This window comes from Pipra filicauda, unplaced genomic scaffold (assembly GCF_003945595.2).
Source record: "Pipra filicauda isolate LSUMZ 115617 unplaced genomic scaffold, ASM394559v2 scaffold53_size3534045_pilon, whole genome shotgun sequence".
NCBI lineage: Eukaryota > Metazoa > Chordata > Aves > Passeriformes > Pipridae > Pipra > Pipra filicauda.
In genome coordinates, this window is record NW_024104687.1 from 2,571,102 (window position 1) to 2,640,376 (window position 69,275).

General features: G+C 42.2%; 5 protein-coding genes across 7 annotated transcripts; 3 read left to right on the plus strand and 2 right to left on the minus strand.

Annotated features, from left to right (window-relative positions):
- Nucleotides 1-2,603: 2,603 nt before the first annotated feature.
- CUNH10orf88 (chromosome unknown C10orf88 homolog) lies at nt 2,604-7,689 on the minus strand. Of its 2 annotated transcripts, XM_027726438.2 has the most exons (7): nt 7,476-7,689; nt 7,191-7,382; nt 6,083-6,155; nt 5,514-5,526; nt 5,320-5,426; nt 4,140-4,609; nt 2,734-3,154 (listed from the first exon to the last, which is right to left on the minus strand). In XM_027726438.2, the coding sequence occupies exons 1-7, from the start codon at nt 7,634-7,636 to the stop codon at nt 2,926-2,928; spliced, it is 1,245 nt and encodes a 414-aa protein (XP_027582239.2). In that variant the 5' UTR covers nt 7,637-7,689; the 3' UTR covers nt 2,734-2,925. The 2 variants fall into 2 exon arrangements, with proteins under 2 accessions (XP_027582238.2, XP_027582239.2); XM_027726437.2 differs by having other exon boundaries at nt 2,604-3,154; nt 5,320-5,526; nt 7,476-7,636.
- A 1,981-nt stretch (nt 7,690-9,670) lies between these two features.
- On the plus strand, nt 9,671-25,203 carry LOC113990733 (disintegrin and metalloproteinase domain-containing protein 9-like). The gene is made up of 22 exons (XM_027726418.2): nt 9,671-9,740; nt 11,572-11,669; nt 12,532-12,608; nt 13,254-13,332; nt 14,036-14,112; nt 15,464-15,683; nt 16,152-16,217; nt 16,298-16,369; nt 17,028-17,200; nt 17,656-17,740; nt 18,655-18,776; nt 19,619-19,790; nt 20,524-20,613; nt 20,857-21,052; nt 21,173-21,278; nt 21,476-21,650; nt 22,067-22,147; nt 22,807-22,912; nt 23,574-23,706; nt 24,110-24,173; nt 24,658-24,710; nt 25,054-25,203. The coding sequence occupies exons 1-22, from the start codon at nt 9,671-9,673 to the stop codon at nt 25,130-25,132; spliced, it is 2,394 nt and encodes a 797-aa protein (XP_027582219.1). The 3' UTR covers nt 25,133-25,203.
- Nucleotides 25,204-26,134: 931 nt separating this feature from the next.
- On the plus strand, nt 26,135-30,489 carry PSTK (phosphoseryl-tRNA kinase). The gene is made up of 7 exons (XM_027726447.2): nt 26,135-26,175; nt 26,525-26,861; nt 27,196-27,454; nt 28,171-28,369; nt 28,798-28,873; nt 28,991-29,084; nt 29,744-30,489. Exons 1-7 carry the CDS (start codon nt 26,135-26,137, stop codon nt 29,929-29,931), a joined length of 1,194 nt encoding a protein of 397 aa, XP_027582248.1. The 3' UTR covers nt 29,932-30,489.
- A 3,978-nt stretch (nt 30,490-34,467) lies between these two features.
- Nucleotides 34,468-44,583, minus strand: IKZF5 (IKAROS family zinc finger 5). 2 transcript variants are annotated; one of them, XM_039387191.1, is made up of 6 exons: nt 44,547-44,583; nt 41,585-41,650; nt 40,591-40,685; nt 40,123-40,286; nt 39,672-39,854; nt 34,468-35,716 (listed from the first exon to the last, which is right to left on the minus strand). In XM_039387191.1, exons 4-6 carry the CDS (start codon nt 40,253-40,255, stop codon nt 34,773-34,775), a joined length of 1,260 nt encoding a protein of 419 aa, XP_039243125.1. In that variant the 5' UTR covers nt 40,256-40,286; nt 40,591-40,685; nt 41,585-41,650; nt 44,547-44,583; the 3' UTR covers nt 34,468-34,772. The 2 variants fall into 2 exon arrangements, with proteins under 2 accessions (XP_039243125.1, XP_039243126.1); XM_039387192.1 differs by having other exon boundaries at nt 40,591-40,738.
- Nucleotides 44,584-46,830: 2,247 nt separating this feature from the next.
- Nucleotides 46,831-60,066, plus strand: ACADSB (acyl-CoA dehydrogenase short/branched chain). Its single transcript, XM_027726425.2, has 10 exons — nt 46,831-48,650; nt 48,900-49,000; nt 49,651-49,857; nt 50,300-50,470; nt 51,390-51,515; nt 51,884-51,976; nt 54,074-54,163; nt 55,567-55,704; nt 56,507-56,606; nt 57,296-60,066. Exons 1-10 carry the CDS (start codon nt 48,431-48,433, stop codon nt 57,364-57,366), a joined length of 1,317 nt encoding a protein of 438 aa, XP_027582226.2. The 5' UTR covers nt 46,831-48,430; the 3' UTR covers nt 57,367-60,066.
- The last annotated feature ends 9,209 nt before the right edge of the window (nt 60,067-69,275 follow it).

A 69,275-nucleotide genomic window follows, 5' to 3' on the forward strand; every position in this document is an offset into this window, starting at 1 on the left:
CCATCCCAGGCAACGAAACCTCTCCACCTCCCCAACCCTTCCCAAGCAACGAAACCTCTCCACCTCCCCAACCCTTCCCAAGCAATGAACCTCCTCAACCTCCTCAACCCTTCCCAAGCAATGAACCCCCTCAACCTCCTCAACCCTTCCCAAGCAATGAACCCCCTCAACCTCCTCGACCCTTCCCAGGTCACAGACCTCATCGACCTCCCCAACCCTTCCCAGGCCACAGACCCCATCGACCTCCCCGACCCTTCCCAAGCAACGGAACCTCTCAACCTCCTCAACCCTTCCCAAGCAACGGAACCTCTCATCCTCCCCGACCCTTCCCAGGCCACGGACCCCATCGACCTCCCCGACCCTTCCCAGGCCACAGACCCTCTCATCCTCCCCGACCCTTCCCAGGCCACGGACCCCATCGACCTCCCCCATCCCTCCCAGGCAACGGAACCTCTCCACCTCCCCAACCCTTCCCAGACAACACACCCCCTCCTCCTCCTCTCCAACCCTCCCCAGGCAATGGAGTCCCTCCCCCTCCTCCCCAAGGCTCCCCGAGCGATAGGACAAGAGGCAAAAGAAGCACAAGTGACAGCGATGAGGTTGTTATTGTCCCCCAGTAAGAACAGCCCCAAAAATGCTCCTTCTGCCCAGAAAACGTTGATCAACTTCTCTATGTGATCACTGCATTGCAGGATCTGCTACTGATTTCTTATATCACAATACACTAGGTGTAAATCTAAAGGTATTTAATCTTAATTGTCATTTAGTTCCTTAATTTCATATCTTTTGGGCCCATATTGCAGATTTGTAAAAGCCCAGGCTTCAATAAATTCTCTCAAAGAATAATTGGATCAGCTGCTGGTTTTTTCTCATCGAGACTTTGTTTCCCCCTCAAAGTTTTCTTCCAGTGCTCCCCATTGTACCAAATAATTCAAATATTGAGCATTTAAGGAAGATTAACCTGCCTTACAGGTGCACACATCACAGTTCTGCTTTCTGAGCTCACAAAGAGAGATAAACCAAAGGATAATTATCCTTTGTAACCAGGAATGCTGAGCACTTCCCTTAAATAGAAACTTTAAAATATTTGGAAAAAATATTGTACATATACTGAGGTATAATCTCTGCAATACATATAAACTACTATAATCTTTCCATAGGTCAGGTTTTATTAGGGAAGATTAGAACTATAAAAAAATGGTACGTTGAAATCAACTTCATTATAAGCATTTGCTTCAGTCTTTTTCTTTCAGTATGTCTTCAGGTTATATCACTTTGAGCCAAGAAAGTGTTTCTGCACTTTAATGTTAAATTGTCCTACCTGGAGGGACTCGGTGGGGAAAAAAGTGGAAATTAATAATTTTCAGTTCATAATAGAGGAAAATACCTTGTTGATTGCAAAATTGTACAGGAGCACAGCAGTCATCTCAGAGATAGAGATGGATTAAATTTTGACGAGCTGGTGAATTTGGCCTGACTGTGAGAAACCTATTTAAGGCAAATATTCAGTTTCCATATGACAAATATCACGAGCTGCCCTGTACTGAATAAGGCTGCCTGGAGTCCACAGGCTGTGCCATACAAGAGAAAAAAAAAGTCCACTTCTTCAGCAACTTTTCCTTTTATGCTTCATCCCTTCAAAAAAGGGAGTAGCGTCATTCTGAAACTTGGCTTCTCCATGAACCACTTGGCCAGCTCTCAAAAGCCCAAATCCCACAGGTCTCCTATGAAGGCACAAGGTCTAATCTCTTACCTGGTGCTTGAGCCTTGGCATGGGCTGAGCAGGTTCACTGCCAAAGTCCTCATCCTGCAGGATGCTCATCCTGAGCCAGAATGTTTCCTTATCACATTTAGTTCGTACAAAACTCCATCACACTCGTAGCCCTGCTGCTCTGCTTCTCAAAGGTGATGATTTAAAGTGCCTGAAATCACATTTTCCCTGCTGTTGCATTCCTGGGTGCAGGCAGTGAGAAAAAGTGCCTGTAAATGCTTGTCACAACAGCGAATCCTTGTTCCTTTGAAGTAAAATGCACACTAAGTTCTTCTGAGGAGCTGCTATTGTAAGCCCCCTTCCCTACACATACTCTATCTTAAGTCAACTCTATCTGAGTCAAAAAAGAGTATGTGTCTACCTCAGGGTGTTTCTAAGCAAGCATGTAAAAACAAATTTTACAGGTATAAAGTACAAGATAATTAAGATCCTTTATCTTTTCAAATCACTTTGAAACTGCACCTGGCAGGAGTTTAGCTGAGGGACAACTGCAAGATGTCTGTTCAAAGCAAATTGTACTCCCTTCCCAATCTGCTCCTGTGAGTTACAACCACGAAGATGTGACAGTCTTCTTAAAAGACATCAGTTTTCCTGGAGAAGAAAGTATTAGGCAGACTAAATAAAGGTACTGGACTGTACATGTCTGTGCTGCTTGTTGAGTCAATACTCGCTTCCCCATTGATATTTTTTCCCAAAATGTCTTTGTACCCAACTTGGGGTTTTACCATAAAGCCCCTACACAGTCCAAGTTAAACCCTGTACCCCAGAAGCAAAGAAGCAAGAAACAGAATGAAGTGTGAAGGGTGACCTTCCAAAAAGAGCACACTGATTCTGTGCAGGTAAAAAGATATGCAGTAACTCCATTTATTTAGAGTTCAAACTGAAACTGGGGAACTGTTCATATGGCTTTCAGCACATGTCCTTGAAATAAATAAGCCACAAAGGGCATACAAAACTCTTATATTTAGGAAAAAAACACACGTTCTTAAGATCTTTCATAAAACTAACAACTGTGTACAACAGTGGGTAGAATTACAGTAACAAAATGCAAGTTAACAACACTGAGGCTCCTTACAGCTGTCAATCCACAAATACTAAGCTTTGTAAAGTGTAATTGCCCTTAAAATATTTGCACTGAAATCCTCCATCTCTGTTCATCTCTCTCCATTGGAAAACCCTTCATTAGAATCATAGTGTGCTTGTGAAATTTTGTTTGGCTTTGAGTTCTGAACCAAGTCCATCAAGAGAACCATTTTATTGTCTATGTGTGTCTGAAGAGCCTGGATTTGCTGATCAATGTAGTCCATTAGCTTTTTCTCCATCAGGTCCATATTTTTTGAGATGATCTTTTCCAAGTAGGAGCAAATAGGCTGCTGTTCCACTCTGTAAAAAGAGCAAATATAAGAGTAAGTATAACCTATTTCTTAATGACAGGGAGCATATTAGAGATCTGGGCACTTGAACTTGTTTTAAATGTAAAATCTCATTTATTAGGCAGTGAACTGTGGAAGGCATTAGGTTTTTAGCACAAGTAAAATACCCTGCCTACCATGTTTTTATTTGCAATTTTTTAATAAACATTTACGGTATATAGTCATTTTTCTTCAACCTTTTTTTTCAAAGGCCAATGATGCCATAGAGAGCTTAGTTAGATAAAACAAAATCCACACAACTCAACAGTACACACAGTATTCAAATTCTGTCAGCATGGCAGACTTTGTCCTGCTCAGCAGAAGTGCTTCAAGAATTATCCAAACTATGCAGAATGCACTGCATTCTTCAAAAACACTGCATTCTTTCAGGAGCTGGAGACATTCAGGCTCTATTGCAATCCCAGCTCCTACACAACATTCCTACATGTCACAGTTTCCACTATTGTTCCTTAGGTATCAAAGTGGGTGCACTCTGAAGTCTGCTCTGTAAATGCCAACAGATGAGTAGGAACAGGTACACACTAAGTACAGCAAAAAGGTTGGGTCACACTGTGTGAAAAAAGGACATAAGAATTTGGGAGGTAGAAGGAGTCAAAATGAAAATGTAGTAAAAGACGAGAAAGACAAACTACACGTGTATGGGAATGCAAGAACATATTTTTTAAAAATTATAATAGGTGAAATGGAGGTAAAAGACAAACAGTTTAGTAACAACAAATGATGTGATTTCTTCCAAAAAAACTCCCACATTCAAGCAGCCCATCTGAAAAATTAGTTGTAATCACACTCATTGCCACACAGCCTTCAAAAACACATATCTAAGATTCACTATTGCTGTTAATGAGAACAAAATACTGACATTACTCATTTTGTTTAAACTTGTCAATAAACACAGTAAAGCTACTACTTTCAGAAGTATCACAAACTTAACTCACCCAACACACTGAATGCCTTCCTCTTTAGCCACTGAGCTTTTCCTGAGCTGCCTCTCTCCATCTTTTAGCCGGAGGTGACTCACCTGACTACATAAGTTTTGAAGGAAAGGAAGAAGCACCTGTGGGTTGGCTACATTTGGGGTTTCACTCCCTTGTTCCTGCACATGCAAAGATCCCATGACTTTCAAATCATTTCTGAGGTCAACTGCATTTTGCTGGGCAGCAAGTCTTTCAGAGTCAAAAGTATTCCGTCTCTCAGGTACCTCTGTGTTCAGATCACGACTTATTTTTAAGTCTTTATACACTGTTTCACTTGTTAAATGATTTTTAACAGGCAAAGGTTCACTGCCTGAGTGACTTGGTGATGACTGAACAGCTGCACTGCGCAATCCATCTATTGCATGGTCACCTCCAAAGCTGGAATTTTTCCCCAAGATCCAACTAAGTTTGTCTCCAAGAGGTAAACTGTTCTGATGGGAAGAAAAATAATACAATTAATAAAAGTAGTAAAATATACTGGAAATTATACAGTAATAACAATAGATATAACTCAGCATTCTACTAGTGTGATGTAAAGATTTTAAAAGTAGTTCTGAATTATATTCTTATAATTAACCCACAGGAAGATATTATATTCTTATAATTAAGCACAGGAAGATATTTTCCCTGTACACATGATGTGTTAATTATCTTGTCATTCTCTAAGAAAAGAGCTTTAATGGCTTTTTACCACACTACGTCCCCAGGACTGAACATTTTTAACATCAGATGGATTCAGGATTCTGTTGGAACAGTTCACTCCAAAGGATCAGGATCTGAGTTAAGCAAATGCTCTGTAAGAGCACGTTCCCTTTAGCTGAAGGTGATAATGACTCATAATGACCACAAAGGTCAAAACCAGCCCATCTACCCACATCCCAAACATTCCAGGGAACGTGCCCACCATCCTTGACAAGCAGTGACATTGAAGTTTAAAATAATAATGAAGAGTTATTAACTCTGGTGTATGCACAATCTTTACTCACTGCACTCATGTGAGTGGCAGATTAAAATGGCAGAAACGTGGGTTAAAAAAAAAACACCATAAAATCTTTTTCACTAAATCAATCTAGAACATTCTTTAACTGGAAAGGTCTCAGATCAGAACTGTTCATGTTTACAGAAAAGCACAGTGACTTACCTTCTGCTGACATCGGACCATGTCCATGAGCTGCTGAGCACCTGGAGACAACTTAGATCCCATAGATTCCATTATAGTTTGCACTCTGTCTAGATCTATGCTTGAGCCTAGTGAAGGAAAATCAGTTGCTAGTTTTGCAGACACTGCTTTCACTTCTATAATTATTTTACTGATGAGTACTCTTTGTTTCTCACCAAAGGAGAGCAGCTATTGCAAGAAGAAAAAAAATATTTCGGTTAGGAAAAAAATAGTTTCAGTTTCTTTGTACACAGGGGACAATGCATTGTCCTTTGAGTCTTGGGGAAAAACTATGCTGAATTCTTTCCCAGAGAAATTCAGCCAATTTCTCCTTGCTACTATTCCCCAGAAAATTCTGACTGGAACAGAGGTGCCTGAGTGCCCCAAAAACAAATCAGGCCTTAATCTCCGAAGCATGTAAGAGTAGTGCCCATATGATTTTCAAAAGCTTATTTAACCACATCAGAGTTAACAGTTCTAATTACAGATCTGCAGTTTATCTGGTTTATGATTTTTTCCTCTAAGGCTAAACTACCTGTATCATATAAAGTTTTCATGAAAACCGAGACACAAATTTAAAAGAACTCTGCTATCAAGGCAAAGTACCCAACTAACAAATTTTTAGGTTATTATATGAAGAGATGAAGGGTATAAAGCCAAAAACTTGATGAAGAGCAAAGCAATTTAGTCAATTCAGTGATTAAAAACACCAAGAAAAATACAACAACTGTGTCTAATTCCTTACCTTAATTCTACAGGAGGGTGCAGGGCATTCAAACTTATGGTACTTGTGGTATAAAGTAACCTCTTCAGGTTCACTACAAAAATAAAATAAATGAGCTGTGACATCAATACACAAAGTACTACTGTTATTTTAGAAATACACTATATTGGTAAATATTTAGGTAAGAAACAAGACTGACCCAACATATTTCTAATGCCGTTTTAATGTTTCTAATAGTAGTTTTAGTTTCTAGTTTCAAGCAGTTTTTTAGTTTCTAATGGAGGTTTTAATGCTTACATGCAACTTGTAATGAATCTTATAAAACACGTACATAAAAAATCACTTGTATGTGTACATACACTATGTCCTAGAGAAGCTTTTGAGTCTCACTGCGTTATTCACACACCTTCCCTGAGGCTCTGAGTCCTCTGCTTTCTATTTAGCTAATTAAGATGTGCCATGTAATGACTTACAAACAAAGCAGAAACGTTGCTTTATTTTCCCCAACAAAGTATGGAAGGAAGTATCAAAGGGGAAAACAAAACCTTTTTTTTAATTTTCTCTCTTTTCCTTTAAAGTGTGGGATGACTACTTATTAAAGATACAAGAGATCTTTCCTGAAATCACAGAATGCTTTAGGTTGGAAGGGACCTTGAAGACCATCAAGTTCCAACTCCCCTGCCATGGGCAGGGACACCTCCCACTAGCCCAGGCTGTTCAAAGCCCAATCCAAACTGCCCTTGGACACTTCCAGGGATGGGGCAGCCACAGCTTCTCTGGGCAACCTGTGCCAGGGCCTCACCACCCTCACGGGGAAGGATTTCTTCCTCATATCTAATCTAAACCTGTTCTGGCAGTGGGAAGCCATTCCCCCTTGTCCTGTCACTCCATGCTTTTATAGTCTCTCTTCATCTCCCTTAAAGGCTCCTTTCAGGCATTGGAAGGCACAATTAGGTCACCCCGAAGCCTTCTCTTTTCCAGGCTGAACAACCCCAATTCCCTCTTTTTTTTTTTTTTAAAGACATCAGGTCTTTCACAGCAGGAGCCCCTCACAGAGATACACAAGCACAAAACACGAGGCTGCCTGGAGGCCGTGGGAGCCCCTGGCTCCCCCGCGCCCCGCACTCACCCCGCGTCCCGGCGGTGGCCGCGGCTCTGTCCCCGGCCGGTTCCGCAGTACTCCTCTCCCACGTACACCTCCATGTTGCGGGCCTGGCTCAGGATCCCCACGGACGCCATCCCGGCGCCGGGCCGGCACTCCAGCCGCAGCTCGCAGGGCTCCTGCCCGCGCTCCCGCCGCTCCACCACCACGGGCTCGCCGCTGCGGGGGGAAACCACACGGACGCGTTGTCCCGCCAGCCCCGCCGCCGCCCGGCCCCGCCCGGCGCCCCCTCAGCCCGCCCGCCGCCCTCACCCGGGCTCGCCGTCCGCGGGGCCCCGCCGCAGGCACAGCGCCCGGGACAGGCCGCCCGGCGGCGCGCAGGGCCACGAGCACCGCGCCGACACGCAGCGCGGCCCCGGGGCTCCCTCCTCCGACTCCTCCGGCTCCTGCGGGGCCGCGCGGCCGCTCGACATCGCGGCGCCCCGGGCAGCGGGAGCGGCGGGAAGGGAGCGAGCACCGACCGCCCCTCAGCGCGGCCGCCGCCGGGACGCGCCTGCGCCGCCAGCGGGCTCCGCGCGTGCGCATTGGGGCGCGGCGGTACCCGGGAACGGCACCCCCGGCGTCCGGGGGTCACGGAATGCCGGGATGGCGCGCTTGGAAAAGACCTCTGGGGTCACCGAGTCCAACATGTGCCCCTACACCACCTTGTCAGCCAGACCGTGGCACTGAGCGCCACGTCCAGTCTTTCCTTAAACGCCTCCAAGGAACAGCGACTCCACCGCTTCCCCGGGCAGCCCCTTCCAATGCCTGGTCATTCCTCCTCATGCCCGACCTAAACCTCCCCTGGCGCAGTTAAGACAATGTCCTCTCCTCCTGTCGCTGGTTGCCTGGGAGAAGAGGCCGACCCTGAAGTTGTGTCACGGGAGGTTTCATCTGGATATCAGGAAAGGGTTCCTGCCCCAGAGATTGGTCGGGCACTGAACAGGCTCCCCAGGGCAGTGGGCACAGCACCAAGGCTGACAGAGCTCCAGGAGTATTTGGACAATGCTCTCAGGGACAGGGTGGGATTGTTGGGGTGTCTGCGCAGGGCCAGGAGTTGGACTCGATGATCCTCGTGGGTCCCTCCCAACTCAGGATATTCCGTGACTCTGTGACAGCCACCTGGCTACAAACTCCTTTTGGTCCCTCTGCCCAGGGTCTGCAGATGGGGTACCATGGTCTGGTTGACAGGGTGATGTCAAGTCATAGGTTGGACTCGATGATCTCAGAGATCTTTTCAAACCAAACTGATTCTGTGATTCTGTGAAATTTGGTGATATGGCAAAGTTCAGAGCTACTGGATTCTCTCTCCCAAGTTGTGCACTGATGGCACACCACACAGGAGAGAGGCTATGAATAAAAGAGGCTATAAATAAAAGATGGGGTTCATTTAATTTTCATTAGGATCCCGGCTTCTGGAGTCAGGGAAAGCTGCTCCTGAAGCTGTGGCACGGACACAGACCCAAGGAACACGGGTATCGAGTTCTGCTTCCACCCGGGGCTCAGCACAGGAATGTTCACTGGGTGTGTGACTGTTGGGAGATGGACCCGAGCAGGCTTTGCACAAGCTATAATTAAAAATACAGCCAGCATCTCTGTGTTTTGTCACCCAAGCCATTGTTTTATGGGATTTACCAGCAGTGGAAAAATGGATTTGCTCTGTTTTAATTAAAGAATTAATTAAAATTAATTAATGCAAATGTTTTAGCGTGAAAAACTGTGTTGTCTCGGTCTCCTTTCTGTGTTTCTAAATGTGCTTGGTAGTTCCAAAACGCGTTGCAAATCTGTCGGGTTTTAGGAGCATTTATTTTCTGCTTTTGGTGACAATGTGGTTGCGTGGAAGATTATTCTGATCCTGGGAGAGCAATGATCTGCACAAAATTATAGTCTTTTAGTGAGGAGGATTGTGTTTAACGTAGGAGGGACTGGGTAAAATCCCTGTTTTGGGGGGTTCCACGTGTTTGTGGGTTTTCCATGTGTTTATAGGGTTTCCACATGTTCATATGCATTGTATATTCGACATTTTTAAAGCAAAGATGGAGAAATGGAAAATAGCAAGCTGACATTTCACACTGGAGTTTTTTGCTGAGCTGGAATAGCTACGATAAACATCCTAAACACTGTGTTTCTTACTAGCAATATTTTATGTTTCTAATCTCATAAGGTCTCACGGTGGTATGAAAGTCCTTTAGAATAAACCAGTTTGCTCCCGGCATGGCTTGGTGCTCTTTCTCCAATCAGCATTTAAGAATGTGCTGCTTTTTATTTGCATTAAGCTGTCTGACCAGTTTTCTCGCAAGCCCAGTGGATTAAATTTTACTTCCCGTTCCCTTAGCAGAGATGCAGTATCAGGGTGCTTTTTCTGCTGTTTGCCTTCGGAGCAGACGGTTCTTGTTCTTCTGGTTCCGTGCAGAGCAGCACACTCTGTCTGCTGGGGTACTGCAGTGGTTTCTCCGGGAAGTCTAGTCATGTTAAAGCACTGCCTATTTTGGTTCACTTTTGAACTAATTTTTACTGGAAAACCTTTTTGGATAAAAGGTAAGCCTTCTTTCTTTTTTAAATATTCAGAAAGTTTCTTCTTGTACTCTCTGATGCTGATCATAACGATGCTCCCCTTTCACATCAAGTCACGGCACCTGCTCATTGAGAAAATCTTGTTCGAGGAAAAAAGTGTCTGGAAAAGATTACAGGTTGAATTTACAGGTTCATTGCTGAGCTCTTTGTGGGTTTTTCCCTCCAGGATGTAGTAGGTATGTAAATATATCCTCTTCCGTGCAGGACACAGGTTGTGACAACTGAAGTTACTGTCACTATCACCAGTAGTAAAGACTGTAGAAAAAGATTTCTTCTTCAGTAATGTGAGGGGAATTCCTACAGTTTCATTACAGTTGCCCATTATCTTATTTGCATTTATGATTTGGCTTCGCTCTTTAGATTTAGATGTAACACCTGAAATACTTCTTAGAAAGTGGTATTTTTGTGATGTGCATGAAAGATGGTTTCCTGCTTTCAGGTGTCAAAATTTAAATTGTTAAAAGAGCATCTTCATTGTTAGTTCAACATACTCGTGAAAGAGAATGGATTTTGTGATTTAGATAATAAAATTATTGAAGATTAAGAGCAAAGTCAGAAGTAAATACTGAGTGCTGATACCCTTTTCAGACCTGTTTTCTACCAGCAGGTTCCACATTTTGATTGCAATGGCAGCCTGTAATGTTAAACATATGCTACCTGCACCTAGCTTTTAAAAATCCTGATGTTATCTAACAGGTAGAGATCATGATTACACTGCAAACCCCTCCTCCTCACTTTGAATGAGTGGTTGTGTGGCTTCTTTGCAATTATGAATTCCTTTCACAGAAATGTGGAAGGATGAGGGTGACTTTGTATTACTACAAGTGTGAAGAAATCTCTCTGTTTCCTTATGAAAGAACAATTTAAGAAGGAAGAAACTCCTTTCATTGTTAAAGCCCATGTTACTGTTGATTCTGTTACCTGTTTAAAAGCAATGGTCATGTCTCTGTTGATCAAACCAGACTGATGTGCAGACAAGAAAAAGGAAGATGAATTCAAGTTCACACAGTTTTAAAGAAAGTTAGAGGAGATTGTTTTTGTCTTTAACCATTTATATGAAACCAGATACTTGGCAGGCTTCTTATCTTCAGCTTCCTGCATTAGCATGTTGTTCTGGAGATAATTCTGATATCATGTAAAAGGCTACAAACCATTTGCAAAGGTTTGGCTGCTGCTAGAACAAACAAAATGCAGCATTAGGCAATGGAAGGAGCCAAGATTATACACACAGGAGGTGGAAGAATTATATCCAGAGGACAACTGTAAGTATTCCTCATTCAGGGCAACAGGAAAAGGATGGTTTGGTGTTGAACATATGAAGGGAAAAGAAAAATTTGAGCTATTATCACAGTTTATGATGCGAGTAACTAAAACCAAGAGTCAAAGCCAAGGCTACCAGCCAGTATTGGACACCCTGTTTAAGAAAACTTTGGCTTGAATTTGCAGGTTTTAGCACTTTACAGCAGTTGTGTTTGGGGTGGTGTAGTCATTACCCTCGAATACAGTCAAAACAGAATTTCTGCAGAAAATGAGGCAATATATTTGCCAAAATTAAAAATAACTTGGCCATGATGGAAATGGTTGATTTCTTCAACTCCCCAGCATGATCCAAGAGCTCTGAAAGGGACAGAACAGACCAAACTGAGCACAGGCAGTCAGGTCCTAGACTGGGGAAGTCACTCTTTCCCCATTTCTGGCTGGATTAGAATGGTCTTTTGGCAACCCCCACTGTAGAGGTGCCAACATAATGCCTTATGCTTTCTGATTATTTACCAATTCCAAACTTTATTTTCAGGTGTATCTTCTGAGCAGACACCCAGACTTTCTACATTAGAAATAATCATTCCTCGAAGTCTGACAGGCAGAGAGAAACATCACCCATTTTTTCATGAGGTTTGTGATTCTGTCTGTTCTTTTTTTCTTCTGATGTTGCTGTTTTTCCCAACACTGTCCTATCTTACACACACACACTATGTATAGTGTGTAGTGAAGAAATGTGCCCCAGACTATTTCTTCAGATTCTTAGTGTTTTCAACTAGTTTTGAGCAAATTTGTTCCCACAAATTCCTGTGATTGCACTCTAAGTTAGTGCTGTCCAAACTTCTAGTTTTGTTAAAAGCCTTGTAAGACAGAAGTGAGAAGGAACACGAAGAATATTTCCATTTTCTCTGAGTCAGATTAGATGTTGAACTTGCACTAATGTTCATGCTTTCCATGTTCTGGTTTTGGATTAACCAAAGGACTTCAACCATGCAGTCAACACTTTTACCCTGAAAGGTAAAAATGGTCCCACAGAGTCACACAGTTTAAAGGAATGAGTTAAAAGAGAAAGATCTGAGCCTCAATTCTTCAGTTCTGAGGTAACTTACCTTTGTGCTAGATATTGAGTTCATTTACTGAAGTAAATGTTAATGAAATACCATTAGTCATCTTTGTGCAAACCAATTAAGGAATAAAAGATTCTGTGAGTGGCTTATCTGATTTACATAAGGAGGGTCACAAAACATGATGTGGTGCACATATGGGCTGTGCCCTCCTGTCCTCTGAGTGAAAATGTACAGATTAATAGAACTTAAACTTTACATAGGAAAGAATGTACAGTGTGCTGCTGAGACTGTAAAACCCAGAAGGCTGAGGGTTTGGAATCTGTGTTTTGGCAAATATTTCACACACACGGAAGTGGGACAAAACATGGATCTGACAAAACCAAGGAGAAAATCACCTAATTAAGTGATATCTCTTGTTCTGTTTTCAGGAGCATTCAGATGACAACCTTTCTTACTCAGTGAAAACCAGAAATGGAACATATCTCCTAAAACTGAAGAAAAATAAGTATGTGATAGTATTCTAAGGAATCATACCATCCTGGGGTTAGTTGCATCCACACAAGCATTTTTATACTGAAAAAAATCAGAAGAAACCATTTAAATGGCAGATTGTAGTAATTAGAAAATTATTTTGTTAAATAGAGTGTCTCTGTTATGGTACTATCTTGCAAATAGAAGGGAATAATAACTTTTCTAGTTGTGAAGAAATTTATTTTGATTATTTTTTTCAAATAATAGCAATTTAGCAACACAAGATTGCACATTTCAGAAAATCCTTAGAGAAAATCAGAGTTCTGTTCAACATTAGCTTTTTATTAGCTGGGGGGAGGGTTCTTAGCTGTGCTGTATTTGAAGAAATTTCTGTTTCTGTCGTTCCTCATTCCTGAGCCTGGAGTAGTCCAGGCTCTTATGCAAATGAATCTGCTTAGATTCTTCTCTGTGGATTTTTTTTTTTTAGTTAAAATATTTGAAAATAACTTATTTTCCAAAGACTTCAGCTCATTTTAAGGTATTTTGTTTCATGTGCCTCGATTTTAGTAATAATTTAGCATGAGTGTGAAGCTAACAGAATGTAATATTTGCCAGGATTTTCTACTTATTTCTTGCTTTCTAGACCTTTTAAAGAGCAGTAGTTTATTTTTGTTTCCAGAAAGCTTGTTAGTGAAGACTTTATGCTGTTTACATATGGGGAAAATGGGAAACTGGAGGCAACACAATCCAAAAATGAGGTATTGTGCATAATAAAATTCCCCCCCTTTGTGTCAGAATTTCCTCAAACCAGGGAAACCAAGAAAAAAATATATTTTCTGGGGCTGCAGCGTTTGTGAGTTTTCACAGTTGTAGCATTTCTGTTTAACAGTTACCAGTAATAATAAACAAAAGGTTCATGAGGGATTGGGCTGTTTGTGGTGGTGTAGCATCCCTGTTTCCCAAGGTGTGAAAGAAAATGCCAGGGGATTATGCCAAGGCTGAATTTGAGCTGCCTGATGAGGTCACTTTTGCATAGTATGCAATTAAAGGTACAGTGGCAGCATCAAAGCTCTATAAATTTTAGGTCCTGTATCAAACAAGCCTTATAAATACTTCTAAATTTAATTTCAACTTTAAACTGCACGTGAGCTCAGTGAGACTTAATTGGGTGGCTTGTGCATGGGACATCATCTCAGATCAGCCTTTGAGAGGACTCTGAGAACAGGATGAGCAATGTAGATTAAAATATTTTTATAGAAGATGGTGATGGGTTAAATAAGTAATCCCAACACATCAGGTGATATTTTATTCCAAGAAGGCTGGGATTATTTTCAAAATAGGGAACTCTATAACAGCCAGCCTTAATGTCATGCAAATAATATGGTTAGTTGGAAAATAAGTTTGCAGTTGAAGGCAACCACCTTGTTTTGTCACTAATTATGTGGGTTTATTGCCTTTCAGACACACTGTTATTATCATGGCATTGTTGAAGGAATGGCTGACTCAACAGTTGCTCTCAGCACCTGTGATGGCCTGAGGTATTATCTCTTGCTTTTTCAGGATGATTCCTTGTGCAGTACCAAAGTAAAACAGCAAAAAACCCCAGTTGCTATTCATCATACAGCTGGGAAAAAAACCACCATCCTGTCTTGCAAATATTTTTTTTAATATTTTCACCTTCTGATGAAGCTAAAACTCTTTACAGGTTTTATAGTTTCCCTCAACTCCCACTTTTTTTCCTCTTTCCTAAAATTCCTTCACAGAAAAAAAAATGAAACATGACAGAAACCATAACCTACTTTATAAGCAGAACCTGGGCATGAACTGAGGTTTCTAGTACTTGATGTGAATATTTTGACCAGAAATACTTATGTAGGGAAAATGCTGCCTAATTAAGCTTTTGATGCACTTAAAACACTCCTGAAAACAATTCTGTCCTATCAAAGGGCACGTTTCAAAAGACAAACCATTTCCATGAAAAAATGTTGACCAAATTTGAATTTGAAACAATTTTTTGTGTTTCAAATACAATAAAATTACAAGTGGTATAAAACTCACGCACATATCTTTTGTGTATAGTACCACAGTGAGATGTCACTCACAATAAATCATGACATATCCTGGCATTCCTTTAAATGAAGGATAGAAGGTCAATGTCCTGGTATTTCATGGAATGCTGGATCTCACTGTGCAGAACAGATATTTGCTTTTTGATTGTTCTACAGAGTCAGACTCGCTTTGTACTCACATTTTTGAATTTCTTCTTTTCCAAGATCTAAACTAGAGAATTCTTGTTGTAAGTATAGTTTTGAGATTCTGGAGAACAAGATAACAGCTTCTGAAAGATTCTTGTACAGCAAATGGGCATTTACCAGGGGTTTCTGAGCCAGGGACAAATGCAAAATCTTTGTGCTTGGCTGCACTCAGCAGTGCAGTGTTGCTCTTGTCCTCATAAACACCCTGGTGATTGCTTTTAGCCTCTCCTTCTGTCTTACAAGGTATCTTTTTTTAAATTGCTTTAGCTGCATGGGGCTGAGAGTGAGACTAGAGATAAGGACTAAGAGAGACCTTTTGCATCAGCTTTTTACCCATGATCCAGACTCATTTAGTAACAATTTGCCTCCCTTCTCTTTTTTTTCCTTTCGTTTCTCTCTGATTCAAGGAGCCCACACTTGTGTACAACTGAGTATTTTAAATAAGTTCTGTTCTGTCTTTTGTTGGACATTTGAACTTACCCCCCATGTTAGGATAATTTAAGATAATAATTTATCTCAACACAGAGGTGTGAACAGTTCTAATTTGTAAGCATCCAGCTGTCATTCACTCACCTGGTCATAACCGTGAGGGAAAAACCATGGAATAATTTCTCATTCTGATATGATTTTTTAGGGGAATCCTCTACATTGGTGGCAGATGGTATGGAATGGAGCCACTCAACACATCCAGCACATTTGAACACGTGTTTTATGAATTAGAAGACAAGCAGGACGTGCCCTTCCACTGTGGGGTGCTGAACGGCAGCCTTCAGCACGAGAAGATGTTTGTGAAGCAGGCTGTGGAGTACACATTTTCATCAAACACTACCTCTAGCAGGGAGAAGCTTTTGAGGGTAAATATATTCCCATTTCTCTGTTGAGCTGCAGTCCAAGCCATCCCCTCAGTCTGTTCCAGCAGCCAAGGGCCTCCAGAGCTCTTGCTTTGGCACAGTGTCACTGGACCTGGAGGCCACTTCCTTGTGGCCTTCCTTTTCATGGATGCCAAGCCAAACTGGTGGGAATACTGCTAAGGAAATCCTGAAAGAGAAGACCACAATGAGAATTTAACATAGCTTGAAGCAATCCTGCAGTGGAAGAGCAGAGGCTGCCCAAGACAGCCGTGGGTAGGACTGGAAAGGCATTCAGCTCACCCACCCCAGTGCCTGACCTGGTGTGAATTACTGGTATCTAGAACAGAAAACTAAAGCCACATTAGAAAATGCAATCATAACATTGCTTTATAAACACATAAAATAAAAATCATGAACAACATAAGTAAAAAACCTTGAACTTGTTAGCTTATTGTCCTTTCTCATTTGCAGGAGAAGCGAGCTGTCCTGCCTCAGAAAAGCTATGTAGAATTATTTGTGGTTGTGGATAACCAGAGGGTAATTATTTCACCTGACCTTAAATACATTTTATTATTTTGTTAGTTTTCTTTCTTTGACATTCTTGTTGTGTTTTACAGTTTTTGCTGAAGAATTCTGATCCTGCTGCGGTGCAAAAGGAAACAGTTGAGCTGATTAATTATGTTGATGGGGTAGGTCAGATAAGTTGCCTGGACTGAGTAATTTCTACCTTATCATAGTTTCCAAAAGAACAGCTAATGCAGTTCTGAAACTGTATTTGGAAGTTATACAACAACCTGTAGCACAGTTCAGGCACATCATGAATCTCTGCACAAGTCTTGTAGAATTGCAAGCAGGGGGAGAGATATGTTTTCAAATCACTTCTGTGGTTTGACTGCTTCAGTCTCCAGTATGTTTTACATTTCTAGGAAGAGTATTTCTCATGTTTTTTAGTTTTTTTAAAGAAAACTGTCAGCACTGTGAACAATTCCATAAGCTCTCTGATCACCTGTTCCCAGTTTCTCCTCGAGACAACTAGCCAAGGAAATGAATGAACATGGTCTTTCCAACTTCTCCAACTGAAACATATGTTTAGGTATCTTCATAAAGTAGATTTTCTTCAGTTATATTTAGCTTTATATTCTAAATAATTTCATTTACTTTATAATTTATAAATGTTTTATATTTTAATTTATAAATACAAATATACATTTAGTTTCAAAGAAACCAAAGTTCTGTCTTGGTCACTAAGTTCAGCTTATTGTTTACTCAGTAATAGTGAAGTCATCTTTCAGAATTCCATCAAAACAGACTGATGGACATTCATTATCATCATTATATTTTTTTCAGATGTATAGACCATTAAACATCCAGATTGTTTTGGTTGGATTAGAGATTTGGACAGATGCAAACCACATATCTGTAATGGATGGTTCAGCTGGGGATGTTCTGGGTAGATTTGTTTCTTGGAGACAGAAGGATCTTCTTAAGAGATCAAGAAATGATGTCAGTCATCTCATAATGTAAGTTTTCATTCAGTGGGAAAACTAGCCATGCTGCCAGTGTTAATGTGTATCATTTGGGGGTTGTATATGAATAAAAATATAGCTGGAGTAAGATTCATCACACTTCCAAACTGTTTTAACCTGGGAAAATGGCAAGAAGTATAATGAATTCTCAAGAGTTAATCAACTCCAGGGCAGGGGGTTGGACCAGGTGACCTCCAGAGGTCCCTTCCAACCTCAGCCATGCTGTGATTCAGTGAACCCAGAAGCACTGACATTATTTTCAAACTGTTATTCCGATTTTCATCATTAATTACAGCAAAATCCTGATGTGGTGATAAATTTCTTCTTGACTTCAGGAAGACCAAACCTTGCCTTGCAGTATTTCTTTCAAACTCTTCGTTGTCTTTTAGTAGAAATCATGAACTTTCAACCCATCTTTCAGCACCACCTTCAAACTGCTTTTGTTGCAGAGGGAGAGGCTCTTTCAGGGGATCCATTGGAATGGCTTTTGTGGGTACTGTCTGCTCACAAGTGCAGGGAGGGTCAATCAGCACTGTAAGTACATCATTTTGTGGGTGATGGAAGAAATTAGCCTTTGACCAAGTCACCCTGGTCTTGGAGACTGGACTTGAAGTTGTATGGTTTTTTTCATGGGGTTTATGATGTAAAGACTCGTGCATATTTTACAACTTTTTTTAAGTACTTCTCACTTTCTCCCTTTGTCAAATTCCAGCCCACTTGGCAGATTTACTCCTCAAATAATTCTTTTGTTCACCTTTTGTAATTCATCTAACTCAGTGTTGCATAAAAAAGCCCATCCTCATAACATTAAAGTCCATAACCAAAGTGGTTTGGGGATGGGCATGAAGCACAAAATGATATGTGGGGTTTTTTACTCTTTAAATAAATACTGAACATAATGCACTATATTCCCAAGCGTCTGGAATTCCCCACAGGAAGGCTGTAAACTTGAAAAAATTTCAAGTATGGGAAAATTAATAAGAAACTATTTTTTTCTCCACCCTCGGGGAGGTTGGAGAGTTTCCTGTTCTTAAAATAGGGATGCCAGAACACTGTGGACAATCTCAGAAGCAGATTTGGTTCTTGAACAGTACATTTGTCATTGGAGACTCCGTTGAAATCAGTCTCATGAGTGATTAACTGTGTTAGAACAGAATAAATAAACTCATGTCAGCTGGGAGGAACCTACAATGGTCATCTAGTCCAGCTGCCAACTGTTATTATTCAGAATGTGATCCTCATGGAAGCAACAGGAGGAGTGGCAGAATCTGCCCCCACCTGAAAATAAAGTGACAAATTGTCTGTTCTTGCTGCTTCTGCCTTGTGATATAGTTTAGTATTCTGACTTCACAGTCTCCAAGATCTAGGTGGGGGGGAATAAAACACTAGGCACAAACAGTATTTTCTTTAGTGTCACCTTTTTTTTTAACACTGATTCTCCCTGTTAGTTGAATCATGACAATATGTTACGTCATGCCACGGTGGTTGCACATGAATTGGGGCATAATCTCGGAATGAAACATGATGATAAGAGGTGTCCTGCATCCTATATCATGCACAGCACAGATAAGTAAGATCTCCAGTTATTTGGTCTTAAGAAACTTATTTTATTTGCATGACTGTGCCTTACAAGCTGTGAAACTCCTCTGAATCTTGAAGAACTTTTGTGATGGGGAGTTGTTTGAAAAATTTGGTCACAGAGCTGGATTCACTGAATTAGGATTTCACATAAATTTAATTTATTTCCAATGTTACCTGCTTTCTGACCCAATCATTCTTTATTTGTAGTATTCTTAAAAACCCAATTGGATTTTATAATATTTTTTTTTTAATGATAGTGTGTTGCTGGTTTTATTTTTACCCTGCTGAGAATGCTTTAAATATACTCACTGGGTTCATGCAAATATGCAACAAATATTTAACAGTTAATTTAAACAAAACCTCTTGGCTTATGTTTCTTTCAGTTCATTTGTTCTTTGGCTTCCCCTTAAGAGAAAAAGATCATATTATTTATTTATCCACATTTGTGTTAATAAATCAGGGTAATAGAACACTGGACAAAACTACTATAAGAAGGTGAATTCCTGAGTTTTTAGGGACTCTAAGGTGAATGTCTTTCTAATCAAACATTTTTAGACTCAGTACAGACAAGGAATTTCTAAGGCCTGTTTTATACAGGACACCAGAACATATAATCTCGCTTCTGAAAGTATGTGTATTTATATTATAATAGTATTTTTTAACTTCTAGTACTGCACTTCAATGCAAAATAAAGTAAAAATTAACTATCTCATTATCTCCTAGCATTATGAAATGCAACATTTATTATAGAGTGACAATATTTTAAGAGCTTGAGTTGTACATTTCCCTGTAAACAAAATACTTACAATAATAAAATATTATGCTTTCCAGTGGATCCAGGAATTTCAGCACCTGCAGTGCTGATGATTTTGAGACCCTTATTCTAAATGGAGGAGGAAACTGCCTTAGAAATCCTCCCATGACGAGTAATGTGTACAGAGAACCTGTCTGTGGTAATAATGTGGTTGATAACAATGAAGAATGTGACTGTGGCAAACCACAGGTAATGGGTGAAATTCAACTGGAGACTTGTTGTATTACATTATATTATATTATTCTATATAATACTGGCCTTTTGGTATACATGATTGCATTATATACCTGAGGAGTTTTCCTTGTAATTTTCCTTTTTTTGCCCTCAATATGAAGATAGATTTTAGTTAAAGCTTAAAATCATACTTTGATTTTGATGCGGACTCAGTTAAAGGCTAGAATGTTGGGGCACTGCTGGGAAAGAAGTGCATTTTGGAGCAGAGTATGTGGAAATACAACTGGGTTTTGTGCTGGTTTTAGCACAGACATTTCTGTTACATGACAGAGATTACTAATCTGTAGAGCACATACAGGTTTCTTAACTGGAACCCTTAAACTTTGCCCACACTAAATTACTTTTGTGAGTCGTTATTTGCACTGCCAAAACGTCCCTCGAAGCGTGGGATGTGTTGGCTCGTTCTCCAGAAAATAAAAGTGTCTCAAAAAAGACATCGATAAATCAAAAGGCTGTCACCAACCCCTGGTTCCACTGGCATCCCTGTGCCACAACACATCAAACCAGGTGTTCTCCTGATGACTTGTACTCAGAAAACACAGCCACTGGTTCCTGTTAGAGCAGAAGGCTGTCAGAACATGGTAGAGACAGGGATTTAAAGTCTGGCTTGCACTTGTACTGATGATGTACTTTGCTAGCTATATAAGGAGATAAAACCAGTGTCCCCTTGTCCATGGCTGTTCCTCAGGAATGCTCCAACCCCTGCTGTGATGCTGCAACCTGCAAACTCACACCTGGATCCCAGTGTGCTCAAGGACTGTGCTGCAAAAATTGCAAGGTGGGCAATGCGTTATTAAGCAAAAATGATAAGACTCACTAGAATTTTTTAATGTTTGGAAAGAGCTGATCTAGCCCCCTTGACGTATTTTCACACCATCAAACCACGTTCACCAGTAGAGGGCATTTGAAATTTGAGAAAGGAGACAAATTTTTCTCCCTTGACATCACTAAAGGTTGTCATTGTTTCACACTAGAACTTCTGATGTTGCAAACTGACAGTGGCTTTCCTCTCTGGTTCCAGTTTAAAGTGGCAGGAGCAGAGTGCAGAGCCAAAAGGGATTTCTGTGATCTCCCTGAATACTGCAATGGAAGCAATGCCTACTGTCCAGAGGACGTTTACATCATGAATGGTCACCCATGCAGCAACAACAAGGCATATTGTTACTATGGAGTATGCCAGAGTTTTGATTCACAGTGTGAATCTATATATGGGAAAGGTATGTTTATTATTTAATGTAAAACCACTGGTAGTCTCCTGATAGACTTTTCCAATTTTTCTTTTTTCTTCCTTGTGTTTTTCAGACAGCTTACAAAGATTTGCTTTTTTTTTTGTACAGGGGCACAAAAAGCACCTGATATATGCTTTGAGAAAGCAAATATTAAAGGAGATAGGTTTGGAAACTGTGGAATGAAAGGTGGAGTGTACAAGAAATGCCCTGTCCAGTAAGTCACCAGCAAATAAAACTAACCCTAAAATTTTCAATGTAAAAAATGTATGCTCTTACAAACCCTTAAAGTGTGAGATTTAGAGAATATTTCCTCAAAATGCAAGCTAAAAAATTTGACTGGATGGTGTATTTTCACTGATACTGGGGTTTTTTCTGTTCACCTTGTCTCTGAGTGTCCTTCATTCAATACAGGCACAGTCTGTGTGGCAAACTCCAGTGCACATCTGTCAGTCTCCAAAACCTTCCTGCCTGGAGTGTTGTCAATAATGCATCTGGGGTTTTATGCTGGTCTTCTGACTTTGACTTAGGGACAGATATCCCTGATCCTGCTCAAGTTCATGAAGGGACAGCCTGTGGAGAAAACAAGGTAAGAGGCATCACAGCAGCATGATGGAATATATCCCACCAAGTGGAAAGTTCTTAACTTCCAAAGGCATTACACAGCTCTCTTGTTTGTGTGTTGTAATACAATGAAAAACCTGCTTTTTGAAATCTACAGAAACAATTAATTAGCTCTGCAAAAACTGGGATGCTACAAATCAGTCAACTACATTATCAGTTATTCAAATTATTCCATCAAACTGCGTCCACAGGGTTAAGAAAATGTGATAAAAATACAGCTATAAAATTGAGAGGTTCTGAATGTTCTATCACCCCTTTTTCTTGACATTTAAGTGAAAGCTGTAGCCTTGTTGTAAACATATGCATTTATACAGTATATTTATAAAGGGATGGGATTTTTGTTTAGTTTTGTGTTTGCAAGACTCTAATTACTTCTTCCAGGCCTGTGTAGGTTTTGAATGTGTTGATGCAACGTTTCTGGGCTACAGCTGTGATGTAAAGCAGAAATGTAATAATAATGGGGTGAGTAGATGGTGCTTCATGTTTCTAGACTGGTTCAAGTTCCCTGCATAAAAGCAACAACCAGCCAGATGGCTTTGCTTCTTTTCTGATCTGTATTAAAAGTTAAATCCACTTTTTTACCTGTAATTCCTGTTGCCAGGGCAAACCTCTTAGCACTAACATTGAAAGGCAATTCTTCAGATTTTCCCAAGGGAATTTTTTATTATCACTAAGCTGTTAAATTGCTAAAGGAAAATATTCATTTGAGGAAGATGGTCTAGTAAGTCCTGATTTATATATGCCTCTGTGAAAAATCAAAATGGAGTCCCAAAGGCCATAAAACCGAGTTCTTCGGACTGTAATTTATTGGAGGCAAATAACAACACAAATGTTAATTTTTACAGAGAATTCCCCTGAGGTATCAGGCTCACTCAGTGATTTGGGATGTTATGGAGGGGGAGAGCTTATTCTCAGTTAACACTTCATGTATTTCTATGCAATACTGTGCAGTATTCCTTGTTTCCTCATGCAACTCCTTACGAGGAATTCCAGGTCCCTACTCGGGGCCGCTCTCAGAGAGGTGTTGCTGTTTGACTAATCCCCGTGTAAGGGCTGTAGGTGTGTTACAACAATGGGAACTGCCACTGCCTGGCTAATTAATCCCTGTTGTACTGGTGTAGGTGTGTAACAACAACGGGAACTGCCACTGCAATGCAGGATGGGCCCCTCCGTTCTGTAACCAGTCCGGCTACGGAGGCAGCGTTGACAGTGGTCCTGCCCACACAGGTAGGACACTGAAACTGGCCTTCCTTCTGCCCCAGGGTCTCATAAAATAAACTACTAATAGCAGGGGTTTTTTCAGTTTATTTTCAGCTGTTTTTTTTTTCTACTGCATGAGACACTTAGTTGTGGACTTGAAGAGCAAACATTATTATCTGATAATGAAGTAGCATTGCTGGGCTTTACGCTTTGCACACAAAATGTTTTCCCTCTTTGTTTAAAAACGAAGTTCGCAATCTGTAGCTTTGTGAGGAGAGAAATAATTCACATTTTACCAGATTTTACTAAATTTGTGTTTTGGGAAAGGGAAAAAAAAATGTTTTGTGTTTATTAAAAGTTTAGGAAGGCAAAGAGGATGTGCAGAGCAATTGTGGGCGAGCAGATACAAAGTCACAGAGTCACAGAATATTCTGAGTTGGAAGGGACCCACAAGGATCATCAAGTGTGTTGAAGAAATATATGGAAAAGGAAAAAGTTTGTATATCATGGAACACAGGGGGGTTAAATGCAGAAAGAACATAAGGCCAAATCCTACTTTTCTGATCGTAGCATTTTATAAATTTCAGTGAAGTCTCAACTGAAAATAGTTTGAAGGTTGTACTGTTTACAACAGAAGAAAATGCTTTAATATTGTAAATTTCATTATTTCAATTCTTTTTTTCTCTAGACACATCACTTCGGGATGGGCTGCTTATCTTCTTCTTCCTTGTGCTGCCAGTTGCCATCGTTGCTGCATTAGCAATAATTAAACGGGATGCAATCAGGAGAAAATTTTGCAGGAAGAGTAGAAGACAGCACAGGTATTTCCCTTCTTACAGGTGCTATTTGGACACATGAAAGCAGGCTCCAGGTTAATTTAGCAAGCCCAGGTAGATGCTTTATCTACATAAAGAATTCCACACCCCCTAAAAGACAAGCTTTCCCTGCTAATAGCAGTAGCAGGTAGTTCAGTCCCCTGCTATTTAGTAGTTTAATCCAGATACTCCAGTTGTCAGTTCTCAGGTGTTTTTCCCAAAAAACATTGCACTTGCCTAATTGTTATTGATTGTATTGCCCATGGGGACAGAGCACATTGGAATGGCCTGTCAAGTCCAGACAGGGCTGGACTCACAAGCAGAATCCAGACCCTCTGAGTTGTAGCCTTGTCCTTTGAAAATGCTGCATCCCTGAAGCAATTTTCTGATCACATGGTTTCTATTTCAGGGATAACAATGTGCAGGAAGCAAAGCAAGATAACAAACCAAGTCATGACACAAGAAATAATCAGGTGAGAGATGCATACTTGCATTATTGGATGTTAATGCAAACTCTGCAGTGCCTTTTCTCTAACATAATTATGACTGTGTGGCTTTTTGATACATTGAAACCACCTGCATTTCCAAGTATTTAATATAGTTTAGAATGTAGTAAAGAGGATTTCTGTGTGGGTAAGTAGGAGCTTTATTGCCTGCCCTGTCAGCACAGGCTGTGAGTGGGATGGGATGGGACAGGCTGTGATTCAGCAGAGCAGCCAAAGACTGAACAAAGAATTCTGCAGCCAAACAGTGGGAAATGCTGCTTAACCAGGCTATGGAACTAGTTCTGATTAAACAGTGAAGCTAAAAGCTACCAAAACAAAATGTTGCAAGAGAATATGAAGAATGTCCCCCCAAAAATGAAAACTAGTTCTTAAATACCATTATCTTAATACTGAATAATTGCATACACTTTGTGTTTTCTGTTAACCTGATTTTCTACAACGTGTTTTCCAGCCTGCCACATCAAGTCCTGATATTTTTACCATATTGCATTTTCCTGGTACAAGGTTTGTAGTACTTAAAACCTTCTTCACTTCACATTCTCTGTGTTTCCATTGCTGTATCACTGCATATGAAGTTCCTGATGTCTCGTGTCCTGTTTAGGAGAATTTTTCATGCAGCATCATGAGCTATAATAGATTGAATGCCTGAGGGAGAAATGCTGTTTTACTGCTTGTTTAGAAAACAGCATAAATGCAGGTAAATTCTACAGGAAGGGGCAGAGAGAGTTAGGTATAAATGTATGTATAAGTGCTAGAAACTGTTTAAAGAATGGTGAAGAACCACTTTAGAAATACCAGTTGTCTCAAGTAATGAAAATCTAAACATAACGTGTTTTCCACGCTTCAGGCACCCAGTACAAACCCAGTTTCCTGCAGTTCCCTCAGGACCTCAACGACCCCCAGTCCCACCTAGACCAGTGGTCTGAAAAGCTTCTTGGGAACCCTCAACCAATTCTGACAAGTAACTGGCCTGAAAAAAAACCAAATTACAAGATTTCAATCCTCCAGTCCTCTCCTTGTGCGGCCAAAATGCCTTTGGGAAGCACGTACCTCTGGGAAAGACTGGATGCCAAGAGGCACTGAACGCAGATTTGGTGACTCCCAATGTTTTGCTACTTGCTGCTGGCTGTGTTTGTGCCTCCTCTACCTCACCTCTTGGTTTTTCAAATCAGAAGCCTGAAGTTCAACACTCATAGGATCACACTTGTGACAGTGTGTAAGTCTGAGGTGCAGGCCAAGGAGAAGTGAATTCGTTTATTTACAGACATGATTTATTCAGCTCTGGGGACAGTCCCTGGGCACTGCTCTGAGACCTGCCTGCCATCAGCCCTTCAAAGCTGGGGCACAGAGCCCCCCTCTCATCACCACCAGCTCTGTCCCTTTCCATTTCAGGTAGTTTATAAAAGTAACCTCATATATGGGGACACCAGAAACACTGTGCCTGAGTCTGAAAGAAACTGTCCAGCTGCTGTTATAGAAAATGTGGGATATTGGGAAATACACTGTACAACTCAACAGTGGTTCAGTGTTTACTGCTTATTGCAGCTCGGGATTTTTGCTTTTGTCCACTACAAAAGCAACAGATTAACTTCTGTCATTCTAAATGAGACAATTAAGACACCACCACTGATTTAAAATGGAACGTATGGAGTGACACAGCTTGTCCAAACGGGTCCCCATCCAATGTTTCCATCCAGGAGAGGGATCCAGAAAATCTCAGGAAAAAAGTCTCCATCAAAACGGAGAAGCAGCTGCTGTGCAGAGACCAACTCGGTGGGAAGGACAAAACTGTGGATACAGATCCACCTGTCCAACAGGGAGTAACGAACAGACTGGCTGTGTTTGTGCCAATTTGGGAGTATGAACTAGGAAAAAGAGTGAAAAAAATATAGAATTGCCTCACCAACAAAATATTTCTAAGCCCTCAGATGGCCACATCACCGAAGAACTGGACAAAAGAACCCAAAATGTATTGCAGGCAAAAATCTGCACCGGCAAGGAGTGTCTGCCAAAGAAGTGTCCTCTTCCTTAATCCCTCAGGATCTTAAATTGTTATTATAATTAAATAACTTAAACAATTAAGATTTTTATTATGAATTATTCCTGTAATTTAGACCTCAGTCAGCGGGGGCAGCACACTCGGTGGTATCTTTGTTTTATGATCTTAAAAGCCACCGCTGGGTACCCTGGGAGGGCTCAGCCATTTGACGCTTTTGGGGGCCACCAAAGCGAATTACTGAGTTTATTGTGACGCGAGAACGGGGTGAAAAACTGGGTAAAACCAGAATTGTGTGAAAGGGGCCGATTCTGTGGGCCAGGTCTTGTAACGCCGCGCCCGCCAGGGGGCGCTCTCGTGGCGGCAGCCCGGCGCATGCGCACAGAGCCCCGGCGGGAGCGGGAGCGGAGGCGGCAGCGCTGGCGGCGGAGCAGCAGCAGCAGCAGGGGAGCGGGAGCGGCGGCGGCGCCCGGGTGGGGCTGTGCCTGCTGTGCGGGCTCCCCGCGGCCGGCAAGTCCAGCCTGGCCCGCGCCCTGTGCCGCCGGCTGCGGCAGCGCCCGGACTGGGCCTGCGCGCTCCTCCACTACGACGAGCTCATCCCGGACGAGGCCTTCCGCGCGCGCGCGCCGGGGGCGGGCCCGAGGGAGCCGCTCCCATTGGTCAGTGTGGCTGCGTCATTGCTGTGCGACTGCTGTTGCCAGGCAACGGGACGCGTCCGACTGGGACTGGGTGTTGGTCTGGGATTGGGAGTGGGACCTGGACTAGGGCTGGGGCTGGGACTGGAACTAGGACCGGGAACAAGACCGGGACTGGGTCTAGGACTGGGACTGGGACTGGGATTGGGACCCGGACTGGGACTGGGACTGAGACTGGGACTAAGAATGGCTCTGGGGTCAGGACCGGGCCCAGGCTGGTTCGGAGCGCTGCGGGTCCCCTTGTGGCCAGACGGGAGCTGTGCCAGCTCCGTGATTCCTGCCCTCACTCCCCCCGCAGGTGCCCGGCTGGAAGCAGAGCCGCCGCGAGCTGCTGCAGTGCCTGGAGGGTCTCTTGCGGGCGCTGCTCACCGGGGCGCCGCTGCCCGGCCCCGCACAGCCGGGGTGGGAGCGGTTCCTGCGCTGCTGCCGCCGGGAAGGGCTGCTGGAGGCGGCGCAGGGCGACGGCGGGGCCCCAGCACGGCCGCTCTGCCTCCTCCTGGACGACAACTTCTACTACCAGAGCATGCGGTACGAGGTGTACCAGCTGGCCAGAAAATGTGAGCGCTCCTTGTTCCGCGGCTGGAGGGTGCTTGTAGGAAATCCAGGGCACTTCAGCTGCTTTAAGTGCTCTCGTGGAACTTTGGTTATTCTTAATTGCTGGGTTCCTGCAGTACGATAAGGAGCAACTGAACTTTATTACTGTGTTATTAGAAATTGGTAGGACACTTAAAACCCTTCATAGAGCACCTTCCAGTACCTAAAAGGGCTCCAAGAGAGATGGAGAGAGACTTTGGACAAGGCATGGAGTGACAGGACAAAGAGGAATGGCTTCCCACTGACAGAGGGCAGGGTTAGATGGGATATTGGGAAGGAGTTCTTGGCTGTGAGGGTGGTGAGGCCCTGGCACAAGTTGCCCAAAGAAGCTGTGGCTGCCCCATCCCTGGAAGTGTCCAAGGCGAGGCTGGAAGGGGCTTGGAGCAACCTGGGCTAGTGGGAGGTGCCCCTGCCCATGGCAGGGGGTGGAATGAGATGGTCTTTAAGGTCCCTCCAAACCCAAACCATTCTGTGTTTCTGTGTTTTATCTCAGACATTATTGCTTGAGCAGCCTTGAAGGTAAAATTGTTGGTGTTCCTGTCTAGGTTTGTGTTCACATCAGGCTCAGAACTTGTGTAGAATCCCCTCAGTCATGCAGAGCCTTTCTCCTGTGTGTTGCTCTCAGAAATTGTTACTTGAACTGTTTAAAGATAAAATTGTCTTGTTCTGTTCGTTTTAGATTCCTTGGGCTTCTGCCAGTTGTTTTTAGACTGTCCCCTGGAATGCTGCCTGCAGAGGAATCGCCTCAGGAGTGATCCTGTACCTGAGCAGACAATACATTTAATGGCAAGGAAAATAGAAATGCCAGATCTCAAGAAAAACGCTTGGGAGCAGCACAGCCTCATTCTGAGAAGCTCTGATTGCATCTCAGAGGACAAGTATGCTACTGGATTGATCCTAGAGTTTTCCCTAAGTGCTGTTTTCATGACTGGATAGAAGCTCCTTATTGTATCTAAACAGTGTGTAAAAAATATTCCCAGTGGTGATTTTTGGAAGCCAGTCAGTTACAGGATACACAGGCTGGTTGTTGGGAGCTCACAGCCACCATCCTTTGCAGAGTTAACCTCAAAACTCACTGCATTCCTACCCTGACATTGAAAATCCATGTAAATTGCCTGAAACATTAAGACTGGAAATAATTGAGCTGTAACTGTTTTTCATCTCAGATCATTTCACTGATTGCCTCATAAATTTAACTGAAAACTTGCTCTTTTTTTTTTTTCCTGTGGTACCATTTCAAAATGGAAGAAAAATGTCAGTGAATCTGTTTGATTGATGTGTTTTACTCTGTTGTTTGTTTTCTTAGTGAGCAGATAATTAACCTGCTGGCCACTGCTCTGGAAAATCCAGCGAGGCCAAACGAGGAGGACACGGAGCAAAAGGTAGCACTGCTTGTCTTCAGGTGGTGACTGAGGTGCTGCTAAGGTGTTACTTGTTTCCAAAGTGAGATAAATTTAAAGTGTTTGCTTGTTTTCTCCCTTTCTGCTGGCCCTGGGCAGGACACAGATCGAGCCATCTGCGCAGCCAGTGCTGTCCACCAGGCTGACCAGGCGTGCAGGAGGGTCATCTCTCAGGCCATGAAGGATGCCAGAGGTACATGTTCTACCTGTCCCACCCATCCTACCCATCCCAGCTGCTGGTTGGCAGTGGGAGACTAAACCTGTGGAGTTCCCTTGGGGAGAATTGTTCAGGAATCCTGTCCCAGCAGGTGTGACCGAGGGAATCGCCTTCACAGGTCTGGTCACAGTTATTTGTGGAACATGAGTCAAAGTCTGTAGGTTTAAAACCCAGTATAATATTTATTAACTGTATTAAATACAGCTTTAATAAACCCATTTAGTCCAGACCAGCATTTTAGAGGATTTTAGTTCATAGGATTTATATGATTAGCAACTCTGTGCATGTGTTCAAGGTTCTCTCTGTTCACCAGACACAGGACCCAAGGAACAGCTGGAGTTGTGCCAGGGGAGGGTTAGGTTGGATAGTAGGAAAAGGTTCTTCCCCAGAGGGTGGTTGGGCACTGCCCAGGCTCCCCAGGGCAGTGGGCACAGCACCAAGGCTGCCAGAGCTCCAGGAGCGTTTGGACAACGCTCTCAGGCACAGGGTGGGATTGTTGGGGTGTCCTGGGCAGGGCCAGGAGTTGGACTGATGATCCTTGTGGGTCCCTCCCAACTCAGTGTATTCTGTGACTCTACAATTCTATGATTTTGTCTTTAAGATGAAGTTAAAAGTTCAACTTTAATTTTCTTTAGACAAAAACGTTCCCCCAAGTGAGATGAAGAGCCTGGCAGAAGAACTCAACAAACTGAAGGCAGAATTTTTGGAAGACTTGAGGCAAGGAAAGACTTTGAAAAACCAAAATTCTGACCCTGCTACGAGTGTAATTTCTTCATTCCAACGTGAGGCAACCAATGTAGTCAATAAATATATTTTAAAATAATGACAGAGAATGTTGGGTGTTTAAATTGCAGTACTGCTGAGAGATCCCTTCTGTGACTCCTCTCTTCATAGTATGGAAGAGAAACACAGTCTAAACAGAATGGAGATCAAGCCAAGAGCAAACCATCCTTAAATTTAAATTTCATAGAATCAGAGAAGAATTTAGCCTGGGAAGAGCACTTGGAAGTCATCTACTCCTGTTTCCTGCTTACCATGGGACTGACCTCGACCCACAGCCTCCTTCAGATGAGATTCTGAGGAGCACCTTGGCTGGTGACCTGCTCTGCTCTGTCCAGCAGCCCCTGAGCAATCCCAGAGGTGAGTTTATCCTCCTTACCATATCTAGATCCCATTTAGTCCTGAGCAGATCACGAGCTCCACTTGTGGTAGCACATGCAATTAAGAATTAACACGGGACCTAATTAGAAAGTGTTATTTTATTCATATCTTACAAAAGCAAAGCTTCACAACATGAACTACACGTGATAGAGTTATTTCAGAATTAACCTTGTCATCTCAAAAACATTCACTAACATTAAAATTTATTTTACAACTCTAACAGGTTTCGTTTTTGCATAAAATATGCTCTTTACACTGAAATACATATTATTAACAAGTAGGTACTTTGAAGCACATACACCAAGATTGCTCAATGAAAAATGCTTCAGCAGGAGAGAGATTTCCTGCAGCAGAACATCCATTTGCTGTAGATTTTCAGAGAAGCTTAAAATTAATAGAAAACTTGCCAGTGAAGACTTCTAAGTTACATTCCCTTCGTCAAAAAGAAACAAAAATCAACACCCCCCTCAAACATTCTGGAACAAAACAAACAGCAAGAGATTATTTGGATAGAAAACACTGCTGGAACATGTCACCCAGCACTGAGTTTTATATTAAAATGCCAACCAACATTTTATGTCAAAATCCTCTTCATCTAAACATGTGTCTGTGAAAAAACAACTATTTTCCCCTATTAGCTGCTTTGGAGTTGGTTTAAGTATTAACTGAGATAATTAAGATGTTCAAATATTTATTGGAATATTCAGTCTCAGTTAAGTCTGTATTGAGTGCTACGAATAGTGCATGTTGAAATGTCCACAAAGCCATAAAATAATCTCTTACAATAAAAACAAAAACTTCACAAAATTCGTGTTTTGCAACTACAGAACCTAACAGAACCAAGCTATGGAAAAATTTCATTTCCTTCCAAAACTTCCCTGTTAATAAAATGCTAATCACCCACCACCTTATAATATGAGGATTTGTTTTTTAAAAAGAAACAAGTTAGTGCATTGTAGCACATGGAGAACTAGATATGAAAAGTCCCTCTGACTGAGAACTCAATCCCAGAATCCTGGACAAGTATCCCACACTGACAGGGTAAGGCCTGCTTGGGCAAGGGAATCATCAGGATCAAACTCTCAAACAATTTGCCAGTCTTTAAATTGTAGTCAAGAGGATGCACAAATTATGAAAAATAGGCCAATACCCCTTCCAAGGCTCCTCAGTGGAGAAGGGAACAGCAGTGTCAGGGAGTTGTTTGGCACAACAGCATGAGGAGGAAACAAGAAGAATCCTACCCCTGGTGTGACCCTCTGTGAAGGATGCAGGGATCCACCCCAGGGATCTGGGTGCAGAGCCAAGGGACAAACACCAAAGCTGCTGCTGCCCAGGAACCCCTCCAGAGAGGAGTTTGCCCAAGGAAACAGGGAAGTGTTCCTAGCATTGTTCAGCTGTTCGTAGATGTCCAAGCTAATCTTCTTTTCCTGAGGAATTCCAAAGCAGAAACAATGGTATCCTGGCAGCAGCATTAAAATCCTTCCAAACAACAATTTGCAAGGTTTGGGGTTAGATTTTTTTTTTCCCCACACTGAGTTCTGTTATTAAGAACATATTTTCTCCACAACTGAGGATCCTCTCCTAAATGAAGGCCCCTTTTCCATCAGATCCTGCAGGCTTCTTCTTACTCCCAGTGACCTGACCAGCTTCCTATCCTTAACTTTTTCCAAGGGCATCGTGGTTCAGAAGTCATTTTTCTAAATCCCCAAACCATGAGCTGTCACACACAAAAAAAGTCTGTAACTGTTTACAGGCGCTGCCAGCAAAAGTCCTACTGGATCAGAAACCACATCAATGGGATGGAGGGAGGGAATCCTAAACATTTGTGCACATGGAAGTCAATCTCCCTGCTGCTACCAGGAGGGAGAAAGGCTGGAGCCACAAACCAAGGAGAACCTGGCTGTTGTGACTGGTGCCATTCCACACTGCAAGGTGCTCCCTGGAGCACCACCATTCCAGAAGCTTCCTTGGAGCTGCTAGAGCCTCGGAATAGGAGACTGCATTATCTATCAAAAAGGCAAGGAAAACCACTTCTATAAATTACTAATCATAAAGTTAATTCTCTTATCCTAATACTGTATTTTTAGCCAAATGTAGATTTTAGAATCTGCCAGTATGTGATGCAGAGGGAACCACCTTTCCTGTCCTCTTTGACTGGAACAGGCATCTTACAAAACCCGTTCAGGAGCAGTTACTTCCAACTGGATTCCAGTTCAGTCAGCTTTTAGTCCTTAAAATAAAGGACTCTCCATGCACACAGAATTGCAGCTTTACTGATAAAATAAATTTTAAAAGTATAAAGCAACAGAGGGATGTTTTGGAATTATGAAGAGTGTAATGATGAAAAATGGAAATTACATTCTGCTTTACAAATCCACACAACTGGATTTTGAACCAGGCCTGAAACCAATTACTTTTAGGAGTGACAGTGTGTTATTATTGTTCATCTTCACTATGCTGGAACCACTCCAGTGGCAGATTTCTGACCTCATTACTACAAGATTGTGCACAGCCAACAATCCAGTCCCCTCAGCTGGTTACCTAAGCACAGAAAATCAACAGGAGGTAAGTCAGGTAGAGAGAAACATGCCTGGTGTCCAAATTTCTATTTAATTAAAGTCAAAATTACTTCTAAAGCTAAAATTCTCAGACACATGGTTTTTCCTGCATTGACCTTACACTGACGTCACTGTTAGTGTTTTTCTATTGGCTCCAGGAAGTTTTAGCTCCCAGAACAGTATAAATTTGCATAAGCCAAACATTTGTTATTCAGATTCCAACCAATTTGCTGACAGGAAAAAGGGAATACACAAGGGAAGCTTAAATTTGTCTCAAGTAAGACAAACCAAGGTAAAAGTGCACGTCTAAATATGGGAAAAGTAACAGTTCTCCTTTTTTTTTAATGTCTCAAATTCCTATCTAGCATATTAAGGGTTATTATTAATTTTGCTCAGATGTTTTATTTAGGTTTAAAGTGCCTGTCCGTTACCTTGGGGGCTTCTAAAATAAGATGTACAGTATGAAACAAAATAATAATTTTCAGTTACCATTTGCTACCTAAAATTCCTAAAGCCAGTGTAGTTCCTTTGCCTCCTACATGGACAGCTCAGAAAAGCCAGAGGCCCTTCCCCTTATTTCCACACACAAAAGACACCCAAAAGACATTAAATCTGGGAGATGGAATAAAAGAGACCTCCAAGTCAGCTGAATTTACAATAAACTAGATCATATAACCCTCAAACATACAGGCAACGTCTCAGTTGTAGCCTGGCCCAACATAAAACTGAACAAAGGAGTTTTAATTTGTAAACCTCTTGTTTGTTCCTATTAGCACTCCTGTCAGCAAGACAGAAGTCTAATTGTGCAAATTTTAAATATCTGTACAAATTAGTTTAAGGCAGTTAGAAGTCTCACAGAATATATATATTAGTTCTACAAGCTCTTTATTATGTCTGTTTAAAAATTACCTCCTCTGAAAAAGATGTGAATTTTGGAAAGTGTAGGTTAAAATAAGGTATTCTGTTTAATTTTTTGTTTGTATAACTCAGGAATGACAAGCTTTTAATTCTTTTTTTTTTTCTACCAGAGTTTTATTCCCAATAACCCATTACCTTCTAGTTTTGTGATGAGTTTTTAAAATAGTTAAATTAGTGTTTGAGCCCTAGAGTGAAGAGTGTAGGCTTCTAAAAAGAAACTTATTATAAACCTTCATTGGATTAAAGCAACTTTTACATCAAATTGAATTTGTATGTGGAAGTTGCTTCTGTTTGCTTTTCAGGTTTAGAGTAGCCAAGTTTTTAAGGATAAATATGTCTCCAAAGTAGCCATATAGAATCACAGAGTGGTTTGGGTTGGAAGGGACCTTAAAGATGATTTAATTCCAACCCCGTTGCCATGGGCAAGGACGCTTTCCACTAGCCCAGGTTGCTCCAAGCCCTGTCCAACCTGGCCTTGGACACTCCCAGGGATCCAGGGGCAGCCACAGCTTCTCTGGGCAACCTGTGCCAGGGCCTCCCCACCCTCACAGCCAAGAATTCCTTCCCAATATCCAGTCTAACCCTGTCCTCTGCCAGTCCTTGTCCTGTCACTACTTGGTATGCCACTGCATTAACCTTTCATATTTTATGGATAATGTGGCTTGTCCAGCCTAGTAAATACTCTGGTAGTGACATCCTATGGTTCAGGACACACACTCTGCTTCTCCATTTGCAGAATGTTTATTGGAATTAAGTGCAAGCAACTTAAATTTAGCAATCACAGCATGTAAATGCATTCCAATCCTGACAGCACTCTTGGCTTTCTTTGAAAGGCTACATATAAAAGAACAACCAAATCCTACACAAAATTTCCCTGGCAAGTTTTACAACAACACGGAAATAAATGTGCCTCCTTTGTCGAATCGACTAGTGTGAATATTCCATATGGGAATGTGCAAGCTTTCCATCAGCAAGTATGAAAAATAGACTGTAATATGTTAAAAAACTAAACCAAAGCATGTCTCAGTCAATGTTGATTATGTTGGCCTCTTGCAAAGTGGCAAGCGAAGTCGTACTTGTTTTTACACTTACACCCACAGATGTTGCACTGGAAAGGATTTTCAAATCCATGACATCCCATGTGAATTGTATAAAGGATATTGTCTGCAAAGTACATGTCACAGTGTGGGCAGTGATGCAGAAGCTGAGGGTCCTGGACTGGGAGGGTTGGAGCTGGAGTACTTGGCTGGCTGTTACTTATACTGGGAGTACTGGTGTGGGCGCTGCGATCGCTGCTGGGCCCGGCCACAGGACTATAGTTCCTTTGATTTTGTGGAGGCCGAGGATCTGGGCTGGTTGGAGATGAGTTTTGAGGAATATTTGCTGACACAGCTGAAACCACTGCAGGTGCAGCAGGCTGCTGGATCATGAAAGGCTTTTCATCCTGACAGGAAACAACGTCAGGAGAGGCTGGATTTTGGTTTTCAGGTGGCAAGCTGGACAATTGTCCAGCCAACGTGGAGAGCTGGTTTAAAGGATTATCCACCATGAGGTCTTGTGGATCTCTTGGCAACCCTCCACTCTGAGCCGTTTTTGCCATGCCCTCGTACGCTTCAGTCTGGATATTTGGGATTTCGTGGGTGAAGTCATTAAGGTAGTCTGGTTTCTGCACCACCATGGAAGGTGGGCTCAAATTAATTAATGCTCTTCTGCTGTACCCCAAATTGCTGGTCTTCTTCTGCAAAACCCCCCACATCTTCTTGCTGCTCAGGGAAGACCTCGTACCCTTGATGGGCACCATCTTGTGTTTGCGCCGCCGGTGGTGGGACAAGTTGCTCCTGTCGCTGCAGCGGAAGGAGCACAGTTCACACTTGTAGGGCTTCTCCCCGGTGTGGGATCGCATGTGGGCCTCCAGGTGACGCTCATAGGCCGAGGCAAAGGGACACAGATGGCACCTGTGCGGCTTCTCACCTGGAAAATTAGAACAGATCACGCTAAAGCACCTCGGAGCACTCGGAAAAGGCTTTTTGTGGGACACGGAGCAGCTCGCTGTGAGCTGCTGATCCAACTCCAGAGTCACTGCCAGCCTTGAGCTCAGCTGAGTATCCAGTGGAAGAACAAAGAACATTGGGACATCTCTGCCTCACCCAACTGATAATTAGCACGGGGAAAAAAAGTGAGTGGAATTAGCACAATAAACAAGCTGCCTTGGAATTGCCCCAGGGATGCCAAGGCTGAACGCAGTGATAGTTGTGTGATGCCCTGGACTGGATCCAAACTCTCCCTCACCTATGGGGCTACAGGCATGTCTGTGCCACCAAAATGAATCACTCTTCATAATAACTGAGCTTAAACACTGAGGGAGGATGTCCTTCTGGTATCCTCCAAACAACCCTAGTATTAAACATCCTGGAACTACAATCTAAAAAACCCATGCACCCACCAAAAACTTGAGTTTTGAGAAAGGATCCTGTGGCTAAAGAGTTATTAAATAAAACAAAAGCCAGGTACTCCCTGGAGAGTTGTGTGTTCTCCCAGACACGGGAGGTGGTCAGGTATTCTCCTTTTACACAGGTAGAACTTTGATCTTCTATTAAATGAAATTTATAGATAGTCCATTAGCATTTTAAAAATACAGAAAACTTTCAAACATCATTACAGGCCTTTTGTAACACAATGCTTTGGGACTTTTGATTATCCTCTGATACACTGATCTTCTAGAAGTTTTTAGATCCAGGTCTGCAATGTCAGAAATGCCTAAAGGATTTGATGCCTGTTCAGGTGCTGAAATGAATGATCATCTTATCCTTCCTATCTAGAATTCCAGGTTAATTGCTAAATCACTGTTGTGCAACTGATTCTCTTGCCACATAGCATGAAAAACTCAAAAAAAATGGTTACTCAGAGATAAAAGGATTTGCATCACGTGTTGCACATCTGTAACACACCACAGCTGCTGAACTCCTCATTATCCTGCTGTCAGGCTCTGCAGGAAGCCAACCCTGCAGTAGGGGCTGCACTTAATAATGGTTGCATTATCATGCCTGGGACATAATTACTTTGGCAGATACTTTGCTACACTTGATGTTATCCAGGATGCATTACCTGTTTACTTACAGTGCTCTGAGGTTACTGGTCATCTACCACTTCCCTATTTTAATTCTAATGCTGATTCATCACTCTGAGCCCTCGCAGTGCATGCAATCCATCTCCTGGCCCTTTGCCATGCTTCCAAGCAAAACAACACTCAGGTCTTGGATCTCCTTTCCCTTGATTAAAAAAAACAAACACAACAGCCCCCAGGAAAACCAAATCAAAAATTACCCTTTTCTTGTTCTGGAGTGCCCTGTCTCTGTACAAAGAAAGAAAGTGGAGCTTTCTGACGAGCCACTAAGGTTATGGCAAAGTGCTGTTGCCATCAGGACATGCAGTGCTGAATTAAAATTAAGGATGGAAATGTACTGTAACAAGGCAAAGGGGAAACTTATACAGAGAAAAAAAGCAGCCTGAGATCCTTGTTTACATTCTAAAACGGAACAGGTTGGTGCAGAGAAGTGAACTGTTACTGTTGTCAGTCACTGGTATTTCATTATCAGGCATGTCAGAACCAGAAATTTGGCTGCTCCCTGTGTGAAGGTGTGTCCAAACTGCCAGAGCTCTTTGATGGACACAAGAGTGACAGCCCTGCATCCCCCTCTCACTACAACCACGAGACACAACTCAAAACGTTAGTCAAGGCCCAAACCCAAAGCATTATGTTTGCCTCAACACCCAAATTCATGTAACTCATGGAACGTTTGCTTCTGACTAATGACTGTTGGGTTAGAGATTTTTGAGGATGTTTCTCAGCATCCCAATTCCTGGTTGGAATCTTTCTTGCCTTCGTATACATTATGCTGCAACTATGATGAAACGGTCACAAGCTCCCACAGGAATTGTTCAGCCACCTCAAGCCATTTACTTGGAGGGCTCTCCTCCCTAAAGCAGCACAGGACAAGAAAGCATTCTGAAAACACAAGAAAGAACTGTTAACCTCAGATCTGAGAGTATGAAAAGGCAGGCAACTCCCTAGAGTAAGAGAAGGAATGCTGACACTACGCCAATACCCACATTTTGATCCTTAAAGAAGGGAGATTTGATTTTTTTGCTCTCTAGTATAGCTAAAATTTATGACATTTGATATTAAGTAACTCATTCATTCTGTTTGAGAAACCCCATACACACCATGAAAACCATCCCAAGAACTAGCAAGCACTCAATTCCAACATTTTCTAGGAGCAATTTATGCCTCCCACCAGCTCTAGCAGTCCATCTGCTCATGCTGACACCTGGCCAGCAGGAACTGTGGGCTTGGGGAGGCAAGTTTTCAGATGGCAACAGCTTCTTGCTACTGAAAAGATGTGACATTTTAAATTTGATGTTACCTCTGCATATTTTAAGTGCTCTTTAAAAACGAGCTCTGTGAGTCTGCAGTACAGTTTTCCCCACTCCACGGCCCTCATTTCACAAGCTCAGCATTAGCACTGCACAGAGTAAAGCTGATAAAAGTATCCCTTGTTGTCCCCATCCTATATGAGGCAAATGGTGAAGCTGTACCTGCTTTATGAAAAACTAGACCAAACAAACAGCTCCAAAGCCCACTGCTGCTTTGCAGCTCTGCAGCAAGCCATGGCTTTAAGCCTGTTGCAAAGGCAGGTACACAAGCCAAGGTACCTTATCCACTACTGGAACTCCTCAAAATTTCCACTGGGAATCTGAAAACAGCAACAGCTACACACAGAGGTAGCTCATGGTAGCACAAGAGAAGAATTTACCAGGTTCTTAGAGTTTGAACCGCAGAACTCTTCGATTTACAGTTGTTGCCATTTCCTATCCGATTGTGCCTTGTCAAAACAAGCCAACACTGCAGGACCAGCACCAAGAAGCACTGAATTCCCCAAAATCCATCCTGGGATGGATGCTTCCATCCCAGGATGGATTTTTTTGTGTGTAATATGTGATAAACATCCTGTGAAAGCAATGGTTCCCAGCAAAGTGAGAATGTGACTAGAGTACCTGAAGAGAGATAAATTATATTCCAGTTACAACATGTTTCCTTCAAGGTGAGTCCCAAACTACCCAAGACACTTGGAAGTTTTGGAACAGTCCATACCAGATTGGAAACCTATGAAAACTTTCATTCTTTGCAGAAGATAATTTTTTTTTCTTACTGCTCTAGTTACCAGCCCTAAAGTCTTCTGTGTCAGTGTAATATACTCAGTAGACTTCACAAGCACCTTTCATGTGTTTCCTCTCACGTGCCAAGAAGCTGGAGCTGACTTCAGGAACAGTTTAGGATATTCCACACTTTACTGAGAGTTTTGCTTTTCAGCTTTATACACCCAACAGTGGCAAATGCTCTTAAACAAGCCACAATTGATTTTTTTTTCTTTCCATTACTGTTACCAATCAGCTTGATCATATGCCCTCACTTTTGAATACTCTACCAATAAGAAAACTTTACTCTTATTCCTATGCTTTGTACTTTCACATCTAGAACGTTGTGGAGAACAGGAATATTCTCATAGCTAAACAACAGAGGAAGAAAAGGCCCTATAAATCTCCAGGTAGCAACATGTACATTTGTCACTTTTCTGATTAGCACAGAAAAACTAATAGTTAATTTTAGAGCCCTTCAATTTACATTGAAGTTTTCATGCTAAGCTTTACTCCCATAGAGTTACTTACAATAAATGTCAGTAGGAATTTGCATAGTTTAAATACATGGCACACCTTTAAAACACGGTTATAAAAAAACCAACCCAAACCCCAGTTCTAATTGTTATGAACTATCAGGCTTCTTGAATAGTCAGCTTCTCACACACAAATCACAATGTTGAGTGAACAGCCCAAGCCCCACAGCCAAGCCCAGCAGAACATTCCACACCTGTGTGAATCCTGATGTGTTCTATGAGCCGAGCTGTTCCTTTGCTGGCATAGTTGCAGTATCGACACTTCAACTTTCCATCAAACGTCCTTTCAAACCCATCCACCAACATTCCTGAGTTTTCATCCAGTGAAACTTCAACAGAGGGATGGTCCAGACCGTTCTGATCACCTTCTGTCCCAGCTGTGAGCAACACAACAAAGATTTTAATTAAGAATCTGTAGGACACTGTCACGCTGTGAGAATAGGCCAAATATGTTCTGCTTCTCTATGCCTTTGGTCTTTAAATATACAGAACTATAAAACAAAGGTACATACACATCTTTTGTGATGTGAAAAAGACTATCAGAAATGCTTCCATACAACTGCAGCACCTGCATAATTACCTGGACTGAAAACAGTGCAGTCACTCTCAAAAGAAGTCAAATTTATGGCACTGAAATGAGCTCACCTCCCTGGAGAGTCTCCACTTCCTTGTCGCCAGTAACTGATCCAGAAATCATATTGACGTGGTGAGTCTGCTGGGTAAGATATTCCTGAAAATCTTTTACAAAGTCCAATGGTTCTGCCTTCTTTTCCCCCATATTGGCTCTTTACATTTACAACCTCTTGTGCCTAGAAGAAAAAATGCTTTCAGAACACAAGTGTCACCGAATTTGAATGCATTCATAGAAACAAGTTTGGGTTTTGGTTTGGTTTTTAAATGAAGGATTACTTTCATCACACAGCATGACTCAATGCATAGATTGACAACCACAAGAATGTTATTTTTAGAGTTTTTAACTCATTAAAGATCACCAAATACAATTTATGGGGAAATGGTTTTCGGCAACAGTAACATAATGACCAAACAAATTAGATAAAATGATGTAATAATCAAAATCAACTTGCCTTTTTTTTTAAAAAAAATGGATCATACCTGAATTTCACTTCTCTGCTAAGTAGCAAGCATGCTCCAAAATGTACTCCCAACACACCAGATAAAAAGCACAGAGCACAGCTTCTCCACTTTCCCTGGAAGAAGAGAAAGGAAATGCAAGTCCCTTATTCTTCCCAACTCCTATGAGCTGTAAGAAAGAAACTTGAAAAAATATTTATGTTTTGAAAGACAGGCTCTAACACTCTACTGCTCTAAGCTTTATTAAAATAATTACACATCCAGCAAAAACTTTTCACAGGCTGCATCCCTTCCTTCTTGTGTCTCACAGAAGGACACTTCTGTCTCACTGACCATCTGAACAGTTTCTCTGATGAACATCTGGCTCCAAAAAATCCCAGAGCTGGGTCAGTCAGTTATGGCAGCTGTAATGTTGGGAAACCAACTGAATGTTGGGGAGTAGCAAAGATGGAAAGAAGCCTTAAAAAAAAGCACTGTTTCACAGTTCTCCCAAAATTTTAGTTTCCTATCCTGAGTAAAAGCCTTAATCCATTTCGTCATTTTGTATTGAAATAAAAATATTCACCAGTCAGTGGTCAGATTCTTTTTGGGGACTGTAAGTAACAAACCTCTATAAAGTCTCAATTCACAATGAATTTGGGAAGAGAGATTTTGGAATTCAGTTGGAAAGAGGACAACAAGTCTGTCACATTATTATTCCTGCAGACTACGATCAGAAATAATTTACAATGCTACAATTTCAATAAGAATATCCTCGGGTTTTTTTAATAGCTACTAAACAAAGCATTAGGTGACCAAGAGAAACTCACACTCTGAGTTCAAGACCACATTTAAACATCTTCTCCTGTATTTGCAAAGCCACTCACAAGTGGCTTTGTTCATTTTTGGCATCCAGATGAGTATGTTCTTTCACATCATAACCAAGTATGACACCAAACTATACCATGCCATACTAGCACTTGTTATCACCATTAACTTAATCTGGAACACATCTTTATATATCAATTTTGCCTACCTTCTTTCAGGTGTCACCAGCCCCGTGTAGGCTTAAGTTAATTTGTATTCCATTTGTTGGTGTCTCCTGCAAAAAAAAAAAAACAAAGACATCAGGATATAAATTAAAGATAGGGAAGAGAAAACCAGGACAATGTAATGTAGGGTCCTGACCAGGCCAAATTTCCACTAATTACAGTAATAAGAAACAACAATTTAAAATTAAATCAATTCTAAACAGTGAATGACAGAATGGTTCAGGTTAGAAAGGGACCTTCAAGACCATCCAGTTCCACCCCCTGCCATGGGCAGGGACATTTTCCACTAACCCAAGTTGCTCCCAGCCCTATCCAACCTTGCCTTGGACACTTCCAGAGATCCAGGGGCAGCCACAGCTTCTCTGGGCAACCTATGCCAGGGCCTCCCCACCCTCACAGCCAAGAATTCCTTCCCAATATCCCATCTAACCCTGCCCTCTGGCAGTGGGAAGCCATTCCCCCTTGTCCTATCCCTCCAGGCCCTTGTCCAAAGTCCCCCTCTGGCCTCCTTGGAGCCCCTTCAGGCACTGGAAAGGACAATTAGAACATCCCAAAGCCTTCTCCAGGCTGAGCAATCCCATTTCTCTCAGCCTTAACTGATTGGATTAACTGCTTTTATAATCATATTTAATTCTGAAAGGAAATTACACAAAAGTTCATAAACAGCTTGGGGGAAAGACATTATTTTGGTGATCAACTGCATAAAGCTTCCTCTCTGCCTTGTTGATTAAACATGAAAACACTCATCCTCATCCTTTTTTTCACAGCAGTGGAGGGAAGTCACCACAATTTCAGCACCACCCCAAACCTCCCATTATATGCTCAAAAGATCTTTCTGTGATTTTCTGTGGTACTTTTTACAGCTCCATAGCCAGCAGCTCTCCTCCTCAGGGGGGGAATGATGCACATCTGATTCTCGCTATGTCACTCCCGCAAAGCATTAAATGTAACTCTAATGATCAGAAACTGAGCAGCCCAGCTCGTGTTTCACACAGGAGGGAGGGGCTGACCACACCGGGTGTTACTCGAGCTCTGCTTACACAGCTACACCTCCTCCAGCCTTACACAATGAGTAGAACACTGGATACTCATTCCCTACACAGGCACTGCTGCTGGACTGAACAGTGGTCACAGCACTGAGGTGAGCTAAGTGTATTGTCAAAGAAGAACGTGGCAGGATGAAATATTCTGCCTACATAATTCTGCTAAAGAAAACAGTTGATAGTATTTTCTACTAGAGTAAAACAGGTAGTTTCACACACAGTCAGAATTAATCCTGCAGCAATTATAGGAGAATAAAATGAGGACATGGATGCAACAAGAGAATAAAATGGCTGTGAGCACGTGTATGCATCCCACCTCCTTTTAAGGAATCCAGGAGAAAAAAAGGGGAGATCTCGCTGTTCCATCTTTTCCAGGGCAAATAACTTAAAGCCAGAAGGATCCCAAACTCTATCCAAGCCTTTTCTGCACCTCCTCAAGGAGTTCAGACCCTGGGAAGGGGGAGTGAGAGACATGGAGCTCCTGGAGTGGGTACAACACAGGACAACAAGGATGACTGGGGGTGTCTCTGTTACGAGGAAAGGCTGAGGGAGCTGGGGCTGTTCAGCCTCCAGAGGAGACACTGAGAGGGGCCCTCAACCATGTCTGTCACTGTCTGCAGGGAGGGGGCAGAGGATGGAGCAGGCTGTGCTCGGGGAGCTCAGCGATGGCACAAGGAGAATGGGCAGGAACTGACGCCCAGCAAGTTCCACCTGGACATGAGGAAGAACTTCTTCCCTGTGCAGTGACTGAGCACTGAAACAGAGACCAGAGAGGTTATGGAGTCTCCCTCATAGGAGATATTCCAGAACTATCTGGACACAATCCTGTGCCATGTGGTCTGGGACGACCCTGCTGGAGCAGGGAGGTGGGAACAGATGACTCACTGTGGTCCCCTATCACAGAATCACAGAATTATAGAATATGCTGAGTTGGAGGGACCCACAAGGATCACCCAACCCTCAGCCCTGCACAGGCCCATCCCCAAGAGTCGCACCACGTGCCCTAGAATATCATCCAAACACTCCTTGAGCTCTGTCAGCCTTGGTGCTGTGCCCACTGCCCTGGCGAGCTTGTTCAGTGCCCAACCACCTTCTGAGGGAAGAACCTTTTTCTACTATCCAACTTAAACACCCCTGACTCAACTCCAGGCCATTCCCTGGGGTCCTGTCCCTGGTCCCCACAGAGCAGAGATCAGTGCCCGCTCCTCCTCTGCCCCTCACCAGGAAGTTGTAACCGCAGTGAGGTCTCCCCTCAGTCTCCTCCAGCTGAACCGACCAAGTGTCCTCACACGGCTTCCCCTCAAAGCCCTTCACCATCTTCGTGGCCTCTTTTGGACACTCTCTAATGACTCAATATCTTCCCTACATTGTGTCCCCCCAAACTGCCCCAGTATTCCAGGTGAGGCCGCCCCAGGGCAGAGCAGAGCAGGACAATTCCCTCCCTGGCCCGGCCAGCGATGCTGTCTGTCTCTAATACCCCCAGGACAGGGCTGGCCCTCCTGGCTGCCAGGGCACTGCTGACTCATGGCCAAGTGGCCACCCACCAGGACCCCCAGGGCCCTTTCCCGGCACTGCTTTAGTGCTTTCCAGCACCTCATGCCCTGGGTTATACACACAGCCACGGCTTACCCGTCCCAGGAGCAGAATCCGGCACTTGCCCTTGTTAAACTCCCAGCCTGGCCGTTTCCGTGACTCTGTGGTTTCTGTGACTGTGTCCCCCGCCCTCACAGCAGGGCAGCAGCCAGGGGCTGCGCCGCTGACCCGGCCCCGCTCCCGGCGGGGCAACGCGGCCCCCCCCCAAGCGCTGTGCTCCCGCCCCCCGCCGCCCGGCGCCCTCCCGGCACAGGAAGGAGGCGAGGAAGAGCGCAGGAGAGGCGAGGGAAGCCCAGGACCGGTCACTCACCGCAGCCGCCCCGCGCCGCTCCCGCCTCCCGCCGCCGCCATGTTTGTTGTGCCTCCCCCGGCCCGGCCCGGCCCGGCCCCGCCCACCGCGCTCTCGCGAGACCCGCGCGCGCGGGGCGGTGGCTCTGACATCACTGGGGAGGGGGCGGTGGCTCTGACGCAATGGCCGCGGCTCTGACGTCACGGGGCGGGTCAATATGGCGGCGGCGGCGGGATCTCGGCTCAGGGACTGCGCGAAGGTGATGCCTCAGGGCGGGACGGGCAAAGGGGGGGATGCAGAGCGTCCTGCCGGATAACGGCGGCTCCCGAGCCTGCCGGTGACGGGTCCGGGTCTGGGGCCTGTCGCGGTGCGGGGGCTGCCGGGGCAGGGGCAGCTCTGCCAGCGGTGAGGGGGGTTTGTGGGTGTCTGCCTTGTGGGTTTCTGTATCCATTCTGGATATATTCTGGAGGGGGGGTGTTGGGTGAGTTCGTGCTGAGGAGAGTGCTGGTGAGTCTCGCGAAATGGCCTGTGAGGAGACAGCACCGTCCCAGCAGCAGAGGGGCTTTGAGGTCTCCTTTACTTAAATATCAGTACAAGGTTCTTCCCTCAGAGGGTGGCTGGGCACTGACCAGGCTCCCCAGGGCAGTGGGCACAGAACTCAAGGAGTGTTTGGACAACGCTCTCAGAGACAGGATGGGATTGTTGGGGTGTCTGTGCAGGGCCAGGGGTTGGACTGATGATCCTTGTAGGTCCTCCCAACTCGGCATATTCTGTGATTCCATGATTCTCTAAACACACCTGTGGCACTGGAAGGGGGATCAAAATAAGCAGAAAACCCGTGTTTGTGCCACACACATGCTTTGACTGTGCAGGGTGAGAAGACAAGCTGGCCTGGGGCCTTCTCATGCAGCTCAGGGGTGCGTTGTGACACTCGAATTAAGTCGAAATAAAGAAAACCAACCTTCCCACGATGGAGCTTCTCTGCTGGAAGCAGCTGGGATGGATACAGGAGTTGAACCCATCAAGGCAAGCAGAGTGAGCTTAGGAAAACATGTTGCTTTGGCCTTTTTCTGTTTATATCTTAATGCTCCCCCCAGGTCCTGCAGCATTAAAATCTTGTTTTAGATTGTAAAACAAACAGAAGGAAACCAAGAGAACGGGTCTTTAAAGAGCTGAGATGGAGGGAAGGATGGAGATAAACAGAAAAATCAATGTTATCAGCAACCCACAAACCAATTTTCAAATGCATGTGTTGAGTAGGGCAAGCAATCTGAGTCCTGTAGCAGCACAAATCATTACCTACAGAAAAAGAGGAGGAAGAAAAAGGCAGGGAAGCAATATCCAAGGATCTGAGTAACGTACAGGCACTTTAAATAACTACGTGAAAGTTAGTGATACCGTATGACTGCATGACTTCTAAGAATAAAAAGGTAAACAGTAAAGTAGTGACCTGATTCTTTCTGTTTTTTTAAAATATAAATGTTGAACTAAAACATAATTTCTGCACTGTGCTGTCATTACTCTGCAATACCTGTGAGTTGCTGCTCTGTGTGTGAGTGTTGCCAACATAAGTTCCATCCCCTAGATCCATCCTGCTGTTTCTAAGACTTTTCAAGGTAACTTTGTTGGGAGTGTTCCTTTTGTCCTCTAGCAACGTTTCAGTCCAGTATCAAACAAGGCTTTATTAAACCATGTCTGTTAAATGTTGGAGCCTTTGTTTCTCCTGCCTGGGATGACTGCAGTGGAAGAGCCTCCAAGGGAAAGTGATGGGAAGGAGGGAGAGCATGAGAAAGAGGGAAGAGAAGTGACTGAAGGGACAATTCCTGTGGGTGCTCGCTCTCCAAACCTGCTGTGCTGGCTGTGGACTGCAGTAACTCCGAGCTGTTTATTGGTGTTTCAAAGCTCCCACGTGCCAGCCAGGCTTTTGGCAGGTCGCCTCTGCTGGTGTCAGCCCGTGCACTTGTGCCTGACCTTGCTGGACTGCTGTTAATCAAGTTCGTCCAGCTTCCCATGGGAGAAAAATCTGTGTATTTTTTGTGATGTGCAAGATCTGTACTTCCTGCTTTTCCTGGAGCAGCATCCTCAGTGTGTGTTGGGTGATGTGGTTGGTAGTTCTACATTCCTATGTCAGGTGCCTTCAAACAACAGCAGAGGTAACCCCAGGGTGTTGTGAGGGTGGGGAGGCCCTGGCACAGGTTGCCCAGAGAATCTGTGGCTGCCCCATCCCTGGAAGTGTCCAAGGCCAGGTTGGACAGGGCTTGGAGCAACCTGGGCTAGTGGAAGGTGTCCCTGTCCAGGGCAGGGAGTTGGAACTGGATGATCTTTAAGGTCCTTCCCACCCTTAACATTCTGTGATTCTACTACCTGTTGTTGTTTCACCAGTACTGGTTTATTGCCTGCTGAGCAGCTTTTCAAAAAGTTCTCTACTAAGAAAGGCACCGTGCACTTTCCCTGACAGCTCTTGGTCAGTACTGGAGAAATATTCTCGGTAATTCGTCATATTTGTGCCACCATGAAAGAAAAACGCTCTTTTCTTTGTACTTGGAAATAAAGTAGTAGAAGGAGCAGGAATTATGTGTGGTTTGTAGCCTTGTAACTGCTGAGGAAGTGCAGTTAAATAGATGTATGTGTGTGTATACTTAGGTTTTTCCTTCTCAGACCTTGCTGAGAACAGACTTACACAGGTGGATGTTTGCACACCGGGGGGTTGAGTGATCCCACCATAGCTGCATGTTCTGCAAATAATCCATTCCTGACTGACTGCTTCCAGACAGGGTTGCCTTGGATTTAATCTCTATGAAAACAACATTTTCTTTATTTTTGTGGAGACCCACAGTGACTCCAGTAACTCAGTCATCATTTGAAAGCGTTGCAGCTACTGCTGGTCATCCAGACTTTGTATTCACGAATCAGCCCCACTAGTCAGTACCAGGGCTGTTGAATGTTCACAGCAATATTGTTTTCTATATTACCACTTCTTAATGTTTAGGGTTTTTTCTTATGTCCTGCACAACTGCCTGTGCTAAAACCAGAGTTTCCTTATCATAGTAGACCTGTGCTTCTTGTCTCTAAGACCAAAAGAGTTCATCGATCTGTTTTACATCACTTCTTCAGCCAGGGAGATGACAAGTGTTGAAAGCCAACATGAAAGACAGTGAATTATTAGAAGGATCAAAGGAATTTTTACTTCCTGACCCCGAAGTTTGTGCTGTTTTTTGAGGAATGCTGCTCTCAGTGTGCACTGTGAAGTTGCCCTGTGCTCTGGGAGCTACACAGGCGCCTGGTGAGGGCACAGCCAGTCATTCTGATGCTGTGGGGTTGAGGCTGAGTGCTGCCAAAAATGTTGGCAGGCATGTGCTCATATATTTTATGGCACAGCTATGTCTCCACTGGAGGTTTCTGTCAGCAGTTGTCTTGGTAAGACATTCCTATCTCCACACTTCAGGCTGACGTAGCAAAAGTGACAGAAATCTGTAGCAAAGATCTGACCTGAGAGCAGCAGCCACAGAGCGAGGTGGGTTTGGGCAGCTGTGAGAGCAGAGTCACTGTTCTGTTTTGCCTCTTTTGAGGCACAGTCAAACTGTGCTGCTTTTTTGAATCCTGCTTTTCAGGAGCACATTTTGCAGCAGTTTAGCTGCTGTTGGCCCGTTACTTTTTGAGCCAGATCATATCCATTATGCCAGCTTCTTTTCAGATCCTAAGAAATCATTCTGTTCTTGGAAAGTATATTGGCCTGCAAACCAAACTTACCTTTCTAAAGCCTGTGACCTGCTTGAGTAAGTCTTTGAACACTAAACAGTTTGTAGGTCCCCAAGAGAGAAGGAACCTATAATGCCTCTGTTGTCTGGGTTGGATATAAGTTCTGTTTCCCAATCATTTACTGAATAAAAGCACTGAGTAAAGTTATGTATTGCTGTGTGTGTACAAATCTAACTGTTTACATGTTCTGTACTTGTTGCCAACAGCTGACAAGAAATATTCCAGCATTCTTGGCTCCTTGGAGGTTTTCCCAGTGTGCCTTTAGATCCTCCAAATCAGAACTCAAGCCGAATCTTTCCAGTGATGGAGTTGTCTGTGCTCCACTTCACACATTCACTGAAGAGGAGACAATGCTGAAGAACATGGGTAGCTTTTATCTGTGCAGTTACAATTCAGAAATGTTCAACTAGAAGGGAAATTTTAGCTTAAAATCTTATTATTTATTTCTAGTTAAATGTTGAGATTGTTGTGGAGGACTGTGCTTTACACCATGTTTCTTTTGGGGAGGGTAAGGAACATGTGCATAACCTGTCAGAAGTACCACATTCCTGTTATATTGATCCCAAAAGAGACTTTTGAAATACTTACACATTTTCTTTCTTCTCCTCATTGCAGTGACAAAATTTGCTCAGGAACGAGTGGCACCTTTCGTGCAAAAAATGGATGAGAACTCAAAAATGGAGGACTCCATAATACGGGGATTGTTTGAACAAGGGGTCTGCACACTTTTACTGAATCTTTTGTCCAGAAAGTAACATGATTTTGTGAATCTCTAGCTGTGCCCTTTTCAGATTTTTAGATTTAAAGACCGAAGGATATAATTCAAATGAAGCAAGGAGTCATTAAAATTTTAGTTTTATCAACAGCAAGACAACTTTTATTTCTTTTTTACTGCATTATCACTCTCCATGTTATAATATTTTTTGCACCCCTCCCTCCCCCACATCACATTATTATATATCTTTTAGTTCCTTGTCATCCCTTCCTTGCTTTTTTTTTTAATTGGATAAGCATAATTGCATTGAATGCTGGAAATGCCATGACTGATAACTTGCTGGAAAAGAGTCCTCTATGCCCTACTGGGCAACCATGAGGACTTAGATATCCTGGTATTCATTCCTGGATTCAGTTTTATCCTTTCCTGCTATGAGACCTAAAGCTGATCCTTAAATTGTTTTCCAGCCTAAACAATTCTGTGAAGAACTGTCAGTTTGTTAAGGGTATTGAAGGAAAACTAGTTTTGGGGAAGGATCTGCAGATGCTCACATTCTGTGGGTTTTATTTTAATCTCTTAAGTATCAGCTTGGACTGAAAAGTTGTTGACAGGAACTAACAGATTGATGTATTTGCACCTTTTCCATTTCAGCTGATGAGTATTGAGCTTGGGGAAGAATATGGAGGAACTGGAGCTTCATTTTTTTCAACCATATTGGCAGTAGAAGAATTGGCCAAAGTTGATCCAGCTGTGTCTCTTTTATGTGAACTCCAAAACACACTAACAAATAAATTGTTTACCACATATGGAACAGAAGAACAGAAGAGAACTTACCTGCCCAGAGTGGCTAAAGACACAGTGAGTCGAAGTCTTACTTTACTTAAGTATTAAAATTATATTATAGTTTAGTAATGTTAGTGGGGTTTTTTTTCACTGACTAATGTGTGACTGCAGCTCTGGAAAATAAGTGTGAACTTTGAAACACTGGTTAGAGCTGAGATCTGTGGTGATATAGATACATCCTGTCATCAGTAGCTGAGAGGTAAAAGTGGAAGAGCACTTATTAGTTTCATTAAAATTTAATTTACTGTGGAAAAGAACTGTAAAGCAGTTGACTTTGAGAAATGTGTAATTACATAGTGTTTCTATTCTTAATCTCTGTATCTGAAACTCAGTTACTTTCATGCAATAGGTTAAAATGTTTGAATTTAGGAGACTTGTGCTTGTTTATAAGCATTTCCATTGCAGAATTTGTTACCTGTAAAAACTGCAATTCTTTTTTTTTTCCTTCTCTTGACAGATAGGCAGTTTCTGTCTTTCAGAGGCTGGGTCTGGCAGTGATGCCTTTTCTCTGAAGACTCGGGCTGAGAAGAAAGGAGACTACTATGTTATCAATGGCTCCAAGATGTGGATTAGCTTAGCAGAAGATGCAGGAGTTTTCTTTGTGATGGCCAATGCAGATCCATCCTCAGTGAGTTGCATCTCAGTGACAGCTATGTATATGAAACTATGGATTTCATATTAATAATCTGTGCACCTTTTCCTAGCTGGCAGCAAACCTTTAAAAATATTTCCCAACAAAAATCGAGGGTTTACTGAGCAATTTAATAACTTCCTTCAGCCAGGGAAAATAAAAATGCCAGAATCATAACTGCTGAGGTGAAGAGCACAGCCTGCATTGGTGATGTTCTGAGTGACAGAAGGACACTCAACCCTTCTGAGGGGAACTAAATTGGCACAATTGGTTAGAGCATGGTATTGATAACACCAAGGTTGCTGGTTTGATCCCACATGGGTCACTCACTTAAGATACTGGACTTGATGATCCTTGTGGGTCCCTTCCAGCTCAGAATATTCTGTGACTTAAATGACAAGTTGCTGCTGTTAAAAGGCAAAATACAGCTTAAGCTGCATGCACTGGAAAACTGAAAAGTGTCCTATAGTAAAGTATGTTCAAGTAAAAAATTACCTAGCTGAATATGCCTGTGTCAAGTTCTGTTTCCAGTTTGGATATGGGAAGTAAATTGAGAAAAGTCAACTGCAGACTTCAAAATCTTCTATACTAATATGGTAATTATCAAACACAAAGCTAGATTGTTCAAAACTTTTATTTTTTTAAACTCCTTCCAGTGTCTCTGTCTTAAAATTATAACTTGAAGGTATTTATTTTTAGAATTAAAATTTCCTGATTTGACTTAAAAAAGAAGAGGGGGTTTTCTTTCATTGAACATCCTGTTAAACTATAATTACCACCAGACAACGGTGCCAGTGCTTTAGTAATACAGTATTAAGCAAGTGTAAAATTTCAGTATTGAAATGAGATATTTGGACTACTGTTTGGTGATATGAATGTAAAAAGCAGCCCTTGATTATTTTTTAATTCCCCCCAGGGATACAGGGGAATTACGTGCTTCATAGTAGATCGCGACACAGAGGGACTTCACGTGGGGAAGAAGGAGGACAAGCTGGGAATCAGAGCATCTTCTACCTGCCCAGTGACTTTTGACAACGTGAAGGTATTGTAAGTTCAGCTGTTGAAGCATAATTTGTGTTTGATTGGAACTTGACCACAGATAAGGAAAGAAAGTTAACTAAATTCCCTGGTTTTTATGCCTTGGATTTGGCATATTTTAACTTTTCCCTCCCAGTTCTCGAGGGGGTTCGAGTCTCTAAAGTTTTGATGCAGTTTTTCTCAGTCATCAGGTTATAACCACAGGAATCAGGGAATGTTCCAGTCAGATGTTCTGGGGATCAAATGTCTGGTTTATGTTTTATGCCTTCGCTTCAGAGGAACATTAAATAAAACATGTGCACTGATTCATCTGTGAACCCTACGAGCAGTTGTAGAACAGAACTGGAATAATGGAGTGGTTTTATTCCTCAGGTTCCTGAGACCAATATCCTGGGACAGGTTGGACAAGGCTATAAGTATGCCATTGGAATGCTCAATACTGGCAGGATAGGGATTGCTGCACAGGTGGGTCATTTGCTTTGTTACTGAATGCAGCCAGTTTGGATTGAAATTTATGAAATATTTAAAGCTATTAAGAATAAACGATTTAGAAAAGGCTTTATTAAAAGCTCAGCTGCCACTAGATGTCACTGTTCCTGTAGCTAAATTCCAGTAAAAGTGGGAACAACTGTCAGAGGGAAAATTCTCCTTTGGTGACATAAGCAATGGATTTAGAAAACATTAAATGGCAATTAGCTTGTCTGTGGTCGTTAACTTATTGCTACTGAATTATGTCAACATTCTTATCTTCCATTATGAAAATTTATTTTACACAGAAAACTCACTTTGGAAAATAGAACACCCTGAAATGTATAATATTAATGTTTCCAACTGTGATTGTATGGGATTGGCAAATGTGACCTTATGCTGACTGATGTTTTCCCAACAACTTATTTTTAAAATAAACATGATTTTCTATAGCAGAACTGTTCCAGTTCATTGTTGTGTTTGAAAATCACACCATGTGGCATCTTAGGGGAAAGTATTTACTGACCTTGAAGTAATTTCAAAATGTTGTATTTCTCTGTAAAGTCTGTTTTGATCTCAGATTGCTGCTGATCCCAATGGAAATCAGGTTCAGCAATATAATGGAATTATTTGTGATAAGTTTTTATATTTTTAACTTACTTTAACAAGCAATCTTTTCTTTGCTTCTACTTTGTTGTGCATTATGTCTGTGCTACCAAACTCCTTTATCTTTTGCCCTAGTTTGCAGACAGACCAGAAGTAATCATCCTCACGAAATTTAGACTTTCCACGTGGCTGATAATTGGACTCACTTTTCCATCATTTCTAAAGATTACCTGTGATTAAACTTTGTCTGATTTGGCATTTAAAAAGGGCTGTTCCCAGAGATATAAATAATATAGAGGCTCTGGCAGTAAAATACATGGTCTGGATTATACTCTTAATTACTCCAAGTTACACCTTAATTAAAAGTTAAGGTCAGGTAGTTGTTATATCTTAGGTACTACTTTCTTGGCACCTTCAAATTGAGAGAAATGTACTTGTCAAGAGCAGCAGCTTTAAAGCCCTGTAATATTGAGTTTATTTTTGCAGCAGTAATAACTTTAAAAGATAATGAAGATCTTAAAAAATGTAATTGTCTCTTTGAAAACAATTTCAGATAGTTTTAGTGCAAGGCAGCTGCACATATTGTTACAGGTGGTGAAGTTGATGTCCTTGGCTTTTCTGTACGAGTTTATATATAACAAATCTGGTAATGGGGCTGATTAGCAGCAGACTGCAACATTTTCTTGGGTTATTTTCCTATGTGTCATGTCTTTTTTTCTAAAAACTTAAATGAATAAAGTATAGATGACCTAGTCAATCATCAGCTTAATATGTGGGTCTGCCCAAAAATACCCACGGACATCATTAAAGGTATTTTGACTGAGCTGCTTGATGTGACAGCTGACTGCTTTTGTCCTTGTGGAAAGACAAAATTGGTCTAAATTCTTCTACAGTTGTTCTGCAGCGTTAGAAAATACTGGAAGAAATGTTAACTCTCCTTCCACTCCACTAATTTTCTAACTTCTGAAGGAAATTGCTAATTCTGGTAGTCTAGTGTCCTCTAGAAAATGAGAAATTATTTTGATTATGAAAATAGCTTTGACTAATCATTCAAATTATTTTTCCTTTAATAGTGTAATGTAGATCTATAGATCTTTAGTTTACAGTAATTTTCCCATGTAATTACAAATTTTCCCAGGAACACTTAATATTTATGCAACCACAGCTGACCCATAAGTTTTGTTCAAGAATCAGTGTTTTTCACAAATACTTGCCTATTGCAAGAAATGGAATAGCATGAAATAGGCTTGTTCCTCAAACTCTTTTTGTTATCATAACTCACCTCAGTGTGTCTAAATAACTGTAAAATTCTGGCTCTTGAGATTCTGTGTAGAACCTTTATTGTATTTTAGATTTGTGTAGGTAGGAAGAAAACTGAACTTTTCTCCTGAATATTAAGCTGCCTGACCAGAAGATCAACTGTTATCTCCAATAGGTGCATTCAATTAACCAGTTTTTACTGACCATATTCTTTATTATTTCTTGCAGATGTTAGGCCTGGCACAGGGCTGTTTTGACCATACAGTTCCATATACAAAAGAGAGAGTCCAGTTTGGGAAAAGTGTCTTCGATTTCCAGGTACTTGTTAATGAAAATATGGGAAGTGCTCTCCGAGAAAGTAATGGTTACCACAGTGGTCAGTAAAATGAGTAATATGAAATAACATAAAAATAATTCAAAACTTAAAAACATTATTGACATGACTCCTTTTGCTTGATAACTTATTGGCAGTTTTGAAAATATTGAAAATTATTTGAAAATAATACCCACGCAACTCCCCTCTCTTCTGATTTTATTATCACAGTCTGTTGAATATGTTCCAGTTTTTATACCCTTTCATGAGGTGCAGGGGAAGGCCTTTTTCTGGAGCCACTAGAAATTATAAAAAGATGAGGAAAACTGATTGAACCATTAGATTTCCTGTGTTATACGAAGACATTTAGTTTTCATTATAATATCTGTATCTTACAACGAAAGAGGCTCTTTGTTGCAGAAATGATGTATAGTTTAATAAGGAAGATACATAATTGTAATTACTGCAGTAATTTTCTCGTTAAAAGAAACCTACATCTCAGCTGAAGAGAAGGAACATTAGCACTACTCATAATTTATGCAAATTTTAGGAAGCACTCACAGATACCTAGGAAATGATTGGAACTGCGTCTTTTGAATGGGAAATGGAATTTATAATTGCCAAATCATTTTGGTATTTTGACCTGCATATATATTTCTGCAAATCTGAGGGAACCGTGTTAATGTCCTAATAAGATGAAAGATTTCATTGTGTTTTAGACTACTAAATGTTCATTTTCAATCATCATAATGTTTGGGTCTTCTTAAATAAACCCATTCTTCTGTAATGCCTGCCAGTTAGATGTGAGCTCCATCACCTTCTTCCTTCCCTTTGAATCCATTCCTCAGTCGTGTCCTCTATACCTTTATGCTGCTCCTAAGCCTTGCCTGGTGCCTCTGGGACATGGCAAGAAGTTGTCACCTTCCTAGTGCTCCACTTTATTCAAGAGGTGCTAGTTTGCAAGTCTTCCTGGGTTAAGCTCACCAGGGAACCAGGTTTGTTAGTGTGTGAATGTCCTCAATAAACAGCTGCAGAATAAAACCCCGGCTCTGGCCTCCCCGCATCTCTGCAGTGTCGAGGAGGGCCTTAAGGTTTGGCTAAAATTCTCCCTGATACTCAGGGGTGCAAATAGGTAAGCAGTAGGTAGTTCTTTGCTGCTGTCCAGCCAGTCCTCCAGTACCCCAGTCCTCCTGAATCCAGGGAAAGGGAGGGAGAAAACAGGAATGCAGCTCCTAAAAGCACATGAGTGGCCCGGAGGTTTTCAGTGTCAATGGATGCAAAGGAACACGGAACTACTGGAATCCACCTGGATTTGGTAGATTTATTTTAGGGTGTGAAGGGAATGGTTGTTGGTGGGAATTCCAGCGGGGCTGTGGGCGCTGTGTGAGCTGTGTGGTGCCGGTTGCAGGGGATGCAGCACCAGATCGCCCAGGTGGCCACGCAGCTGGAGGCGGCGCGGCTGCTCACCTACAACGCGGCGCGGCTCGCCGAGACCGGCCGGCCCGTCGTCAAGGAGGCCAGCATGGCCAAGTACTACGCTGCTGAGGTAACCCAGCCTCTCCATCCTCTGGGGTCATGGCACTGCTGCTTAGAAGTGCCTTCTGCTACGAACGTGTAACCTGTAATTCATCTTTTGCTGTGAAATCTGTGGATGTACTTTCGTCTTGTCCGCCCCCATCCCTGGGAGTGTCCAAGGTCGGGTGGGACGGGGCTCGGAGCAACCTGGGCTAGTGGAAGGTGTCCCTGCCCATGGAAGGGGACTGGAACTAGGTAATCTCTAAGGTCCCTTCCAACCCAAACTGTTCTGTAGTTCTGTGATTCTCAGTCCGGGTACAGAATGTAAAGTAAGTCACCCTCCTGCCTCTAAACAAATTTTTTAAAACGAAGCAACGACATTAAAAGAGGAAAGTGAGTTAATATTTTCACTTCATCTAGAGGGATTTAATTTTCTCAGAATTCTCTTTTTGTGGCGTGAGAAATGACACTGTGAGAGTTCATTTGTGATCATTTCAGCTCTGCTGGTCACAGCTATGACTCTTAAAATGATTCAAAACCGGGTGACTTCTGCCTCTTGCATACCACTGTTAGCCTTTTCCACAGTGCAGCATAGGAACTATTGCTCTAACATTTAGTGAATTCTTGATGTGCTTTGATTTGGAAAAATGTCTTTTTTTATTCTAAAATGGCTTGCTGAAGATGAATACAAAAATATCAACCCTTCCTCTTCCCGCCTGTTCTAGTTACTGCCTTATTCCCTAGTTTGTTTTTCCTTTAAATAGCTACAAAGAATACAATTTACTGCCACTGTCAGGAAATTGAATCCTGTAACTCTGAAACTATTTTCATAGGTTGCAACACTGACAACTAGTAAATGTATCGAATGGATGGGAGGTGTTGGATTCACAAAAAATTACCCAATAGAAAAGTATTATCGTGACTGCAAGATAGGTGAGTGATAGTTTCTTAACAAGTATTTCTTGTGGCATTAGTGGTTTTAAAGGGGATGAATGACTGGCTTTTTTTTTCAAGGTATTTTTTTCCCTAAGACTGCATGAATATGGGTTCAAAGGCTCAGATACAAGAATGTAAAACTTCAGGTGTAAATACCCGTGTATGTAAGGCTAGTTAAAATGTTTAATTACATACCAATAAAATAGACACAAACATTGTGTCCCATTCTATTCAGAAAATTCCAGTTCAAAAAAATTTAAAATACCCACTTTGGCTTTAAGATCTGAATGTATGTGGAATTCTATTTTCAAGATTCCTTGTTTACTGGAATAGTCTTTGGACCCAATACTGACATTTTTAACAATATTACCTTTTGGCTTTTATTGTGATAGCATTTGGAACTGCTTAATTTTTGTTGGCTATTTAGGAATTGCTTTTCAAGGAAATGTCTTATCATTATGTTGTGCCAGCCAGAAGAGTGCTTTACTTGTTGCAGATAATAAAACATGAACATTTATATTTTATAATATTATATAAAATTATGATTCTGTGCTAGTTCTTGCTCAGTAAAGCTTCAGTTCATAATTGAAAATGTTCTAACTGTACTGTTAGAATGATATTTTGGTCTCTCTTCATATATTCACTGTGGTTTCTTAGTCTGCTAATTCATTTTCTTCTGATTTCAGGTACAATATATGAAGGAACCTCAAATATCCAGTTGAGCACCATTGCAAAAATCTTAGCACAGGAGTACTGAAACCATAAGGACTACCTTGACTGTCAAAGGAAATTATTTCCCTGAACGCTCATTGTGAATTACCCATTTATTTGTAAATACAAAAAGCATTAATGACATCATAAATAAGAATACATCATCACAGATGAAATCATAGGGAAAACCATGAATTCCCCGTTTCAGGACAGTGAGTAATTCACGTGAAATCCTGAGTTCCACGTTCAGATCCAAAGTGTGGGTTATAAGTATATTTTTTTTTTTCTGCCTGAGAGACTTCCAAGATAATTCCTTGGATTTAGTTACCTTAGGTTATGGAAGCAGTGCATCTCCACTGGGGGATTTCAAAGTGAAAACAAAGGAAGCCAAATCCTTGGCATAACTAGTGGGAGAGGTTCTGTTAAGCCCCCTGGGAGGAAGGGCTCTACAGGAGAGAGAGGAGCAGTGGTTTCCTCTCTCCCAGCTGTGGAGCTGCTGTAATTGAAGTAATTTTTACAGCAGCCCTTAGTGTGTTCTTAAGGATATCTTTGTAATTAAGCCCTTCCAGCCCCAATTTGTACTCCTGAAAGGTGGATAATATCCACCTCCCTTCCCAGCCTTCTCAGCTGTTAAGGGTTTTAATCTAAGAGGCTATTTATAGTTCTCCTTTCATAAAAGGTTGAGTTGAAATCTTTCTGAAATGGGGTTAAAAAAGCTCTAGTAGTTCTGCAAAAAGACAGAGATATAAGCTGGGTAATAGGAGTGCTGTGATACTACCTCACAGTGGCCTTTCCATGTTCAATGCATTTTACAAGCATGAAGATCAGATCCTTCCTGGGAGTTAGGGAGGCACTGTTAATTTGCAGCCTGGAAAACTTGCTCCTAAAGTTAGTGGCTCTCCAGCATAATTTTTCCCTTTTTCAAAGACATAAAGGGGCAGGGGGATGGGAAGTATTTGGGTTTTTTTATTCCTCTCTGTTTACTTTAAAATTAGACATTTTATTTACTGCAGAAACCTCTTCAGTGCTGGAGAGCTAATTAACTAATAATCAAGAGACAGGAAGCTTAATATATGAAAAATCATCCTAATTGCTGTAATTGGCAATCTGTTTCAAGTGTTTTGGGGAGGGAAGGGTTGGTTTTCTGGTTTTGGCTGACTTAGAAGAATCTCATTTTTAAAGCTGCTGCTCACTGATGATTCACTTCGAGTGGAGCTTAGAATGTTACAGGCTGAGACTCCCAAAGGATTTTTCTGGCAAAACTGGGGCAAATGACACTTAGCAAGTAGGATTTGTAAAACAGGCAGATTGCAGTGCCTTACACAAAGAAACCAGCAAGGATGAAAAGCACCATTAAAAAGTTTTCTGACTTTCTGTCGGCTTCAAAGGGAACCAACTAATTTAGTGAATTAATCCCCTCATATGCACACTTTGCCTGTCGATAGGCAAGGAATTACTGTGGTCATTGTCCTTATGCCAATAAAAAAGCCCCTCCCAAAGCAGTTCGATCAACAGCTTTGAGATTTTCAAAAATACAAGAGTAGGAGGGTAGACTAAATGGTTTCTGAAGTTTTCTTCTAGCATCATCATTATTATTACTGTTGTTATTATTATTTTATTTGTTATTATCATAATGATTGATGCATTTCTGGTGGTTTGCAGGCTTTCTTTCATAGTCCAGGAGACAACCTGAACATCCTCATCAGCTACTCAACAGTTCATTTCAGAAAAGCAAGGTCAAGCCTTTTAACTAATGTTACAGCTGTAAATATTTCACATCTCTCGGTCATGTGTGATGTATTTTGTACACAGTTTTGAAAGAAATGTATGTCTTGTATTTGATATTTATTTACAAAATTCTGTGGAGGAATACGTGCGCAAATCTATTTTAACCTCTGAGTTTCTTTCATCATTGTTGTAAAAGGACATGTGGAGAGCATTGGCTGTGCTGGTCACTGATTCTGGGAAGAGTTAGAGAACCACAGAGTGGTTTTGGCTGGAAGGGACCTTAAATCCCATCCAGTCCCAACCCCTGCCATGGGCAGGGGCACCTTCCACTAGACCAGGTTGCTCCAAGCCCCGTCCAACCTGGCATTATTTCATCCCCTTAACTCTAAACACAGATGTTGGTTTAGCAATGAGAAGTGCTGTGCTTTGTCCAGGGGCTGTTAAGAGCTGCCTGTGCTCCCCAGCCCCTCTTTGGTTCGGGACAGGCATTTATGGATGGTCATAAACTGCATTTCTACATTCGGCACTGTGGGCACAAGCTGTAGAGCTGGCACTGGGAATGCTGTGAGGCTTTCTGTGCTAGTGACAGGGCTCAAAGCTGCTTTATGTCCTCAATATGTATTTATATTAGTGAATTTTCCCTTTTTATGCCCTCAGTCAGCCCAGCTGATCCAGTCTGTTGTCCTGGAACAGCATCTTCAGTATGAAACGTCACATATGAGCTTCCCTGGTTAGAAGAAAAGACCTGTATTGAGGATGTATTGAGAAGTGCCTGAATTTTATTTTTTACTTGATACAATACTAATCTTGTGTGTTGGGTCATGGTTCTCTAATAATCTGTCATTTAAAATTTTTACCAGATCTTGCAGGTTTTTCACCAGGGGAGAGTGACTGTATCATCTGTCAGGTTTTTCTACTTCTGTTCTGCTTGGTAATCAAGATCTGAGGCAGATTTCTGCAGAAGGGTTTAATCACTACTTGGGAGATACTCAAATACAACATTTTATATCATGTTTTCTATGCTGTTGTTCTTTCTTCCATATTTTCTTTTCCCCACGTAAAGATTCTGTTAGAAAAGGCTAATGTGAAACACAGAGTAATTGTTCATTGGGAGCCTTTTGCTGTGTAAAGACTTTTCTAATTAACATGTTATTGCATTTCCACCTGAAAATCTTTTGGTGAGAGACACGTTTCAAGCTCTTCCTACCAAGTCTGAAACCCAGACTACTTTGAAAGCAGCTGTCTGACTTCCCTGGGCTTGTATTGGATACAGAAAAGCTGAAGAAATGTTTTTCCTCAGCCCCAGAATGTATTCAGTGAACCAACGTGACAGATCTCCTGTGAGAGTTACGTGAAAGTGGTTACAGCTCCCACAAATACTTCATAAATATTTACCTGTTATGTGATGTCTGTGCAAACTGGGGGTGGAGGCACAAATGCAGGGAGAGCTGACTGGCAGATGAGTGTGTACTGTACAGCTCCCAAAGGGTGTTCACACAGGGGCACTGTGTGTTGGACCGAAATACAGTTGTTGCAGAGCATTTTGCACGGAGTTGTCTTCTCTGGAGTGTCCAGGTGAGCAGACAGGGCTGGAAATCTTGCTCCTCTGGATTGGCTCTCTGGAGTTGGGTAGTGTGGCTGATTGTACACGCAGGTGACAGCCGTGAGCCCACAGCAGAGACAGCCAAACATCAGTGCAGAGTGAATCCAGGCTGACAAATGGGATTTACTGTCATTATTTCAGTTAAATATGCCAGTTGTAAGATCAGCTGCTGTAATTAACAAAGTCCAGCTTAGTGGCATTGAGGGAGTTTCTTGTTATCTGATACCAGAGACATCATTAAGCTGCTTGGAAATCTTGGCATTTATCATCCTCTGAAAAGAATCTGTTCATGTGCAGTAGCTGTCTAATGCATTGGGTAACTAGAAACAACCAGTGTGTTTCCTAATAGCTTCAAATGTTGATTCACATTGGTATATTAATGTTCCAAAGAACATGGAGTGTGCAGTGTAACATTTTTTCTGGTGAAATATTTAAAAATATAAATCAAAAATATGTACAGTCTCAATAGGCGGCAGTAGCATTTTTATATATTTTGTCTTTCAAGATCATTTGGATTTACATCTGTTCTCTCTCTGTCTCAGTAGCTGTAGAGCTGCTAATACTGGAGGATTTAAAAAAATGTCAGGGTGGCTTCACTAAAGGAGAAGCACCTGACAGAAGATTCACTCTCAATAGCCAAGGAACCAGCACTTTCAGATCTGGATTTGTTTAATATACACAGTGAGGACTTATGAACGTGCAGAAAAAGATGTTCATTGAGCATTTTTCAGGGAGCTCTTTCCAGCTGTGAGATGCCTTTCTCTCCTGGTGTAGAGGAAACAAAGGGAAGAGCTGGAATATGATGGGTTCATGTGGAGTTTGACTCTGGGTCCTCTGAGTTCGGTGGATGCTGTTTGGGGAAGTTTCCATCCTGGAGCCTGCAGAAGGACTCTGGTTGGGTCTCCACTCCATAGGACACAAGGAGCTCTGGCACATCCAGAGCTGATGTTCTCCTCCCCGAGGGGCTGTTCTGCCTTCTCTTGGGAACATCCAGCCAAGACTGAAGGGATGACCCACCTGGCAGAGGAACAGGATCGTTTTCTGATCATCCTGGTCATCACATTAAGTTTGCCTTGGGTATTTTTGGCCTGAATTGTTTTCAAGGACACACTGCAAGATTTTCCTGTTCACTAATTTGCATCCTAAAGATGCAAATGAAATGCAAATTTTTTAGTATAACCAGAGCAGTTTTAATTTGATACTGTGTTGCTGAATTTTTTTGCCTTGGTTTAGATGGTACCCAAGGACATGATAATTACGTGTTAGAAAGCCATTAGCTTCTCTGATTATTTTTTTGATTTCTGTAGAAGGAATTTGCTAAACTGACCTAAAAATAATTGAGTAATAATTAAAAAATTTAAAGTTAAGGTTCTTGAAATGTAGTTAAATAGTGAAAAGCTCCACAGAACCTGTCAATGGAGGTGTTGAAGGGAGAGTTGGTACAGAGCAAACATATTTTAGTGCCAAAGCTGGTGCTGTTTGTTTTCGTATAGAACCCATCAGACATTCTGTTCCTGTGAGGGAGGATGTTTACACACTAAATCCAGCATTTGCTCCAACTGTTCCCATAAGAATTGAGGCAAAGCACTTTTTTCAGCTTAGGTCCTTTCTCAACTTCTGAAAATGTTTTAGTGACTCCCTGTGATGCCCTAGAAGATGGTTAATGTGATATGAAGGTTAAATGATACAAAGGCTCTATTTATGCCCATAGCCTTGTTTTCCTCATGTTCAGTGAAAAATTCCTTGTGTTCTACTGTATGACTTCTGCCAAACACAAACTGTTCTGCTCCTTTCTTAAATTATGTGTTATTTAGGTCTTCTCAGTGTCTGACCAACCAAGCTTTAAAAGGAAAACCATTTTCCCGGTTTAATTGCAGCAATGCCTACATTTGATGGATAGGGCAGCCTGTTTTGATTGTTGCTTGAATAATAAAAGCTGGATTCAGCAGGATATTTGTCATAAACTATATTTGACTGCCATGCAGGATTCACAGTTTCCAAGGACCAAAGGAAGGTGCAGCAATAGATCTTCCATTTAGTGCTGGAAGTATTTTAGCTCTACTGTACTTTGACTCCAGTGATCCAATTTGCAGAGATAAACAATTCTCTGGAGGTAATATAGCTTGTCATTATTTAATAATTATTTAAAATGTGCCTTGTTACCCTTGTGTAAGAATCTGGGCTGCAGGAGGGTTGTGGTTGTGCTCTGATTCTTGAGGGGCTGACACAGCACTGGGCTAAAGTACCCGATGGTCTGGTGTCTCAGACTATTGTAATTTAATAGCCACCCCTCTCTATCCTGCTGCTTCTATTTAGAAGTGTCCAAAAATCTTTTTTTTTTTTTTCCTTTTTTTTTAACTGCAAAAGCCTTCTGGCACTAAATTACATCTATTTCTTGACTGAAACATATCTGCTCTATGCTAACCTCATTATCCAGGAATGATTTCTAGAGGAGGAAGTGAAGAATAATTAAATCATTCCTAACTGAAGGAAATGCTTCGCAGAACTATGCAAATTCCAATTTGGCCAAGATGCTGTGGTTTCATGTTCTATTTCTGGGAAGGGCAGAGGGAGAAACAGTTATTTTTGGAGTTATGGACAGCCAGGTTCTGGCTTCAGTTTTCTCTCTTGCCTCAGGCTGAGTGCAGGGACATCCCTGTCCAGGAAGGAGCACAGCTCCTGCCATCCCTCTGGTACCTTTCCTATGTAAGAGCTTGTAAATTAAACTTTCCCTCCTTGCTGCAAGTGTCCTCTTGCTGAGACCCCTAAAATGAGGGATTTTCCTGCAAAAATAGGGCTCAGCCCTCATCTGAAGCAGTGATTTCTCTGTGGTGCTGTGCTGCCCTGCCACAGGGCAAAGGTACGAGGGCACAGACCTGCTTCCCCCGCTTCTCAGCCCGTGACGAAGTGCCTGGAACAAAATCAGGATTGTATTTTGGAGGTAAAAAATGGGATTGCTGTGTGAGCACTCAGCAGTGCCTGATGGAGCCCATGGGCTGGGCACAGCCCGCCTGGGGCTCACGTCTTTAGGTTTTCACATTTTGCCATCTGCAAATCTGACTCTTCCAAGGCTTAAGGCAAAAAGAAGGTAAAAAAAAACAACCCACACAGCTAGCTCTTTTTACCTGGAAATGTTTGCAAATACATTAGTGATGTGTAATTGAATTATTAATTGGGAAAAGTATAATTAGAGTCCTGGAAGAATGGCTTCGCAATGCTCCACAGCTTTTCTCTTTCAAGGAATCAGATTGCTCAAATGAGTTATGCACTCAAGAAATCTACTTAGAATTAACAACATATGTCCTACTTTTTTCCAGCTTTTCCTTTAAAAGTTACATCTTGTAATGATGAAGTGTAAAGAGCAAACTTCAGTGATTTGCAAAAGGTACCAGCCCTGCGCCTTTTCTAAACGGGTTGATTTATGTGCTGTTTGCTGTTTTTGAGAACACAAAACAATTAATTTATGTGTGAAAAGAACAGTGAATTAATCCTAGAGAGCCCTGGAGCCTTTAAAGGCCTGAATCATATGTTGAGCTCGTTTAAAACTTGCATAAGAAATTAATGTAGAATAAAGCCCTTTAATTTGAAAAGTGCATCTATAGTAGGTGTCCCTAGGATATCTTCAGGATCATTATTCAGAAAGGTTAAGGAGGACTTTATTTTTTCCTTTCTTTCTTTCTTTCTTTCTTTTTTTTTTTTATATTCAGTATGTATTTTCCAGTTTGCAGCTCAACGTGGTGCATTTCAACTTATAAAGAGGCAGAGATTTTAAAAAGAAATGGGGAGCTTTTTATTCACCTTCCACTTAATTTCCTTGCTGCCTTGCCAGTCCCAGCTTAATGAATGTAATTGCTACCTTTGATGAAAATACTATTATCAAGATCACACATTACATTGGAAAACAGTTTTTCTTTAAACACAGCTACTGCAGTCTCTAATTATGCATGTAACAAGTGGCTCCTGAACAAAAGAGCATGTTGTCTACAATTGCTAGGAATTGGAGCAAGGCAAATTTGAACAAAGAACAGATTAGATTTGCTCCATGCTCCACAAAGCCCATTCCCCTGATTAATTTCCTGCAAAAACTAAAACAATTCTCTCTTAAAAGAAACTAACCCTCATCCTCAGAATGATCCATATGCCATTTGTGTCAATCTATATGATGATAATGGCTACAGATTTAAATTATTAACTATTAGGTGTAGTAAAAGAGGAAGGCTCTTTTATAAACTTCCCTTTTCATATGTAAATAAGCAGTACAAGGACTTAAGGAACAAAAAAACTGACTTTTCTGTGGAAACCAGGAGCAAGAAAGCACCCAGTAACTGAAAGTCTGAATTGTGCATGTATAATCCAATTATTTTGTCAGTTTACCCCGTGCTCTGTGTTCTGCACGGGCAGTACAGCAGGAGAATCAGGTCTCCTAAAGTCATGTTGGTTTTTCCAAAGGTGACACATTTGAGGGCTGATTTCCATGTGTGCACCTTGAGGAGAGTTCTTCTGGAAAGGATTTGATCCAATTCTTAAAATTTAATGATTTTGTCAACAGGATTTTATGAGTTAAAATCAGAATTGGAAATACATTTGCCATTATTCCATGGAAAAGCAGGCAGGTGCTGGTAAAATCTTGAGTTAGTCCTTGGCCTCTGATAAAATCCTGCAGTATGGATTGAATTGGTTTTTGTATTACTAATCCAAGGAATTAGTCACAGCAGTTTAGAACAGTGTTATTTTTCACTCCTGTTTGTATTGATCCAGGACCCGTAGCTGGGGCCCATTGTACGGGATGCATATAAACTCCATCATTTGGGTAAAAGCAGAAAACCAACAAGAGTTCTGCTTCAAAGTGTTTATAAACTGAGGTAGGAGTGTCTAGATTATTTTTTAAGGAAAATTGATGAAGAAAAACAGTGCACTGTTAAAACAATCATCCACAGCCCTTCATTGTCTTGCTTGCACTGCTGAAAACATGTCAGGTTGGTCACACAAGAACTGGCCCTGCAGAGATCCCTGCCAGGATGAATCCAAAGCTCCTTGGAGTGTGATCCACACTGAGGCCTCGGTTCATCTACTCTGGGCTTTGGCTCTTTGGAGGAAGGTGTTTTGGTTGTGTCCTCTGAGGGCCACAGGCGTTGGGTTGTGTGAATTCGGGTGGCCAAAGCCTTTGGTGTGGTCCATGAACACTGAAGGGCTGGAGCTGCTGAGCTCTGCTCCCTCATTCAGCACACAGCAACACCAGGAGCTTCTCTTCAAGAGGGATAGGTAAACAACAGGCAGGTTGTGTTTGGTGCCAGCAGTGCAAGAGGCGAGGTGGCAGAATTATGAGTAGCAGCCTAATTTGCACAGTATCTTCCAGTTTATTTGTATTCCCATAAAGTCAGTGCAAAGATCACAGGGACAATCCTGCCCCTGTTACACCTGTCATTTATCCCTTCTCAGTCCCTACAGGTGCTTTGTTTGCAGATTGTCACAGTTCTTCCCAACTTGCATTACTTGCAGTTAACACAAAATCTTTAAAATGTGCCCTGCCGATAAGGAGAAGAAAAAAGAAGTGCTCATAGTTCTCCATGTGGATGGAATTAATCAAAATGTAATTATGACACCAAATGAAATTACTTAGAACATCATCAAATCCTTGCTATTCTCAGCGTCAGCATCTTTAAGAAACTGAATAAAAGAAAATGTAAGTCCTTTATGTGGGAATTAATTTCTGTTTCCAGACACTTTTTCTTGAGCGTTTCAGATCCTGTGATGGGACACTGCAGAGCATGGACTGGTGGAAAAGAAACCTGAGAACAGCATCGTGTTTTTAAGGCTTCTAACTGCAAATATCAGTCACAAAAAGCAACAGGCATGTAATCACCACCTGGGGAAGTTGGAGAACAAAACCAATATATTCAGAAAATCCAGAATTACTTGTGGTTTAGTACCTTGTCTCCCCTCCAACAAGTTGAAAGTAATCTCCTGAGTTTGTGGAAACATATTTGTGTACTTTCCTGAAGAAGTGTTAGGCTGGGAGTTCTTCTCCTTTTAGAAACCAATCTGTTGTTGCCTGCAGTGGGTGTTCACCTCTTGTTTTAATGTAGTATTTCCTGCAGCACACTATAAAAAAGCTGGCTGGGGAGTTGTGGCACTGGGACAGCAGGAACATTTATCCACCCATCCCACCATCCCTGCTTAGGTCTCGCATCAGCCAAATTCAGAAGTTCTGCACAATTACTAGTGTAGCCCCCAAATAACTGTTCTTCCAGGTGTGATGTGGCACCCAATAATGCATTTTTTTAGCAGAGCCATTGTCTGGAATAAGCATTAGTTCCCAGACGCCCTCTTAGCCCCCAGCATGGTGGTGGTGTGGGGATGAGACTTCTCTGGGGGTGTGATGCACCTGACTTAAACAGAGGAGCTCAGCATTGTTTATTTTCATGGGCAAATCAACCAGAAATTGGAAAGTCAAGCCCCCAAGCCTGGACATGGTGTTACAATGAATGGAAAGGAACCAGCCCCACTCCCTGGGCAACTTCTTGAGTCCCCCTCAGCCAGAGGGAAACGTTCCTTCCCTCTGCATGGGCACACAGGATGCCAGTGGTGATCACAAACTGGGATCTATCTATCACCCAGCCGGTGGTGGGCCAGGGTGGGAGGCTTGGAATGTCTCTTGGAGGAAGAGGGACTTGTAAATAGTGAACCAAAGAGGATTATACCAGCCCAGTTTCCCCCCCTTCTCCATCCAGTTCTTAATTAACGCAGAGGAGGGGGCAGATCTTGCGCCGCGTTTAAGTAATCCCAGTGCAAACGATCCCTTTGCTTTTAAATAATCCCAGTGGAAATGCAAAAGGGAAAGAGCAGTCAGTGCAAGAGACTGCAGAGCCACAGAGAGCACTTTCCTGTGCTGGACTGATGGGGCTGAGCACGGGCCAGCTCAGTGCACCTCAGCCTTCACACACGCCGGTCGTTTGTCTCACGCTCTTCTCTATCCAGATGTATGATCCAGAAAGAAGGAAAAAGTAGTTGAGGTTTAAACTCTTATCACTAAAGTGAGTCTCCCTCTACATTAAAAAACTATCCAGACATTGTAACAGGAATGGGTTCAGTTCTTATGTCATAAATTTGTGTGTGTAGAAAAAAGACTTATTGGCGAATTTAGCAGTATTTTTCGTTGAACTGGCAGTTGCTAACCATTACACCAGTATTTATTTGATTCTTAAAGAGCACAAAAGCATGGACTACAAATAAAGAAGATGGAGTAATAGCTTTTGACTGGACCACTAGCTTTAAACTTGAAATGAAGTGTCCAGTTTTGAGTTACTGTGTCCAAATGCCATTTGTACAGTTTGAAAAGTGGGGGCATTTTTCCAGCTTGTCACTGTTAGCTGTAGTTCATTCCAGTGAATGATATCACTGAAGGAGCAGTTGTTCTGCTATAAGTACTTCACTCATGACTGGAATGTATTAAATGTATTAATCTGTGCCTGAGAGTGTAATTTAGGGAAGCCCTACATTTGACACATTCTTGTACATCCTTATTTTATTGCCTTATCCTGCAGGTAACAATGTCTCAAAAGCAAAGAGACTGGATGAAGTTAAAATTACATGTCACCAAATATTATATGCACTTTTTGTCGCTCATTTCGCTGTCAGAATTACGGATTTCCAACAACATTAGTTTAAATATGTTTATGACTTGATTTACACCTCTGATGTCAAAATAAAATGCCAGGCAGGAATCCAAGGCTTCTAATGAGTAGTTGGGAGGCAAGATGAAGCCATGAGGGGAATGTCCCCAGCCTCAGAGCCACATCTTTCATGACAAAACCCTGTCGCAAACGGCACCTGGGCCAACCAAAGATGAAGCGCGAGGGTTGAGTTGTCCTGGAGAGTATTTGTCAAACCTGCTTTAAGCCAGCGGAATAAAAATGTATTTTTTGCAGCAGGGTTAGACTTTATGTCAACTAAGTGAACCTGTAAAGCATTTATAGCCACCTCGTGACTATTGCCTGTCATAAATCTGAAACACTCTTAATCCATAGGTGTGTAATTTGGAGGCACTCGAGACACTCTCGCCGCCTTCTATTTTCAGTGCAATTATCTTCCATATCGCTGTGGGCAATTAAGGAAGGACATGATTGGTAGTAACAAATAGCATTTTCTGAACTGTGTTATGCACCTGTGAAAAGGAACACATGGCTTGCTGCCCAAACCAGGTGTGGTATTGAAGCCTTGGCTGCTGCAGGTACCTCTAGAGGCAATTGCAGCGTGGTGGTTGCAGGCCCTCAATTTGAGGAAATTAAAGCACTTTGAGTAGTTTGGATTGGAAGTACAGTGCTGTGCGCTGAAAACTAACTTGCTCCTCATCCCTTCATGGAGAGGATTTAGTGAGCAGTGCCTCTCTTATTTATGCTCAAGCATAAGAAGGAAAATCTTCCAGGATTTCCCCGGAAGGGCTGAACCCCTGGGTGCAAGCGCCGCACTCCGAGCCAGCAGCACTCACTCCGAACACACCGGGCTGCTTTCCTTGTATTGACACCCGTGTGCACATTCCAAAATAAACATCCCGAGCTGCCCACAGCTTTTCCTGCAGGAAATCCTCCGCTCTGGAGCGAGGCAGTCCATAAAGGCGGGGAAGC

Bases quoted from the DNA above. Each gene is read 5' to 3' on its own strand.
- PSTK (XM_027726447.2), top strand. From the start codon at position 26,135: ATGGCCACATCACCGAAGAACTGGACAAAAGAACCCAAAAT. The intron at 28,370-28,797 runs GTATGCTACTGG...TTGTTTTCTTAG, and splicing joins GATTGCATCTCAGAGGACAA to TGAGCAGATAATTAACCTGC. The intron at 29,085-29,743 runs GTACATGTTCTA...AATTTTCTTTAG, and splicing joins GGCCATGAAGGATGCCAGAG to ACAAAAACGTTCCCCCAAGT.
- CUNH10orf88 (XM_027726437.2), bottom strand. From the start codon at position 7,636: ATGTCGAGCGGCCGCGCGGCCCCGCAGGAGCCGGAGGAGTCGGAGGAG. The intron at 7,383-7,475 runs GTGAGGGCGGCG...TTCCCCCCGCAG, and splicing joins CCCGCGGACGGCGAGCCCGG to CGGCGAGCCCGTGGTGGTGG. The intron at 5,527-6,082 runs GTAAGGAATTAG...TTCTTGCAATAG, and splicing joins CACCCTCCTGTAGAATTAAG to CTGCTCTCCTTTGGTGAGAA.
- IKZF5 (XM_039387191.1), bottom strand. From the start codon at position 40,255: ATGGGGGAAAAGAAGGCAGAACCATTGGACTTTGTAAAAGATTTTCAG. The intron at 39,855-40,122 runs GTGAGCTCATTT...TGTTGCTCACAG, and splicing joins AGTGGAGACTCTCCAGGGAG to CTGGGACAGAAGGTGATCAG. The intron at 35,717-39,671 runs GTGTGGAATGTT...CTAATTTTCCAG, and splicing joins ACACATCAGGATTCACACAG to GTGAGAAGCCGCACAGGTGC.
- ACADSB (XM_027726425.2), top strand. From the start codon at position 48,431: ATGTATTGCTGTGTGTGTACAAATCTAACTGTTTACATGTTCTGTACT. The intron at 51,516-51,883 runs GTATTGTAAGTT...TTTATTCCTCAG, and splicing joins TGACTTTTGACAACGTGAAG to GTTCCTGAGACCAATATCCT. The intron at 55,705-56,506 runs GTAACCCAGCCT...CTATTTTCATAG, and splicing joins CCAAGTACTACGCTGCTGAG to GTTGCAACACTGACAACTAG.
- LOC113990733 (XM_027726418.2), top strand. From the start codon at position 9,671: ATGTTAAAGCACTGCCTATTTTGGTTCACTTTTGAACTAATTTTTACT. The intron at 20,614-20,856 runs GTGGGCAATGCG...CTCTGGTTCCAG, and splicing joins TGTGCTGCAAAAATTGCAAG to TTTAAAGTGGCAGGAGCAGA. The intron at 22,148-22,806 runs GTGAGTAGATGG...GTACTGGTGTAG, and splicing joins AGAAATGTAATAATAATGGG to GTGTGTAACAACAACGGGAA.